A 70,594-nucleotide genomic window follows, 5' to 3' on the forward strand; every position below is an offset into this window, starting at 1 on the left:
AGAAAACGTTACCAAGAGCGTTTTTTTGAGGATCAAACAAGATAGGACGAAGTTGCATCCATAAATAGACCCAATTTGGGGACAATAGACCCATATTACATACATTTCCCTCGTGAGTTATTGTCTTAAAAAAAGTAAGTTTTTCAACTTTTCGTGGTTTCTGATAGCAAACGACATGATAAGCATACCCGACCATAAGGGAATAACACATTTATTACAGCTTGTGTTATTTTGTTTAACTATAATTTGTAACACAGCTTGTTACACTTAAGATCCCGGATGTAGTTAAAATAACAAAAAATGTAACAAAAATTTCCTCTAGATGCAACCAAAACATATTTCGCTATGTTACTTTCATAACAAAAACATAACAAATTTTGCAACACAATTCTGTTGTGCTATTACAAAATTATATCAAATCGTGTTATAATCATATATTTCACTTTGTAAATCAAAAACTCAGATTGATTAACTGTGTAAATGAAATACAAAACATTATCAAACTCATAGAAAATATAATGCTTGAAAGACACAAGAAAAAATATATTTGATTTTTTATTGGGGTTTGGTCAATAATATCTGGTTGTGATAAAATCTTGTTAAGAATCAGTTACAAAATCATAAAAAAAACATTGCATTTAAATTTGTTAAAGATTTGTTATATTATTTTCTTGGTGATAAGTTTCCTTAATTTAATTATATCATAATCAGTTATCCATAACAAGGTTTGTTATAATCTTGTTATTTTATTGTTATACCCTTCTGGTCGGGTATCTAAGCATACCATTTAGCAGTAGAATATCGTTTGCAGGTAAATTCATTGATGAGTTATGATTAAAAACGTAATCGATGGCTGCATATTAGACCGAGGTTAGGGACGTATACCCTATAATAATAAAAAAAAAAACATTCGATTTGAATCCAATGTACTTGCTTCTGAAAAGGTTCGTGTGGCTAAGCGAAGCCATATTGTTTGCATGCTTATCGGTATCGAATGATTAAAAAATCGGTTTTTATCGGTATGCACTATTTTAATTAATTTTATATTTTTTCAAAATTTTGTAAGTCGGAAAAAATTTCTGGAAATATTTGAATTTGTCTCTTAATGATACCGACAAAACTTCCAGTGGAAGAATAAAGAAGATCTTGTGGAGGAAGTTTGAAGGAAGTTCTAAGAAATGTCGGAAAAACATCTGATGGGGATCTTCCAAGACAAATATTGAGAAACTTCTGGAATTTGCTTTAGAAACTTTCGGAAAAATCCAGATGCCAGAAAAGTTTGGAAATCGGAACCCAGGAGAAGTCAAAAAAAAAACCCACAAAGAGTGACTTATGGAGAAACTTCCAGAGGAAGACGGAAGAAACTTCTGGGAGAACTCGATAGATACATCCGGTAGAAGTTTAATTGAACTTCCTGGAGAAGACGGAAGACAATTCCAGGATACACTGGGAGAAACTTCCTAAGATAGATTGGAAGTTTCTTCTGGAAAAATTTGAGCGTCAGAGGGCTTACGGAACAGTCGGAAGATACTTCAAGGAGAAGATATAAAATATTTGGAAGAACTATATTTCTGGGGGATGTTAGCAAAATATTTCCTGAAGTTCCTCACATGCTCTATTGATCCAGCAATTTTCATATTCATAAAACATCCCTGAAAACCCCACAATATCCCTGATTTTTCTCGGAACATTCCTGAATTGCACTTCGGAATATCCCATAATACCTCGGACCTCCTTGAAAGTTCTTGCAATTTTCCTAAATTTAATGGGACTTTCTTGAAGTTCTCTGATCATCCTCGAAGTACTCGAAACTTCCCTGATTATTATGAAATTACCGGAAAATTTCTTATTATCGTTTAAACTCCCTGGATCTTCTTTAGCGCTTGATTTTTTTTTATTAATTAACAGCAGCATTACAGTTCTCTGACCTTCTCGATTTTTTAATTTTTTAAAGTTCTTGAAACTACCGATAAAAAACACAGAACCTCCCTTAAAATGTTCTCACATTTTCTAATGTTTATGAAATTTCCCTTACGTTTCCAAAATTTTCATGGACCGCTCGAAAAATTTGCTGAAGTTTTCGAACTCATTAAAAGGTTTATTATAAATTTGCTGAAATTTCAGAACTCATTTAAAGGTTCAGAAATTTCCTTGAATTTATATATCCTGATGTTCTCAGAGCTTTCCTAAAGTTATCTCAATTCTCCTAAAACAAATGGAACTATCCTGAACACCATTAAATTTCTTTGAAGTTCTTTGAACTTGTGAAGATTCCAAAATATTTCAGTTTCCTTAAGTTCATTGGAGTTCTCTGAGGTTTTCCTGAGATTGCCGGGTTCTCGAATTTGAACAGAAGTTAATTAAACTCTCTTCGGTTTATTGGTACCTACCCAAAATTCTGAACTATTCAGATTCAGAATTTCTGAAAAGTTCCTGAAATTTTCCTGAAGCTAATAGAACCGCATTAAAACTCTGGAAGCATTCCTGAAGTTCTGGGGAAGTTGAAAAAACTGACGGGAGAAGACGGAAGAAACTTTCGAGCGAAGCTAGAAGAAGCTTCCAAGGGTCTCTTACATTAGTTTGTTACAATAGTTTCCTCTGACAATTCAGTGCGGGCAAGCAGTAATTATTTGATTATTAATCAGAAATCGGTATTAATCGGTATTAAAACTCAAAAATCGGTATTCTGAGGAACCTTTATCTGTATACCGGTATCAAGTTTGAAAATCGGTATAAATACCGATAAATCGGTATATCTGGCAACGCTGAGTGAAGCATTCTCTAACAAGTACGATGTTGACAGTAGCTAAGATTATTTAATCGATTGAGTGCTTCACACTTGACTGGTTGGTTGGAGTCGTATTCGGTTAATAGACGGTCATCGCAGACCTGTTGCTTCACGAACAGTTAAGGTTGTGTTTTCGACATCCCACCGAGTCGTTGACTTGTATATGTGGATAATCTAACAATTTTTATCACCGTCAATTCCATTGAGGATCGCAAGGAACTACAGCGACTAATCCAGCTATTTTGGATCTGGTGTTTTGTGAATGAGCTGACCATTAGTTAACAGAAATAGTGTCATCTCCTTCACACAGAAGACATCTTTAGTTGACTAGGTTTATGAAATCAATGGATATCCAGTTGAGAAAGAGCGTAGTGATGGACCTTTGAGGTCTACTACATGCGCGGCTTTATTGCTGAAGAAAACAGAAACATGGGTTTCAAAATAAATAAGAACTGCCAACGCGCAACGACTCTCGAGATTATTACTGCCTACATTCATTATATAGTACCCGTCCGATTTTGGCACGGTTCGTTTTTTGCAAAAAAAAAAAAAAAACCACAAAACCGTTCGTTTTTGGTACGGGTTTTAATTTTGGCACCGCTTTTGTTTTCCCTTCTTGTGATTACATTAGTAGCAACTCGGTGGTCCAAAATCAACGAAATCATAAAATAAATTTCAAAATAAAACCGTTCGATTTTGGCGCGGTTCAATTTTGGAAACACTAGATTTTTGGGCCTGTGGACAAAATCGGACAGGTACTGTATTACGCTTTAGTTTGTTCGGTTCTTGAAACAGGTTCAGTTGCATGGAGCCCGCATGCTTTTCAGATTTGCGTTTAGGTCTAACCTGCCACCGTCGCTCGGAATGAAAACTCTTCAGCAATGACGTAGCTCAGCCAGAGCTTTGTTTGTTGTTAAACTACTGCTAGGAAACATTTATTCACCCCAAAGTCCTGCACTGGTCCACATGACCACAATGAAGAGAAAAGCGCCCCCCCCCGTCCTTCTGGAGCCAGAGTGCTAGTGCCTCAGAACTCAGACCGAGAGCATTATTTAGATTTGGCGATGGGTCGCGAATTCAATTACATGTATCATGTGTTTGAATTTCCCCATTCTGTTGAAGCATTTAAGAGTCGCATTTAATTTGTATCTGTTATACGAATTGTTTATTGACTGTAAGCTTTATGTGTTATTCATGTAGAATTATAGTCAGAGATATAGTAAATAAAAAAAAAAAAACAAACAATAATAAATAGTAAAAACAAATAAATATCACACCGCTAGTCTACTACCTAAGTCAGTAGTGAGCGCCAAACGTCATCACATAGCTCGCAACCTCATCGACACGTCAGATTGCATACTCCAGTATCGAATTCGAACGTGGCCCGTCCGTATTTGCTCCCCAGTTGCGATACTTTATCGATGCAACGGAGCTATCAGCAATGTGGGGCCTCTTATCAGCTCCCTAAAAGCAATGGCAAAAGCAAAGTCTCAATCCAGTTCACTCCGGGCAGCCTTAGTCTTAATTATTCGTTCATGGGGGAAAGTTTAACCTAAATCAGAATGAGAACGCTAATACTCGGTACATTTCTATTCTTAGTAATCCTTGGTGAGTCTATTATCGACGCATCTCGAATACTGGCAGTGTTTCCGAGTACCAGCAAAACAAACTATATCTTCGGACAGGTGCTGTTCGAGCAGCTCGCTTCAAGAGGCCATGAGGTAAGTGCTCTACGTGCAAGTCACGTTTTCGAATGTATGAAATTACTCTTCTTCACTTTCACGCAGATAACAGTGATAAGCCCATTCGAGATTGAGTATGACAGCGAAAACATCAAGCAAATCAAGCTGACCGGAATGTTTGCTCATCTAGAAGGTACGTTTGCGTAGACAACCCGAGTGAGAGTGCGGAGTCGTTCTTATCAGGCTTTGTTGTGATTACTAAACGTAATGCTTTTATTGACCGCCGCCGTGCTTGCCACTTACTTCAATCGACAGATTACGGCATGAACACAAACATCTTCACCAAGTGGGACAAATCGAGCTTCTATGGGAACAGTAACCTGATCTACGGTACGGCAGCAATGGCCGACTACACCTTGGGACATCCCAAGGTACAGGAGCTGCTAAAATCCGATGCAACGTTTGACTTGTTGATACTGGATCAGGTGCTTTCCGACAGTTTGTTGGGGTATGGTTCGATGGAATTGAAGTTTCATAATTGGTAGATAACAATTTTGCTTTACTTAGCCTAGCGAATCACTACGGAGTACCGGCAATCGTCTACAGCTCAACGGCTACAAATAAGTTCACAAATGAGATGGTTGCTAATCCACATAATCCTGCATACAACCCGATCAGCTCTCTAGGTTACTCGGACCGGATGTCGTTCGACCAAAGGCTGTGGAACACCTTTATTTCAATCTCGGAACAGTTCAACTTCAAGTACCTGTACCTTCCGTCACAGGAAGCAGTCTACCAGCGGCACTTTTCCAAGAAGAACCTACCGCCGCTGTTGGACGTCATCCATAATGTCAGTCTGGTTTTGATCAACTCGCACCCATTGATCAACTACCCTCGACCAGTCGTTCCCAGCATGATCGAAATCGGTGGGCTTCATCTGAGGAAATTTGAATTTAGTGGACTATCACAGGTGCCTATTTTCGATTGGATTACTAAAGATTTTTCTATACAAATCAGTATATTTCAGGACGTCATCAACTGGGTCGAAGCGGCCAAGAACGGTGTAATCTACTTCAGCATGGGAGGTAATACCAAGTCAATCGATCTCCCGGAAAACGTTCGGAAAGCTTTCACGGGAGCGTTTACTCAGCTATCCGGAACACTAATTATCTGGAAGTGGGAAAACGCTACGCTGGAGAATCAGAGTTCCAATGTGATCATCGGGCCCTGGATGCCACAGCAGCAATTGCTAGCGCATCCAAATGTTAGATTGCACATCACCCACGGGGGGTTGTTGGGCATGATGGAATCGGTGCAATACGGGAAACCTATTCTGGGGTTACCGCTGGCTGGAGAACAGGAAATTCTGGTCGATAGAGCAGTGGCAGCAGGGTATGGATTGAAGTTGAATTACCAGAATATTACCCAGGAGATTGTGCTGGAGTCAATCAAACGAATAATGGAAGATTCGTCGTAAGTCATTATCGAGGAGAATTTTAGTATTCTATATCTGCTATATCGTTCTCTTTAAACGATAGGTTCCGAGAGAACGCCCTCAAAGCGTCTAAACAGTTCCGAGAACAACCGATGAAACCGATGGACAAAGCGATCTACTACATTGAGTATGTTCTGAAGAACGATGGAGGTGTACCGAAGCTTCGTTCCGGGGCTCTAAATTTGACCTTCTGGGAGCGGCACCTGGTGGATGTGGCATTGTGCATCGTAGGAATCTGTCTGCTACCGGTTGCGATGATAGCCATTTTGATTCAAATTGTTCTGAGAAAAAGTTACCAGAGAAGGTTGGCTGCTGCTGGTGATGAGAAGCAAAGGAAGAAAGGTGCAATAAAGAAGAAGACCAACTGAAGACTGACGAAATTTGATTAGTTATTCAAGGAGAATATGTGTCACTGAACTGGTATCCGAATGCCACCTTCTTTATTTATTTTATTGTGCTGTCGAAAATCAGCTTGCTAACATTTTATGGAAAACCTGCTCCCTGATTTTCCAACCAACCAATAGAGGAAATGTTTGTCACATGTGTCACATTTCAAAAAGTGAAAACAGAAAGTCTTTGTTGCACTTTCAATCACCACTCCCGAGTGAAAACGAATTTATTGGTGCATGGAAGACACACCCGTCTGTCATGTTACAATTTATTGCCTTGAACAGACTCCCAAACAAAGCAGTATCTAAAGAACTCATGATGATAAATTGCTGTCACTGTCGCTGTCGCAAGCATCAGAGATTTTACAGTTTTCACCCGAAGGAATGCATCACATCGGTACCATTTGGATCCTCTATGAATGTTCAGTAATACGATCTTCGATTACCCAGGTTCAATACCACAATCTCTAATTACCAACTCTCTTTTTCGAGTTTTCATCGCATTTGCTGTAGAAGACCTCTTTCTCAACCCGGCTAAACTAGGGACAGATGCATCTGTACTCATTCGACTCATCATCGTCGTTCGTCACCGTCCAGTAAGTACCCGTGTTGTAATTGACCAGGTATTTGTTTACATCAGCTGTTTGCCGACGCATTTGTATACACTTTTGCATGGTTTGGTTGCGCTTGAAGGTCAATCCCCATTCATTGTCAGCAATTCACAACAACATTTTTATTCAAGTAGGTACCATCTGCCCCGGCATCAGAATGCTCTATAGAGCAGCAGTTTTACGCGCCTTTGTTCCGGTCCCAGAGTTCCCGTCCGTCCCGTTTATAGTTCTCTTCCACCTTTTGTTCCTCCGGTATAGGCACAAGACTGCGAGACGTGTGCCACACAATGAATGAATACTGGGAGGAAATAAAATGTAATGAATTCATTGCCCCGTTCGTGGCCGTGTTGCTACTGCTGGTAGTGAGTAGTGCGTTTATGTCAGTCGACGAGCCCAATAGCCAGCGGCACAAGAAACACGCGTTGAATGATTTTACGCCTATTAACATTGGTTTTGCAACTGAACATCAACATCAACGCCCAGCAGGAGATGCATTGCAGTTGTAGGTTAAGGTGCTGAAGAACGTAATTGGTGACGACGGACAGTTTTGGGACTTTGCATTTCCTTTTCGGACTTTTTGGGGCGTAGCTGCTGACGAGGGTGATCTGCAATTACGAGGTGTGTGTCCGTTATTACAGCATGCTAATGCTAGGCGTTTTTATCTGGTGATTAACGTGTTAGGGATCAATTTAAAAACATTCATAATTTCTGGAAGATAATCTACTGTAATCTTTTAAAAACAGTATCGGGGGAGAGGTAGCTCATCGATTCTTCCGGTTCGCCTCCTAGCATCGTGCTATAAGGTACCAGGCGATAACCAGGGTAGTTGATCGATAGCTCGATGACGTCATTTCGTTGGCGTCTGCAATGGGGAATTCTCATAGCAGGCGTTGACGATGGGACGTTGTCGAGTTGTTGAATAGCAACTATCGTGGTAACTCACCGATTACCTGTCGATCTGCCAAATTTGGAAAGACGTCTGCATTGAATTGTCTCATATAATAATATTCCGCCCACTATATCACAAGAAATTGCGAGTAGCTGAGTGGAATGGAGATAAGTTAAGCATTGGGTACAGGACCAAGTCTCCCCTGGGTGGTGCCAAAAGATGAGCGCAATAGAATCATCAAGTTGCCATAAGGCACGGAATGAGACTATTGCATGGCTGGGTAGTAAAAGTCTTCCATTCGTTACACGGCGAATGAGAACGACTCAAGTTTGAGTTTGGTTCACTCATAGTCGCCAGGAGTGCAGGAACTCAGCGATGAGTTAATTTGCCTCATGTTTTCCCAGGTTTTTCCAGGATTTTCCAGGGAAAAATTCCCGAATTTGAGAAAAGTAAAGATTGGATTCACTCAGTCTGTTGGTACTACTCCGAGACTGAATAAAATTTTCGTCAATTTCCTCATTTTCCGGCAGATTTTTTAGGTTTTCCACAGGAAACCATAAGACAAATTTTACTCATCGCTGAGTTCCTGCACTTTTGGCGATTGTGAGTGGACTAGACTCAGATTTGAGTCGTTCTCATTCGCCGTGTAGTCATTTCAGGTGGATTAGAACAGGTTTAGGTTTAAGGTGGGCGTTGGCCAGATTAGGATTTTTCAGATGTAATCCTGGATAGGACCCTGTCATTGAACGTCGCGTGAAAGTGGAACTTAATGAAGGCCTAAGTACTTTTTCGTAGTTTTTAGTTTTCGGATTTGAAAGATCGTCGGTTACAGTGGCCTGCTTACTGAGCAGAAAAACGCGGTCCCAGGCAGGCATGGAAAATCATTTGCATTCATTTCATACATTCATTTACATTCATTTGTCTCTAACTATTTTCATCAACTGCATTCTGCAAAATAATGTATAGAGCTTTTGTAGGTTTTATTATTAGCTATAATTTTTGCTTATATCTCAAATCCGTATCTCTTATGCATGACGATCCAGAGTGAACAGAAGCCACTACTGTTTTTCAGTGAATGTATTTTACATTCACTGAAAATCAGTATCAAGTTCTGTCCGCTTTAGCTCGTGATGCATAAGAGATACAGGTTTAAATTATGAGCAAAAGTTGTAGCTACTAACAAAACCTACAAAAGCTCTATACATCATTTTGCGGAATGCTGTTGATGAAAAAAGTTAGAGGCAAATGAATGTAAATGAATGTATGAAATGAATGCAAATGATTTTCCATGCCTGGTCCCAGGTCCTTACATATCAAAGAGATTTATGGTAAAATCGCTTGTGTATCGTGTATTTTGCGAAACTCGTTGTTGTCGTTGGTTCCGGGTTTGAATGGATACACAAATTTGAGCAACGGTATTATGTGATATGAGGGGCTCGGTAGCCTTAGAGCAACCGTTTTTGCTTACTGAGCAGAAAATCATGAGTCTAATCTCAGGCCCATCCACATTCAAGATTCGTCAATCGTTTTATTTGTAATTATGGCTACATGGTAATAACAGCAACTCGGTGATTAAAAAGGTGCTCGTCTGCCTAGTGGCAAACGTTTTTGCTTACTGAGCAGAAGACCGTGGGTTTAGTCCCAAGCTCCTTCGCGTTATATGATCGTTAGGACATCAATTCAGCTTATCGTTTACTAAAACGAACCCTGCTGCAAACCCAACCCTCTTATCCAACATCCCAGTGATTCCTCGTGGAAGTGCAGAGGTGTTCTCGGCTTCCATCAAAGCGAGTGTCATGTCAACACAATCCTTCGCATTCCTTTCTTGACCTGTGTTCGGGCGCGGCCGGCGCTGGTATTGCCTATTTTAAGATCACCAGTTTTTACACATTGAGGATGATTGCTAGTCCCAAGCATCGTCTATTGGTTCTCTGTGTAATTACAGCTGATCTGGCAGTAACAGAGTAGCAACCGTGGGGGGTCAATCAAGCTCAAGCTCAAGCTGTAATCTTTTAAAAACAGTATCGATGTATACTACCAACATTCAAATCGCAACTGTGCGTTTAAAAACAAAAATTTTCAACCGATTGCTGCATGTTGTGTTGTGTTGTGTTGTCATTGTCTCATCTGGACGATCTTTGCAACTATCCGATTCCAACAGTACAACAATTGGAGAGAACATAAATTACACATGCACTGTTTTGGTAGACCAAGAACCGCAGGATAATAGATTTCAGAATTATTAAAAATTTAGAACTTCGTGGTCAATGTAATTTATGTCAGATGTAGTGTGTTAAATAATGAAAGAGTTCAATGCATAAATAAACTTTAATTGTGTAGTGTTAATTCCAGTGCTGGGGTTGTGCGTGGTCACGGTTAGCAATTGCATACTAAGCACTTAAACCAATAAAAACACTAAATTATCTATTGCACTGATGCGTGGCATTTATATCCACAATTAAAGTGCGCTAAAATAATAAAATCAAGCTTTAGCTATACATTTATTTAAAAAAAAATACGGAAGACATTTTATGAATCTTTAATTTAAGGCAGGGTTCTCATTTAATTAAAAAGAATTCCCTGAGTTTTCCAGAGCTTTAACGGAGTTTGCAATATAAAATCTATTTTGTAATGCGTTAAAATATAATATTTTCTATAAATCAACAACTAGTGTTTATTGCCTGGGACGTCCCGGGAAATCAACAAAAATAGCAACTTCCCGTTTCCCGGGAAACCAGCTTTATTTCCCGGGAAATACCCGGACACTCTTTTGTGAATAAAAGAAAAGCATAGGCGCTAAAAAGTTGTAGCGCATTATTGTATTCGTGTATACCATAGGCATACCTTCTTTCATTGTCCCTCAAATGTCATTCATCCACTTCCACTCGTCCGTCGCATTGTTTTTATTCGGCTGAAATTTCCATTCAACGATAAGGCACTGAATCACTTTTAAATTTGATTGCACTTTTTGGTTCGGACATTTACAAAACAGTTGAATGTGCGTGATAATTTTACAAAAAGAAGTGCTGTAGTTCCAATTGAAATGGCTATTTCATGTGGGGAATTTCCTTGAAGTAAGTGACAAACGAATTATTGTGTTTATTCTGTTTGAAATTATTCATGGATTGCATGACATTGTTTCCGTATTGAGCTTCAACTATGTCAGAAATATGGACATACTTTCACAAAGTTCCGGGTGACACGGAGATAGCTAAATGCGTAAAATGTTCTCAAATTCTCGCATGCAAGGGTTCTTCAACCAGCGGTTTACTAAGGCACCTGAGCTATAAACACAAACTTGTTCTAAAGCGTACTGTCGTCGATGGCGAAGATGCTGGAACCTCCAGTGATAAGATTTCTAAGCAATCATCAATGTTAAATTTTGTGAAACGTCGGCGAGGAGCATCACGCTTGACATCTGTCGATGGCTTTTCCACATGAGCGATAACACGGAGTGAATTCATCAGACAATCGTTCACCTTGCGAGGAATGTCACTCCCATCATCGGAAACCGGTGTAACGCAGTTGATTCGTGATTATTACGAGTATGCTTAAGGTCAGACAAGGTCTCAAATAGCAAGTAAACTTGATGAAAGGCAAATGATGAGCTTAACTTCGGATGAGTGAAAGGCAAATGATGAGCTTAACTTCGGATGAGTGGAGCAGTCTGAACAACAAACGATTCATCGATGTGAACGGTCACTTCGGAGATGGATCTTTCTACAACCTTGGTTTAGCCTACGTGCATGGATCCTTTCCTGCTGAAAAGGTGAAGCAAAATGTACGTGAAATCATTAAAGCTTTCGGAGTGCATGAAGATCTTGTTGTTGCCGCAACAACTGACGCAGCGGGGCCGTCGGGATGCTCTGAGGCATAACATTTCTGACCACGGGGGAAGTGAAGCCGTTGGTCCCCGGTTCATGCGTTGATGGGTCGATAGGTAGGGTCCAGGTGTGGGAGCTGCCTTCCTGGCGTCGGTAGCATTGGTGCTCAGCACGGAAAATAAGATCGACGGAAAACAAACCAAGGAAAAAAACTGACGCAGCATTAGTTATGAAGAAATTTGGAAAGCTATCAGAGTTTTGGTATCAGCGTTATAATCATGGTCTCCACCTCGCCGTTTGTGATGTTATGTACTCAAAGAGGACAGTTGAGGAGAACATTGAAATGGACTCAGAGGACGACGATGATGAGGAAGACAACACCGACGATGACGACGAAGAAGAAAATGAAAAACGAATTTACAGTTCAAGTAGATTTGGTTGTACCTAAGACAGTGTCAAAATTGTAATATGATTGTTTGTTAATAGATTTATACAAAACGCAGGACTTCGACGTTATTCTAAAGCAATTTCGAAAAGTTGTTAAGCTTTCCGCAACTCACCAGGTTAAGAACACCATCCTTCAAGAGAAGATTGAGGCAACACGTGGAAAACAACTTCAGCTTTTACTCGATGTGAAAACACGGTGGAACAGTACCCAGCAGATGTTGGAGAGATTCATAAGAGTAAAGGATTGTGTTTCAGATGCACTCGCTGACCTCGGTCAGTCGATGATGCTTTCAAATACTGATGTGGAGATAATAGCCAATCTGATGAATGCTTTGGACCCCATTAAACCCGCTTTCGAAGCATTAAGCAGACGAGATGCTACAGTCAGAGCTGGTAAATATCACGGCCGTCATGTGACAATGAGAAAACAGGTCCTCTCACTATCACGAGACGAAATGACCGATCATTAGCTTTCTTGTCATTTTTCAATGATCAAGCACTCATGAGAATAATTCTTATACAGTTTTGACATTCACATTTCTAACTGATTTAGATGAATTTAAGCAAGTAACCATATGTAATCGGTAGAGTGAATATATTTTTAAGATTTCCTTGGTACAAGCAACTTTAATAGCAATACATGAGCTAGTAATCACGATGATCACAGCACTGTCACGTTCTGTCATGACAAAAAAATCGATGAGATTTTGAAGAAAATCTCTGTCATCGTTTTCTCATCCAATGATAGTGACAGAAGTATCTCTGTAAATATCGCGTGAGATCTTTCATTGAAAATGACATTTGCCAGCCCTGGCTACAGTACTCTCAGCGGCGGGAAGCTTCAGTTTCCTTCTATCGAAACTGAAAAGTCAAAATAACAACATTGCTCAACAGCTTTATTCGGCTGTTTGTACGACAATAACTGAACGACGGAACAAAGACCTGGTTTCGTTGATGCGCTTCTTGCAAAACAAAAATTTGCACACTGTTCCTAAACTTCCAGTGTCTTCGATTTTGAGATTACAATTTCGCTAAGGATGATGCAATGCGTTTATTGAGATGTTCAACAACTGAGACTGCTACGACTCCATCTACTCCAGAAGAGATGATGACCACACCGTTAACTATACAGGATGAACTTAAATCAGCTATAAGAGAGCATTCCTTGACAACTGCTATTGAAGAGCTTACAAATATGAGCACATTGATCCAGAAAGAACTTGCTCTTTTCGACCTTAATGGAAAATTAACATCAAACTTGAACATAATGCTCAACAACTTAAAATCAATCAAACCAACATCTGCCGAGAATGAACGGATTTTTTTCTGGTTCAACCAACTTTTGCAGTAAGAAGCGAATGCGGTATTTTTCTTTGGCTTTTACATCCCAATTGGTGAGATACACCTGCTCTCGTTTATCGCTATATAAAATCATTATTTGAGCGTAAAATCAAATCATTTTTAATTGATAAATTAAACAATTGTAAAATTTCCCGAATCCCGGGAATTCCCGGGAAGCTCTTAAAGCATCTTTAAAATATGGGGAACTTCATGGAAGCCTTAAGAATTTCAAAATGATCCCATTTGCTTAAAAAATGCAGGAACTCCTAATATTTTCTTGGAATTTCAGAAATATTCGGAGAACGTAACGTAAGTCAAAATAAATTCTGAGATGTGGAGAGAATTTGAGAAAACTGTGGAAACTTTTAAAAAGTTCCAAATACCTCAAAAAGCTAAATCTAGAGATTTTAGGTGAATTTCAGAGATCTTACCAGCTGTTTCCGTAACTCCAGGAAACTCCAGACTTTTGGAGGATTTTAAAAATCTATAAGTGTGAGAATAGATAAATTCAGCACAACTCCATGATCTTCAGAAAAAAAAAATAAGTAAGAGAATAGTTAAGTTAATAGTTAATAGTTATGAAAACTTCAGATAAATTATGAAAACTTCAGAAATAATTCGGAACCTTCACAGTAGCCCAGGAAGTTCAAACGTGTTTACGAGAGTTCTGTTTGTTTATCACAGAGCAAAACCAATATATTGAAGAATTGTGAAGGGGGAAGGGAAGGGGGAAGGGAAGCTTGTCTTATCTGGCCGGTTCAGTGAACCAAAGAGCAGTTCAAATAATGTCTAGGAAATTGCAGGATCTAAGGCTTACTTACAGAAGTTTCGAAAAATCAGGTAAATTTCGGAATCTTCAGCAAAGTTCCGACATAATATCTAGAACGTAAGGGAAGGTTTACCTTTAATTAATTTGAGTAAGTTGAAGATCTCAAAATATGGAATATTTTGAAGTTTCGTGTTTCAAGTACAATTTCGAGATATTAAATAAATTCCATGTGCCATAATGATGAGAGAGAAAAAAAGATTTATTTCATGCTTGCATTTAATTTTATGAAATATTGGTGATGGGGTGAGAGGGAGGAGGGGAAGGGAACTGCTTTTAAACATCTTTACAATATGGGGAACTTCATGAAAGTCTTATGAACTTCAAAGTGGTTCAATTTGCTTCACAAAGGCTGCAGGATTTTTTTTTATTTCAATGTGAATATTCAGAGAACTTAATGTAAGTCAAAAATTCTGAGATGTGAAGAGAATTTGAGAAAAGCTGTGAAAACTTTTAAGAAGTTCCAAGTACTTCAAAAAACCTAAACCTAGAGATTTTTTGGTAAATTGCACAGAACTTACGAGCTGTTCCCATAACTCCAGGAAACTCCAGACTTTTGGAGGAGTTTAAAAGTGTGAGATTAGATAAATTCGGGACAGCTCCATGATCTTCAGGAAAAAAAATACGAGAATACTTTAGAAGTGCCAAGAATTGGAGTGAGGTATAGGTACCTTCAGGAAGCTTATGAAAAATTCAGAGAAATTATGAAAACTTCAGAGAAATTATGAAAACTTCAGAGAAATTATGAAAACTTCAGAAAAAAATTCGGAACCTTCACAGAGGTCCAGAAAATTTCAGGAAGTTCAAATGTGTTCAAGAGAGTTCCGTTTGTTAATCATTAAGCAGAACCAAGATATAAAAGAATTGTGAGCTTCAGGGAAGCTTCTCTGATCTGGACAGTTCAAATAATTTCTAGGAAATTGCAGAAGCCTTACAGTAGTTTCTAGAAATTCGGAGAAATTCCGGAATCTTCAGCAAAGTTCCGACAAAATTTCGAGAACGTGAGGGAAGGAATCATTATCAGGAAAATGTGAGAGTATTTAAAAACAATATATGACTATCATTAGAATTTCAAGAACTTCAAAACTTGGCGAAAATTCATCGAAGTTGATAAGAGAATTTCAAGGTAGTGGCAATAATTTAAACAAAAATTGCGATGTTCTCAAGTAAATCCGGAGATCTTCAAATAAATTTAAAAACTTTTAGATTGTTTCATGATAATCAGCAAAGTCCCGAGTACATTGAAGACGATCAGATAGCGTCAGAGCAATCCCATTAAATTAAATGCCATTTGCCGAGATTTTAAGGGTCAGGAAATTATACATATTTATGGATCCTCATAGAAGCATAGAAAACTTGTCCTAGAAAACTAGGGATGTCCAGAGAAGTTCAGGAAAATCGTTAGGTAAGGCAAAGTTCCTTGAAAGTTTATGAATTAGTGTCGATAATTTAAGGGCAGTTCCATGAACATCCGGACGATCTCGAGAACTTCAGTGAAAATCTTTGATTTCATTTTATTTTACGAGACAGAAGGGGGTCTTATGAAGACCAAGTCACGAGTGTGCAAGCCAGAAAGCGTATGGAACATGATTATCGATATGAGAACTTCTATGAAATTCTGAGATCCACATAAATTATTTCGATTTGATTGCAGAAGGAATTGAGGGAACTTAATAAAGTTCCAGAAATTTCAGGGAAGTAAAGACATTTCAGAAAAACTTCAAAAGTTTGAAGAACTCCTTCGAAACCTTAATTGAAGTCCATGGAACTTAAGGGAAGATACGTCCATGGAACTTAAGGGAAGATGCGAGAACTCCTCGAATGATTCATGAACATTAGAAAAAAGCGGGAACATTTCAATCATGTTTCGAAAGCACCAAAATTTCCTCAACTCCAGGAAAGTTCCGTGAATTTAAGAAAATTAACGGGAAGTTTTATGAAGTTCTCAAATTTTCATAGAACTCCAGAGATGATGAGAAATGTTTTGAGTTCTTCACATTAGTTCAGTGAACTTCACGGAAGCATAGACATTTTCAGGACAGTTTAACTAAAACTTCAGGGAAGTTCCATAAACTTTTGATAAAAACATATATTTTAAAAACAGGCTTGCAAATGCTCATTACAGCTAAAATGCTATTTTTCGTAATTATGAAACAATGAGATACTATAACGATAATTTTTATTTGTAAGATGCAAGAAGAGGTGGTAAAGTTTGTGTATGACATATAACATTTGTCAATTTTGCTTTCAGAAGGTCACAACTAGCGATTAGTTGTAACGACAAGCAACGCGATGAGCGAGCAATCAGCGATCATAAAATCGCTAATTGTGACCTTGTGAAAGCAAAATTGACAAATTTTATATGTCATACACAAACTTTACCACCTCTTCTTGCATCTTGCAAATTAAAATTATCATTATAGAATCTCATTGTTTCATATTTACGAAAAATAGCATTTTAGCTGTAATGAGCAATTGCAAGCCTGTTTAAAAACAGTTCGGAGAAGGGGCGACCCCGGCGTAGTGGTTAACATCCATACCTCTCACGCCAAAGTCACGAGTTCAAATCTCACCCCCGGACAAGTCACGAATGACACAAGAGTGTTAAAGTGACTATAATAAAAAAAAAAGAGTTTCAGCAAATTGCTAAAATATCAGGGGCATACTAGAATTCTAGAAACATTTCGGAAGCTATACTGTTTTCTGAACAATTCAATAAATCGATGTACGTCACATTGTGATCTCATGGAAATTCAGAGAAGATCCAAGACCGATTGGAAAATTGGGGAAGTCCAACTATGTTCAGATAAATTTGAAAATTTCGAAGAGAAGTATTGTGGTGTTATCAGGCTTGTTTGTCAAACTACAAAAGATCTTCAACAATCAAACATCAAATGCAGGGAAATTTTGCGAACTTTGAAGTAGTTTTGAAGACCTCAGACTGTTCCAGAAGATTTTCCCTCAACATTCACTTGGCATTTTTTAAAGCGTTCACTTTGTATTCTCCCAAAGCCCTCATTATTCTAGAAATTCCATAAAATTCCATCCGAAAATCTTTTTTTAATTCTCTAAAATATCACTGGAACATTTTTGGAACATTTCTCTAAATTTCCTTGAAATATTCCTCGAATTGGGACTATCGATCCTTATCAATATTTTTGAAATTTTCCTCACAATTGCCATGAACTTCTTCTCTTAGAAATCATTTTTTCAGAATTAACATTAAATTTATTTAAAAATTCCTTTAAATTAATTTCAAAATAAAAAAAAAACTAAGATTACGTTAAGGATCTAACGGCTACGTCAAGGCGGATTTCAAGCAGCTCCCAGGTCAAGAGTTTACACGGCTACCGAAAAAGAAAAGGTTCAAGATAAGTGTAACCAGAGCAAGTTGTCAAAGTTTGTTTGTCAAAATATTGGGCAATCGTTAAGCGGAACCTCAAGAAAACTCAGAAAACAGTTGGAAATGGGAAACAGTTCAAAGCAAATTGACGTTCAGCATTAAATAAGGTTGATACAACAGCGGTACACAATCTGATGGAAGGTGTGATACGTGAAGGTGTTAAATTTGGAAAATCGGAAGCCTAATCAAATTTTTTTCCTGTATTTGAACTTCAAAAAGAAATAAAGTTCGATAATTTATACACTAACATAATCAGTGTGCACTGAATCATGATTGGCCAATTTTTGACCGTTCCACTTTTTAGGAGTTCAATATGTTTATACCCGATTGATTTTCTTAAATTTGGCCCAAAGCATGATTCGGGTTTTCCAAGTCTATAAATCCGTTTAACTCCGGAGATATGACCTTAATCGCTATTTGAGGGGTGATTAGGTTTTGAACTATTCAAACTGTTAATTTAAATGCTTTATCTTGGAAAAAAGGGGGAGCTGAATGAGTTAGCGTTACGCAATTTTAGCGGGGGAGTCTTATCAAGCGTTACTTATTGTTACATACGGGCGGGGGAGGGGGTAAAACACGTTTTTTGTGTTATATAATTCCGCAGCATCACCGCACTAAAAGATGCCCGCCGAAACGAAGGCTCCCAAATCCAAACGAAGGAAATTCTTCTAACAGTCCGAAGATACTCGAGAAACCGTGGGCGTGCGGGTTAGCGGCGACACCCTGCGTTCAAGCATATAATCCCAAGTAACAATATTAAATTTACTATCTTCTTGAAGAAACCTTATAGTTCAATCCATTAAAACCAGGTTTGAAGCTAAATTATCTCATAAACCGTAATAAACCCTTCTTACAACACTTACAAATTCAATTTGGCTCACCCTACAAAATGTTGTCAATACTTATATTAAAACTTTCTTAGAACTGGTAGGTTTTATTCAACGTGTATTTTTATGGTTCTCAAGACAACATAAAAGCAGGCAAAAGAGTACATGAAGAATATATAGATTTATTCTATGCTTCTTCAAGAACACTTGAAGAATTTAAATTTACTTCGTAAAAAATGGACCGCTGTTTGATTCATGAAACAAATCTCAAATAAAACTTAATGCATGTAAAATTATCTTGGATCGTTGTTATTTTTGATGGCCATTTCAGATATTGTATGAACAATTTTGAGTGATGAATATACTATAGCTTGAAGTGAATTGGAATGATTAGTTTTTGTACTTATTGAACATGTAATTTTACTGCCCTGTAAAACTTACTGTTAATATCAACTATAAAATCTAAGATAAAAGCATATCGCCATTAACATAATGCGAAATAGAAAGATTTAGCAACGATTAAATAAAAAAAAAATCATATATTATTTTGATAAAAAATGACCGACAGAGTGGAGTTAGCTAGCTTATCATTAATTTTGCAGTATTTTGTTTAAAAAATTAAGCTTTTATCGATATTTTATACAACATTTCCATTGGATAATCAATTGTGTAAGAGGGTAGGACCAACTAAAGATCATTCTCTAGCTAATAAATCATCACACTAAAGCTTCATGTTAGCATTTCCAACCAACTCTGAAAATCGTTAACTTCGCGTATGAAGTAACATAAAAACACTTTGAATTAACTATGTTTCTTTGTTCAAAGGATGCCTTTCAAGGTTGTGCAAACCATTGAGGACGGAGAAACCTGCCTGAGTGTTGTTTCCAGTGGAACCCCGAACTCGTTCACTGATTCCAGCGGTCCATCCTCAAGCATTACTGATTTTTGGCTCCGCAAAGTGTCACACACGACTGAGCCTAGTAAGTAAACGAACTAGTTAAAAAAAATCTGCCACTGGTCGGAATGATTATCGAGCAAGCGGGAAGCTACAGAAGCTTCAATGCTAGTGGTGATCTACGAATTCTTTCATTAGGAGTCTCGTTATGATGGCTGCAACTTTCCGATACAATGTTGGGTATATGCTCATTTCCGGTTTTGTTTCCGGAGGAGTTCAATGTTTTTTTTATTTATAATTTGCACTGACCTTTCCACTTGATTTAATTTTTTCGCCATTTGTTTACCTCCATTTCGATAGAAAATGTGTTGTTCTGTCGTGCTATTGAATAAGATCCTTTAAACTTGCGTAAATCAATGTATTCTTCAAGGAGTTTTATACAGCACTTATGAAGTAGATTTATTGCCATTATAAATCATATCGTCAGACAACATTCTCAAGTACATCATAAGAGTTGCTATAAGCACAAATATTCTCAAGTAAAACGAAGTTTTATTTGTGTTCTCTAAGGGATTCTCTAGGATATTATAAAACCGCAACTTAAATAAAACCAATATTACTCAATCAAACCCGCCTTAAGTGCATGTTATATTTTCAATTCTTATCGAAATCAGCTTTAAAACCTGAATAAATCAAATTAGATTTGGGAATGTTAATAAGGATGTGAGCGCCACGAAGTAAGGGTTCGATTCCCGGTGGAACGTTTCGTAAAAAGTAACTTTTCCTAAAGCACTGAATTTTTTTTTCTGAATTCTAATCATCACGTAAAATCTCCCTTGTTTAATTTTGAGCTATAGTTGGCACAAACAACGAAGTTGTTTACAAACTTGTTTACAACATTGCTAATTTATGCAATATCGTGCTTAAATTTTCTTGAATTATCGTGTAATTTTTTGCTAAATCTAGCGTTAGTAACATGTGCGCTAGATATCGCAGAAATTCACATGATTTTTTTCAAATGGTGTGGTCTACTGGGTGTTAAGTGTTAAGTATTAAGTCTGTTCAACCTCTGGTTGAAGACCCAAGTAACACTAATTCATAGAATTATGTTGAATTATCCTAAACCAGTCGTACAAAAGTTATATAAGCTGTTATAGAACATATGTGTTGGCTGGGGACGGTCAATTGCCTTTTTATTCTTTTTCAATCTATAGAGGAACAACCAGTTTGGATTCCCTCGATTTGTCTTGGCTATTTTTCTCATAGATGGTGCTCTTTTAGTGGAAGGATGTAATACAATTTTCTGTAACTATACGAAAAACTGAATTAACACGCTTTTCACCCATATTCAACTAAAATAAAATTAACGTAGAAATCTTGTCCATAGGATAAGTCAAACAAGCTATAATGCGAAATTTCATGTCTATTGTGAGGTCTGTGATTGGTTTTATGTTCGAACTACTCGAACATTTTATGAAGCCCCGAGTTTCTAAAGTTAAGAGAGATTAGAAATATCGTGGTATTCGTGGTATGGATTATGAATGGTATTCCCCTCCATACCTCAAGGATAGAAAAGAAATATCTCAATAAGTTATCCATCAGTTTTAAATCAATCAAGCATAAAAAACGTGTCAGCCACAAATATGAACAACCACACTTCAAACCGCAGACAGTGTGCCGCTAGCTCTATTCACGTGCCTATCAAGCTTTATGTAATCTCCACAGGGAATCCCATTGGATCAATTTTACTACTTGTAAGCACAACTCGAACTGACCTCGACTTCAACAAGCTTCTACCACTGAAAGTCAAATTTATCTTATTGGTCTTCATTCCAGGATAAATCGAGTTTGGCAGCCACTTGTCTCGTACCTTCACCAGGGGAATTCTCTCCGGTGAAGGTCATGTCCGATTATCTCGATATCTTTCTCTTATTCCAAGCCTACCGAAATTTGGTCATTCCTCCATGTTGCGATGTCAATGTATGACAGTCACGTCCCTACAATTGCTCCTTGTAATTAATCTCGTTCGGCCCGGATCCATTCAATGCGATGAATATTTTAATGGTAGTGCGAGAGAGGCTCACTTTGCTTCCTAAGTAGATCGTTTTGATTTAGTTATACCTGATGGTGGAACGAAGAACGTCAGTAATCTATGATGGTGTGTGACCCAGCATCTGTGAATGGAAATTATTGGACCTTATGTTTTCCACGAAAGATAAACTTAATTCCATGTCAGCTAGCACAACCACACTCCAGCAGCCCACTGACATCGAATTCTAAGGAGAACGATGTTTACTTTTGTTCCGAGAAACTCCGAGAGAAAGAAATTCAATATTGAAGCTGGAGACAAATCCGGAGATGGTTATCTAATCTCGTTGCTGCTGTCATCAGCGTTGTTTTTCGATTTCGGCGTTTCTGCGCGACTGGCAGCATCAACAAGCATGACAGCTGCTGGTGGAAGTAGCAAACGGTTGGTGTTTTGTCTTTGTTTTAAATGATGAATAATTTTGAATTTATTTTGAATATTGTGGAAATATATGGGTATCGTTGAAACAGCGATAATCAACACTTGTCTAAGATAACGAAGTAAACTCATAACATCATTGTGCAAACCAGCTTGTTTTCAAAGAACACCAAAACACATCATCCTCGTTTAGCTACAGCAGGAATGATCTTGTTAAAATGAACGGCAAAAATAGCTCATCAATATCCACGGCATAAAACCCCAGCGAGGCACGGAAATTACTCAGGGAGGACAAATATACTATCGCCGTAACCCCATCAGACATTGCAAATCCGGAATTCCCATGTTTCCATGGCACCCACCTGAATTGAGAGTGCAGCATATTGATAAACCGAGACAATACCATGATTCCCCTTGTTTGGCATCAGACGTGGTACGTGGAAAATCCTATAGCTATAGCAACGATTATGTTTTCAGTCAGAGCCGTTTCGAGTACTGAAGGCCCCTGGCTCCTGGGCTCTTGTGCTTATTTGATCAAAGTTGATTTTATTAGAATATGTTTTCACGAAATAAGCTTCATTTTCGCAGGAAATTATTTGGGTAATTTTTGAAACTTTTATCTGCAGTTCTAGAAATGTCAACGCTAATTAGGGTAAACGACGGCTTCGACAATACCTATTATCTCAAGGGGATGAATGAAGTCAATAAGTGCTCATTTTTTGCATGAGGATACATCATGTTTTAGAGCACCGATTGGTCAAAATTGAGCGCTAAAGGACTTTGTTTACCCTCTGACTGTAATAAATAAAGGTATTGCTGAAGCCGCCCTTTACCCGGTATCATTTATTATCTATTTTGCAGCTGGTGACATCTATCCGCTTGCCTTGGCCTTATCGAATCACTGTTCTTTTTACACATATACACCTTTTTGAAATTGAATTGTAATTTGCTATTTATTGGAAATAAAAAAAAACCCAAATTCTTTTAATTTTTAAATCATGTGAGCTTCATATCAAAACAAATCCATTATAATTTCTCCGTTTTCGCCAGATGATTTCATATTTAGGTTGTTTCAACCTTGAAGACCACACATACAATAGCAATTTAATAATACTCTCGTCTTTTGTTTTACGTCATGCCTCTAGAAAATGAAAATTCAAATAAAATTTAAAATACACGCATCGAGAAATGCATAATTTGTTGATAAAACTCTAATAATAAAGAAGTCTGATTAAAGTTTTGGTTGATGTTGTTATTCAGGATCGGTACAGCATTTTTGATTGTACTTTGATTTTATTGTATTTTTTTTTTTGAAACCAGGTGCATCAAACTTGGTTGCATACTGAGATCATACAATCGAAAATAGATGCAAATTTTAAGTCTGTAAAAACAGAATGGAGTGCATTCTCAAGAAATAGATTCAGAACATTCTTATCAGATTAAACAAAATAATTAGGTAAATTGTACTGGGTGAAAAACACATGTTTTTAAAATTTTATTTCTCAAAGTATCCCATGTGTTGCAGTCAAAAAATATAAAAATTCATGCATCGGTTGGCATAGAATAAGATGATTTACTAAATTTTCAACATATGCTTTAATTACAAAAAAAAAAAATTAAATATTGTAAGTCTACATAATCTTCCTACATGTTTAATTATTTCATTTTGAATAATTGAAAACACAGCAAATTTTCTCAACTCGATGTCAACTATTTTTGATTTTGAGCTATGAAACCACAGTAAAAATTAATTTCATGGCTTTTGAGACGGTGCTTTCCATGGGATTGTTGTTGAAATCGACAATTCTATAACTCGCTTTTATTATTTCTTAACTTTATTTAATCGATAATTGTACATCTCACTGGTTCTTATTGAGTTCCAGAGAGCTAACTAGATGTCGAAAATTTTCATTCTACAAGATTGAACTTAAATCTCATTAGGTGAAAGTTTCAGAAATGAATCGGTTAGAAATAACCAGTCAGCCTTTTCTGAACAAGTAGGTTGCACTTATAAGGCAATAAATAGTTTCAGTTAAAATTGTATAAAATTTCGTTTATTTGTGCCTGCTGATATCCCCGAAATACGATCATAACGTAAAACCACAACCACAATAATGAACATTGACATTTATCTCCTTAAATAAGACCTGATCCGCGGTTTTTAGATGCTTTAGACCTGATTCACGTTACAAGGGGTGCACGGTGATTCCACCATAGCCCAATAATTACATAATTGACATCAAGAAAATATTGTTGCCTGCTTGTCATTAGCTGAACCGTATATATAAAACTATATTACTTGATTTTACCGACATTGAAGAGATTTTTTACGAAATCAGGTCGTATATGTGTGGTGGTTTGAAATTTGTCCTCAAATTTGGTAAATTGAATGAACATATTTTTTCAGTTACAATATTTTGAGTTAAACTGCACGATTTTGTACATATTTGTGTAAATATTTATTAATTTTTATGTTTTATCTGAAAACCAAAGAATACATTTAACTGTTGAACAGTGGATGATCCATCATAAAGCGTTTCTTTCACTAACCTCATCAACCCACAAGCAAAAAAAATTCATTGAAACGATTTTCACGCTGCACATCTCTGCCCTCGCATTGGATGTGATCGCTTAAGTGTCGTATATATTTTTTAATCGAAAATCATTTTTAGCATTCCAACAAACAGAGACAACAAGTTGGTCCTTTGCAGCAATCAACTTCGCATTGGGGATGATTTCCAACATGCCCACAGACCATTACTTTATCTTCTCGGATAGTCTCAGTTCGATTGAGGCTATTCGGTCGATTAAACAAGGTAGGTTTATTTCCTTTCAAAGGTAAGGGAGCAGATGAGTGCGGTGGTCGAAAGAGCATATATGATTACCTTTGTAGAGTAATGCGGGGCAAAAGTACGCACTTAACTTTTTTAGTAAGTTAACTATTGAACGAAAGGCAAATACCATGCGACCAAGTTACCACGTATTGCCTTAATGTCTTACCTTTCAAACGTAGTACTGGAAATTACCAAAATATTTGTGTAATATGAGAACTGAAACAGTTTTTAAAAAAAGTCAAATGCGTTGCCCTGGCAAAAGTACGCATTGTACGGGGCAAAAGTACGCATTGAACAAATAATGTATTTGTCGCAAATAATGGTTGTAACCAATAGTTTCTTGAGTACTGTACCTCCCCTCTGGTCAACCAGGATTAGGGAGCATCCGAAAACTTCGTTTTCTTTTTAGGGGCAGAAGTGCGAGGGAGGGAGGGTGATGAGAGTTGTAGTTTGTTGGATTCCATAAAGGTTCATATAAAACATATTAAGGTTCCATGCAAAACGGGTAAAATAATCTTTGAAATTCGACCACGTTTTCTCTGGATGGTTCCCGGGAAGTCGATCTTTAAGGAGTCATACATAAAGTACGTGATGCACTTAGGGGGGTCCAGAAATAACTAAAAATTCAAACACAAAGTCTTTGATGAGCTGTTTCGAGCATCTGGGAAGTGCATTTCTGCCGACTGGTTTTGCGCTTGTAGTTCCTGTACGAAAACATAACCATTTCAATGCGACATCCTGTGCGTACTTTTGCCCCGCGCCTGCTGCGTACTTTTGCCCCACATGCAGTTTTATCAATGATTCGATTTATTACAAAACTTATGAAACTGTTTGAACGGAATGACTGCACCTCTCAAACAATCATAGAGTAAAGATATTTTTAGCATTTTTATACCCATTTTTTTCTAAACTTTAAATGGTCAAAACATAATTCCCAAAATGTTGAAAATCATCATGATCAAAACTGCACAAAACACAAATTACCTCATAACTTCACGCCACTACGTTCAAATCAGTTATGTTTACACCACCTGTGATCAGCTGGTCGAATGATGTGTCGAACCCATATAGTGTGGCCAGGTTTTCATGTTCGAACATTTCAAAAAGGCCTATGCGTACTTTTGCCCCGAATTCTATGGGTCCCTTCACATTGTTCAATCCCAGGCAATGAGAAGGCAGACTCTCTCGCAAAGGTGGGCCCGCAGGAAGGCGAATTTTATGACAGGAAAATTTCACACGATGAATTTTACCATTTAGTGCGTCAGAGTACACTTTCGAGTTGGCAAACCAATTGGGACAATGGAAATCTTGATTACTCCTAATGTTTCTTCGAGAGCGTGGTTTAAAGGCTTAGGCTTAAGTCGTGACTTCATTTGCGTGATGAGTAGACTTATGTCCAACCACTACTCGCTAGATGCGCATCTCAATAGAGGCCCTTATTATGGGTGTCACTTCACGGTGAAAACAAAGTGAAGTGAACACAACCCTATTACGGGAGTCACCCTAGTGACAGAATGTGAAAGAGTTCATCCGAAGTGACAACTTGGATGAACTCGGTGTTATTATGGTTTCCACGTCACCGAGATTTCGGTGAAAAAAGTGACGCTTCCCGTAGATTTTTTTCACTATAGTTTTCAAAGGTGAAAAGTAGTCACGCAAGATGGAGTAAGTTCAAGTTTTGAATATTTTTACTTATTTTATTAATGTTTTGAATCTTTCTATGCATTTTAGGAAGAAAAAGACAAACACGCGACAATTCGCTTGCATTGTGGCCTTTATGGAGGAAAATCCCGACATTGCGAAAGGAAATAAGGTGACAAGTTCACGGGAATCGGTTACTTCCTTATGGTTGGCGCTTACGGATTCACTGAACAGTTTGGGTCCTTCCACTCGTTCTGTTGCAGCCTGGCAAAAGGTAAGCTGAATCGTGTGTTTTAAACGACAAGAAATACTTCCTATGCAAAACCTCTCTGCTTTCTGCTTCAGGTTTGGACCGACAAAAAGCTGCAGATAAAGCACAAGCTGCAGCATAACAAGAAAGAGTTGAGGGCCACTGGAGGTGGGCCAAATACTCTGAAGTCGTTCAACGATCTGGAAGAAACCATCATTCGCCTCCTTTCATTGGAAACAGCGGTCAATCACAATGGTAAAATGGTAATCTACTGAAAAATTTACTAGCATAATCAACATCCTCCTTTCGTGAATTCAGGTTCTGTTTTTGGAACGCAATCCTCGTCTAGTGCAGCCGCAACTGAAGAACACCAAGCAACAGTCCCCTGCGTCGAGGAACCGAGAGTCACGGAAAACGAACCAATGCATGATGATGCAGCCCGTGCGGATGAATCTGAAGGAGGTCAACCAGCAGTGCGTGGCCGTGGACGAGCGACCAAGCGAAATTACCGTAAAGTCCTCCTCGAGAAGCAGACTGATTTTCTCAGTAAGATGAACCGACATGTATCGGATTGTGCCCGATATTCGCGTAAATCATACGCGCTTCACGAAAAGCGGCTGGCGATTGAAACCAAGCGTTTCCACCTGGAACAAGAGAAATTCCGCTTCAAAAAGGAAATGCTGCTGGAAAAGCAGAAACAACAAAGTCAGCAATTGGAATATCAATTGCAACTGCTTCAATACAAGAAGCAGAAGCTTGATTTTGAGATGGGACGGACAACAGCTGGTAGTACTGCCCAAGCAACAATTTTTGTTTTATTTAAGTTTTATAGCAGTTGATATAACCAAATTATAAAACCTTCACTGACGACCACATTGCTTTAACAATCTCCTGAGAACCGCAATACAGCCATGTCATGGCCAATTGGCCCAGTTTTAATGCAGTCATTAAAACTTGATATGCGAACTACTTTAGGAGCATAGGATTTATGTCAGTTTTATCACACTCTAGACGTGATTGTTAAAAATGAAAACATAAAACCTCCTCCAGGTCAGAAAGTTTTAACAGCCTTCTAATGACTACCATAAAAGTATATTACAACCGCATAAATCGCTCCTGAAGAAGTTGATAAAACATGATACGCAAAACATTTTGACAACTTTGAAGGTTTTAAGTTGGGGTTTTTGGATGATAGTTAATATTGAGAAATATTTTATTGTGGTTTTATTCTTTCGATGTTTGGTGTGAAATCATGATCCTTGTCAGTTGATAATAATGGCTGATATTATTGTACATTGAAAATAAGACGACTTTATTATAATTTTAAACCAATCTGTATATGCTTCACAGCATGCCGTGCAATATTTATGGTGATTATTATACCAAAAAGGAGCATAAATTTAGTGCGCCATATGAATACTAAAGTATAGGGATATTTTTAATTTGTCTGCATTAGCACCATGCATTAAAGAGTCATTCAAAGATTATCTATTTAGTACAAAACTGTTACTACTGTTGAGCAATAACCAGTCACATATTATTTAATTATACATAGATGTATGAAAGTGTTTTATTGCCTATCAATTAAAGCGTAATTATTCATACTGTGTGAAATTTGTTCATACGGCGACATTTTTTTTCGTTATAACTTGCTACTCCTTAAAAATACCTCAATATAACATATTCTCCTAGATTGGAATTCTATAGCATAACATAAACCTAATGGTTGTATCTTAGCATTTCGTAGTCCAAATTGAAAGCGTTAAGTTATATTTAAGCTCTATAACTAGCTTGCTGGTTTTATTCGGTACAGCGAATGAAAACAAAACAAAAACCATGACCACCTGTCAAAAAGTCAACATTCCAAGCGATCCTCCTATTTTCGCTTGTAATCAAGATGTAAGAAATGCTTATTGGATCCACTAAAAGCTTTTTCAATACAAGGTTTAAAGCCGTGATGTCAATACTGGCCATCTCCAAACGGATTTAGTGAAACTGTCGGTGTTGCTTTAAGAAGGGTTCGTGGATCTTTCGGAAGTGTATCGGAAAGCCGCTTGTTCAATATTTTTAAGAGCTCCTTCACCGCACTGTGCCTTATGTAGGGATCGTATAACTGTAGTTCCTCCAGAAGTTTCATATTGTCGATCGTCTCATCTTCATCGTGTTCAGAAGCACTGAAGGGGTTTTCATTACATATATCTGAATAGATTTGTTTTTTTTATAATGTCAAAAAATTTCAGAGTATTTTTTGTTGTAGCAGTATATTTCTTATCTGTGAATCTTAGGCCTCTGATAAAGATGATAGTTGTAATGAAGCTTTAATGAAGGTCTAAGACTGCTTCAAGTTTTATATCGGTCATAAAAAGTGTACCATAAAACATAATTGTATGTTTTGTTTTGGTTTTATTCTTCAGTTATAAGTAGTGATGCAGAACCACCTTACAGCTACCGTTAAAACTATGAAGTCTGAGTTTTAATTTAGTAGTCATAAAACAGTTTTATAGACGACTTGACGGCCTGATTTTATGACAAGCACACAAAACCGTAATACAACCACAGGCTGGAAGGGATGCTATGATAAAACAATGATAAAATAAGAATAGTGGATGATAGTGACGAGTAATTCATCACTATTCTTTTTCATTCCTCATCAATAATATAAATAACGTCATTGTTTTGAAGAGACAGAAGACTAGAATGAAAAGGTTAGCTTTTCAAGTAAGTTGGGAAACAATTTCCATTGTTCTGAATAAATTAATTAAAGTTGAAGTTTTATATTTTTATTGCAACGATACATAAAAGAACTTCGAAAGAGGCCCTGCCGAAACCTGTTCCGGGTGTTCCGAAATGACCAGCACTACCCGGACTCGGCACGAACAACCTTCTGATATGAAAATTGCACCAAATTGTGATCTTTTGGAAGTTATTTCGAAAAAAATGAATGTAAGGTGATGAAATGGTAGAAATTTGAATTTGGGGAGTCGAGGGTCGGAAACGTAAAGGTTAATAACCGTACTGAATTCTTGACTTTGGTCCCCCAATAACTCAGTCAGGAAATAGGAAGCGACGAATCCATACCATGTTGGAGGTGGCAGTTCAGATTGTCAGATTCAGGCTATTTTCGAGTTGGAAGTTTGCTCGACACAGAGTATCACTGTTATACTGGTAATGCTTTAAGAAGGAATATTGGCTGCATTTCAATACGTTCAATAACTTTATTCTTACCGAGTAACCAGGAGTTCCTCTCCCCGTTGTCGTATCTTTGTGTTAATAATTGATTCAGCGAACTGCCGTTCCACACAAAAGAGTCGTGGGAGGCGCCCGGGTGATTGGAATCAATATATCGAATCATTAAATTATGATCACAAACCTATAATTGTAATAAATTTGCATGAGTAAAATAAAAGAGAAGGCCTCTTACCTTATCAACTTTACCAACATAACATTTAGGCTGTAAAAGCCTTTACGGTTGTAGTACAAGTGCTTAGCATGTGCCGGAGGGGTGATGCTTATGTGGGTTCCATCTACGCATCCGATTACTCCCGGAAATCCCGTTTTTGCGTAGAAACCCAGTTTGATCGCGTTCTTTTCTCCTTCCTTGGTTGGAAACTGGATTACGGCTGGACAGACTTCAGTTTCGATTATTTCCAAAACTATTTGTAGCACTTTTGACATCGTTGGTTGAGCCAATCCGATAAAACGATCGTTTCGTACGCTCTTCTGGTAGTTACCTTCCGCAAAAAATCTCAAGGATGCTGCTAGCATGATCATGGGAGGAACCGATGTGGAGAGCTGCAGTGGGTTGATTTCGCCTTTATTATATCCAGCAGGTACTTGAAGATCTCCTTGGATACCCGAAAGAATCTAATGAAGCTGAAAAATGTGTATGAAGGATATTTGATTTGATCTTAGCATTTACAAATTTTAGCAAGGAATTTATCGCCAAATACTTACGATTTTTCTGTTTGATCCAGTGGATTAGAGGTGTCCCTTATCCGCCTACGTTCTACAGCAAGATTTGCATATTCCTCCTCGTCTTCGCTGTCCGTATCGAACCACAATTACACACTCATTTTGGAAAAAAAAAAATCTTTCAACTCCGTCGATTTTCCTCGCAATTTTCAAAACAAAAACAAAAACAAAACAGCAAAGATCATCGATCACGCAGTTTGGCAATGTACGGATAATGACGCCGCCAGAGAGCGACTTTTGAATACCCTCGAGGCCCAAGGAAGACAACCCTATATCCATATCAGAGACGTGTTGGGTACCCGCGTTCTCTGCTATATGCAGTCGATTTATGTGTTTCTGCAAATGTCTAGTATAAGAATTTAATTCCTTTGTCTTTTGTATCTCTTTATTAGTTTTTGTTTGTCTTGTCCCCCATCTCGATGAGTCTCACCTTCACACACTGGTCACCATAGCCAGTCGAACTCCAGACGAATCTAGAACCACACTACCATTCATACTGGCGATAACGCTCTGATGAGACAACGAAACCCTACTCCCAAGCTCCTCCCCTTTTCCTATCCTTCGACAATGTACCCCTCTAACCTCGAGTAAGCCGCTAGTATTCGGCTTAACTCCTACTAGACATAGAATTAAGTGAATTTTTTTTACAAACAAAGAACAATGAATTATCGGCTCCGTAAAGCTAACGCGATAGAGCCTTACAAATAAATGAACTAGATAAAAAAAAACAAGTTGGTCTTTTCAGCAAAAATAAGCAGCCACTCTTAAAGTACCAAGCCTGCAAACTGCATGTCGATGCTGCGAGCAAGCTCGCTTCTCGGCAACGGGAGAGTGGTGAGCACTGTTACAGCATCGACACGCGGTTTCTAAGCTAGGTATTCTGACTGACTGAATTGTTAGGGGTCGCCCTAAGATATTTTTAACAAACCAAAATAAAACGGGAATCATTTGGGATACATAATTATTGTAGGGATACACAGCTTTGTAGATCTATAAGGTAAGGTTAGTTTTTATTCATTAGGGAGGATTTCAGCCTGGGCTGGTTCCCCTCCGTATTTCAAATAGCAAAAAATTGGTATTTTGAACTTCCCTTACTAGATAATACAAATTGAAAAACATTCCCAACGGAATTATTATGCTAACACTAATGGCTTAGGCGCCCAAGGCAAACCAGCTGATGGTTTAAAGCCTTGTAAATAAAGAATAAATAAAAAAAGTGAAATGTTTAGGCGCAAACAATTGTTTCCTCATGTAGAAGACTTTTGAGCCACTCTGGAATATGGATATCTTGAATCACGTGTTTCTCCGTAAATAAGACCTGAATCGAATGTTTTGGGCTCTTTTATGGTTTAATATCATTGATCGTGTTTTTTCCCTCAAAAATGGCCTAAATCATGTTTGAATGGGTGTTTTTAAAGTGCATTATTTTAATCGCATGTTCCTCCTCAATAAGTCCCGAATCATATTTTTGATGTGCTTTAGAGTTCAGTTTGTTAAATCATGTTTTAAGAATTGTTTTGAAGTTCAATATCTTTAATCGTATTTTTCTCATTCAAGGTGGCCTGCATCGCGTTTTTAGGGGGTCTTTAATGGCGTATTTTTTTTTTCATTTTCGACTAAATCACGATTTTAGGACTGTTTTGAAGTTTAACATAACTAATATTAACATGAAGCTTTAGTGTGAAAATTTAGTAACTAGAAAAAGTTCTGAAGAACATATGTTAATATTTAGTTCAGCTAGAGTACTGCAGTGAGAAAATTGAATAGAAGTTGAAATTGAGGAAACCATAACCATAGGAAAGAACGGGTAACCAACCCTGGTAGAACCTTGATCGCAAGACATGGTGTTATGGCTGATAAGGTTAGTAACTTAAAGCGTGGAAATACTACCAAATAACGTTAAATATCATTGAAAACGTTATTACTATCCTGAAAAGTGCCTTTCGCATATTATGGACTAAATTCATCCAAAATGAGATCAAAAACCCGGAAACAGTGCTCGACCATCTTTGATTTAGCTGACTCTTGGCACATATTTTCCCTAGAAGAACAGACCATTTTAACTCAAGAGTAATTTTTTAATAGGGCCTATGAGCTTTTGAACACAAATTGTTTAAAAAAATGTAGTTCGAAAACAGTTGGTTGTAGAGAAAAATTGACAATGATAAAGTTGTAGGGATCTAATTAGCCTTTTTGAAAAAGAATAACAATGCATTTCTTTTTCGGTTTTGCAAAAACAAAAAAAAAACAAAAATATAGGTACCTTAAAATTAAAAAGCAAAAAGAGTATGCATGATAATTTTTTAATGAATTTTTTTTGAGAATGCGAACGTTTTGAAATCACAGAATATCATTATTAAAATAATTTGAAGCAATAGTGATCATATGAATATATCAATAGAAATTTATTGATATTTTTCAAATTTTGTTTTATCATAATAAAACTTTTCTTAAAATTTCCTTTGATTATAAAAACTTAAAAAAAAAACTACAAGGGATAGCCCTATGGGGTTGTACGCAATGGTGATGTAGGACTACGTGGTCTTATATAATAAATCTTTTTTGTTAACTGCAGCAGCATTGAGCGGGGTTCTCTCTGTTTATGCTCTTTAGTATGACGCGTTTGACATAGATGGTCCACAACGTTAGCGTTAGCGTTAGCGTTAGCGTTGTTATGATATACTTCGTAGATTGGATACTAGCGACACTCACGTCTCTTCTGAAATTCTCAGTTAGACTACTTTCAGGAATAATGCTGGGGAGTAAACATTGGTTCCAATCTACACAAGAGTAACAGAAGCATGACTGTCGCTATTCCCGGCCACGCCCATCTTTACCATAACTAGGGATAGGGAAGGAAATGTTGATGTAGTACTTACTTAACGAGAGGCCACCGACTTAGCGACACCCTCATAAGTGCTACGGAGTTGGAGGGTTGGGTAGGGTATTCGGTTAGGATTCACCTCAAGTTGGCGATGCAACCAAAAGTATGTATTGTTTATTTGTTGTTTATTTAATCTCTCGATAGCCGGCTATCGAAAGAACATATTAATTTTGTTTAGTGATAATGAATTTTAAGAGTCATGATGGAGAGCTTGGGATTAAACCCATGATTTTCTGCTCAGTAAACAAAAACGATCCCTCCAGGGTCATCGAGCATCTCAGAACCATAACGCTTCGCAACAATACAGGACTACGTTTTCGCTTGATATGCAAACAGTTTCCGAGGTTAATGTTCAATATCAAATATACAAATGATGGTGGCGATTTATTGTGCTGTGGAAGAGCTTGGGGTTGAATCCATGATTTTCTGCTCAGTAAGCAAAATCGATCCCTCGAGGGTCATCGAGCATCTTATAATCCACAGCGCTTTGAATAACTATTATTTACGATAATTACATGAAATAAATAAAATATAAACTACAAACAAAACGTGACTGCTAAAATCTCAAAAAGATATTCTCACAAATATATTTCACGCCACCAGGAATCTTAAAACCATTAGACGTTATAATGATACTCTGCACATATTAGACACAAGAAGAGGCCAAAAAGCAAGCGTCCGACACACAAAACCCGTCAAATCCACTTGCAGTCACAATCAACGATTCTACGAATCGCGAGCGCTCACGAATCATAAAACCGCTAACTGCGACACTCTGAAAGCGAAATTGACAGGCTCTATGCGTCAAACACCCGCCCTCCAATCTCCACCCGCATCCAACAGCACAAATCTCCAATACAACATCTAACGAATTCAAAACTCCGAAAATCACTCATCTATAGCAAGTGAGTGGAAGCAACCCTGCATGCAACCACTCTTAATGATACACTTGTTCTGCCTATCTTTCTATTAGGCCTGTGGACATGCGTTAGCTTCGAAACTTCTAACCAAACTGGGTAAATTTTCAGATCACAAAAAAAAACTTGAAAAAAAAAAAACTTTCAAAGGTAATTACAAGTAAGATAAATATTGATTATTTTACGCGAAAACGAGCAAGTAATATTAAATCTCTTGTATCATATGCTAATGCAAATTGACTGTAACAAAAATAATATGCTTAAATAAAATAAAATATTAATAAAATTATATGCAAAATTTACAAGAAGATCATTACTTTATTGGTGAGAAGTTTTTAATAAGCCCTCCCAGTTCCTCTGTATACAGAACAAATCTGATACTATAATCAGAATTGCTCAGTCTGCATAATGCAGCCGATTGCATCAAGGAAGTTCTATTAACAACCAAGAATTAATCGTTTGAGGTATACTGAAGCATTAAGAAGGTGATATGTGTCACTATAGGAAATCATCATCGTTGCAAATATAAAGAAATTAAACATAACCCTTTGCTTCAGTACCGTCAACCTCCATGTCCATGGGGAGGGATTTGACATAGATGGTCCACAACGACTCACGAAGAGCTACTGATTCCGATCAATAGCGGCTTCTTCCTCCTTCTATGGATGCTCATGTGGGCTGCAGCATGCTGCTTGCATGCTGCCTTTCGTTGTGTACATTCGTGCAATTTTCAGATGCGTAGAAATATGTCTGATCCATTGGTTATAAAATTATTGAAATTGGTCCAGGGGCTCCTGAGTTATTAACGTTCAAAATCTTTCATAATTTTGATACGTGTTCCATTTTCGGTTTTCACAAAGTGTGCTCCCAAATAGAAATCACAGACGTCGGGCTACGTCGAAACAAAATAATTTTTGTTTTTAGATATTTGTAAATTAACATTAATTATTTTGATATTTTTTTTTGCAAAGACCGTAAAAATATTGTAGGTGTACTTTTTTCATTAAGCCTTATTAGTTCTCCAACTGTTTCCGTACTGATTTTTTAAATATTTTTTTTTTAATATTGTGTGTGTGTGAAAACACAAAGGCCTTTTCAAAAATTAGTCTTGAGTCAAACTGGGCTTCTTACCTGCGGAAAATATTTGGTTTATCATACTAAAAAATGTGCCAAGTGTCATCCAGATCGAAGGTCGTCGAGTTCGGTGACCAACTGTTTTGGCGTGGAATCGGTCTTAAGTGGCGTTTTGAAAACGCCATAAAATTAATAAAGATTATTTATGTCAGTAGTTCTCCAACTTTGAATAATTTCGACCAACTGTGAGAAATCCCATAAGAACACAACACAGTAATTTTGAAAGCACAAAATGGCCCCTAACACCACAAATTGCCTAAAATCGACAAATTGGTTTAAACATCGTCAAAATGTATGACTATTCGGGGGCAGCTGCAAATTCCCTGCCAGATCATATATATGCGTGCGAATTTATTCACAAAGCAAATTTGAATCTGCCAGGGACAACTTTTCGAGCCTTTGCCTTGTATAATTTTGGTCCTGGAAGCTGTCATCATCCATAAGTATGCACCCACCGGACTTGGTCAGCAGGTTGTCATACAGCTTTAGATCACGGGTTCTAGCTAATGGCGTGGTATGCCTGTAAGCCTTCGCGTTAGCGAATTCGCTGCACTGTACTACGGGTGGCATCATACTTTTGACTCAAATCGCGATCGGACATACCTGGGTTTCTTCTGATGGAATTCACGACCTTTCCATGGAGCTGATGGTTGGTAGTTCCTCTCGGGCGTTTACTTTGAGGCTTCAGATTCGTCGTCAAGGTTTCCTTGTACGTTTCTAAGGCTTGTACTCGAAAAAAATGCCTATTTTTATCCGTGGGTAAAAATTGATGAAAATCTGGGTACAACTTTTTTGAAGTGAATTGTTTACATGTGCAAAATTTCATAACAATCGGTTCAGTGGTTATTGAGACGTCATCGAAACAAGAAGAAAATCGCCGGAGAATTTTGCGCGCCGTCATGGAAAATCCGATTGCGACCATGAGATGGATCGGAAGACAACTGGGAATCACCCATACAACTGTGTCTCGGGTGGTAAAATCTTTTAACGAGTCCCAGACGACCGAGCGGCGGGCTGGAAGTGGAAGAAAATCGAAGACAGCTGACCCTGTGAAGGCCCGGAAGGTGTTGGATTATTTCAAGCGTAATCCGAACCTTTAGATTCGCGACGCGGCTCTGAAGGCAAAGTGTTCCGCCCGGTTCGTTCAGCAAACCATGAAAGGTCCGAAAGGCATCGAACCGGCATGATCAACAAAACACGGCGGCCAAATCCCGCGCAAGGAAGCTGTATCGAGAGTGGTTAACGAAACCGATGTGTGTGGTTATGGATGACGAAACCTACATCAAGACAGACGCAAAGCAGATACCGGGGCTGGAGTTCTACGTTGCCGAATCACGGTTTGATGTTCTGGAAGACATAAGGAAGGAGAAAGTGGACAAATTCGCTAGGCCATATGCCAATTCGCTAAACTGAGTAAACCGCACATTATAATGGGTACCATCAACAGCGAAATTTACCGCACCGAGTGCCTCTAGAAGCGTCTGTTGCTCTTCCTGCGGTCCCAAGGAGGCGAGACATTATTTTGGCCGGACCTGGCATCATGCCATTATGCGCGATCGACGTTAACGTAGTTTTTGTACCAAAAAACCGCCAACCCCCCAAATTCACCAGAGATTCGTCCGGTGGAAAGATGTTGGGCCATAATGAAGGCCAAAGTTTGAAAATCGTCCAAGGTGTTTAAGAATGAGCTGGAGTTGAAGAAAGAATGGATGAAAATGACCGAAAAGGTCGGTTCCACCATTGCACAAAATGTAATGAGGGGTCTTAAGGGAAAGGTGCGGGCTTTCAGCGATGCAAAGGAAAGGACTTAAAATAAATTTTTGGCGAACACTTTTGGCGAACACTTTTGTCTGGTGCATTTTTTTTTGAGTACAGGCCTTAGGAAAACTCAACACTTTAGACACGGACCACGATGGATTTTCCAGGTAACTGGGCAAGATTTTTCTTCTACGCTCCTCTTGCATGGTGACTATCTCCCAAACAAGAGCGTTTTATGAACTGAAAAAAAACACTGTTACTGTTATTGTTGTTGTCAACAAATATACGTCAAATGCTTCCGAGAACGTCCACTAGGAGCGCTGTAATGAGCAAAAGAATTTGTTCCATTACTAAGTGGGCCATGGTTTAGGCCGGTTGAAGGGACCGAAATAACCAGCGAAATATAGAAAAAAGTGGTCACATACCACGATATGGGACATCGAGATATGGATAGCTAACTATATTATTATTAATATTTATAGGTTTAAAATCTGATAAATTTCCAATCAAATATTACAACTTGTGAATAAGTTGTCTGAATTTCTGCGACCCATCTAAGAATAGTTCACAATCCGTTGGTGATTCGTGACCAATTGATTGGGAAACGCTGTGATATATCCTTGCGACTGCTGGTTGTTTGGTTTTTTTTCCAAAACCACAAATATTTGCTCCTAAAGTCCTAACACATTAGATAAAAATTATTTATTGATACATTTAGTTTTGAAAATTGTTTGTGTAGCTTGGAGGACAGCTTCTTTGATGGATTCTGTAGGTATTATTAATAACTTCTATCATTTACCAACGTTAAGTTTCAGGATTTTTTTTAGATTTTTTTCGATGAAAAATAAGTTTACTGAAACTTATGAGCCCCTTTTAAACGAAAGCCCTTGGGGTGTCCCTCTCTGTCGCTGAGTGCCACCGGCATGATATTTTATATCCCGCTTCCATTAAGAGATTTGCTGCCATTTGCTCTTCTATAGCGTGAAGGAAAAATTGCTACCAGACAATCAATGGGGGCCCCTCCAATGTTGATTTCTACCTTTCTGACATGAAATTTTCCCGGATGGTTAAGCGTGGGTTCCGGATAGAAGGGTGCATAACGGAAGCTCCACCAAGCTGGGGCACACGGGGTGGTGGAAGCCGATTTTTGATTTTTGGTTTCCCTTACAATGGATGGTTTAGAGCTAATCGTTGGCATCGAAGCGAATTAGATTTTGTCTGTGCAATTATGTCTGCTATTCAAATTCAGCGAAGTGGAGTCACGTAAAATGTATTTCATGGATTATTTTAAATTTGAGATCACTGAGTCGGAAATGATCCTTAGACAGTGACAATATATATACCTTTTAACCCGGCGAAGGAAATCCATCAGCTGTCAGTACCTGAAACGAATACAGAGAAAGTGATTCAGATTAATGTGGGGTAATAAAAGTCAATCCCTTGTGACACAAGCCAAAAAGAGCAACAAGCTGTCGATAACATTAATGCTGTCAATATAAACCCAGCAGTCGTCATCAGTCAGTTGTTTGCGTACATGCTTGTACAACTCACATAGTGATAGTTGGTTTTCTCGATCCGGGCAAATTGCATCGTGTACCAATAATAAAATGCCAAAAGCACGCGAATTAGGGTGCTGACACATAGCAAAATGAACATTTTACTACATAGCATCATGAAATTTATGACAATCGATTCTTGCGGAGAGCGCCCTCGCGACTTGCAGCATGCTTGGAGGGGTCTTGGTGCAGATGGGAAAATAATCCAGTTAATTTTACGCTTCTCCAAGTCTTCTTGATGCTACATTTCAGGCCAAGAAGAGACCGTTATTCGGAAGGGTGGCACTGTAGGGCGTGTTCCAATGGCTATAAAATCGACGGAGAAAGGGTTATGGATTTTAAATAAAATCAGTGTACATGCGAGATTGCTAACCATCAACGCCGGGACTTGAGTTGAAAATGAGGGGAGGATATGTTTCAGTGCGAATTCACACACACCATGAACTTTTCATGGATTCAAAACCTCGATAAATTTTGAAATATTTTCGATTATCTAATGTGACACAACGGTACTGCTTAACTACTTAGTAATCCTTCAATAGGCAACACATTTGTTCATCCAAAAGCAAATCTTTTCTTAGAAATTTTGGCCTTCATATACTTTCCCAACCTAGCTAACTGGTAACGCAATAAGATCGATAACATCTGGCCACCCCCGTTCAAATTCATCTTACGAGCACGAGCGACCACAAGTCTAGCATCTGTCTGGCCCTGCACGATAGGAGAAAACGCTACAAATTAAGCACACCGACGAAACACTTTGCTCGTCGTCATCAACTATGTGGTGTAACTCTGCTACTCTCCTGGTGAAGATTCCAGATCAGCGCCAATAAAATAGCAATTAATTTGATAAATTTTTCCACGCCAACCGGAGAGATGGACTGCGGCCATAGTTTGGCTTATTTGAACCAGCTTGGAATAAAATTAGATCTTTTAACGCAACCGGTTTTCCCTTGTCCGGCTGTGAGCGCTTCATTGAAAAAACCGAAGTTATATTAATTTTCAAGGGATTTCGAAAATTTAGCTCACCCACTAGAGCAAGAGCGATTTTTCGAGAGTAGAGTAAATTAATTGATGGAAATTTATTTTCATCAAGTTTCATGAGCACCCGAAAGAGTAATTGCAAAGCGTTATAAAATTTGATGCCGCTTCTGGCCAGGAAATTGAACTCCATTACGAACGATAATTATGACGGTGGTGGGTGTGGATACTTTGCCATCCTATGATGGCAAGATTATGCTAATTGAAGGGGATAGAGTGAGAACTATTCACTACGAGATTTAGCTTTCCCACACGTTAAAACTGTGCCAAAGTTCAACCCACGTACGGCGCAGATGACGAAATATAAATTTAAGTACCGTTTCATTCATATAATTTTCACTTTTCCACAGGGCCCAGCTAGGAATCCGGTTTATAAATTTCGCCAGGAATGCGCGAATGCTGGCTTACAGCTTCCTGCTGTGGTTCAACTGTCACCACCAATCAGTTTCCACTCGGTTGGTATTCGTGATGATGCACACACGTTTGCCAAAGCGATGACCGCTGAGAGCCAGTGACCGTGGATTGTACATTTTGGTAGTCAGAATTCAGACGTATTGTTAACGTGTCTGTCGGCTTCTTTATGTTAGGATATTTCGAGTGTTGCTTGTTTTGAAAAATGACACAGGCTGAATGATGCTGACAGACTTGTTTTCACTGTTTGAGAATGATACATAAAAAACATCAGGCTGTGCGAGCGAAATGGGAGTAACGTTAGGGAAATGAAAATTGTTTTAAGTTAGAAGATTGTTGGGAAAATTAATAAAGCGGAACTTTCCATAAAACAAGATCAGAACTCTATTAATAATTTAAACAGTGACGCTGGTAGATCACCTTTTCGTGGTGCGAACCTGCGAACCTTAGTCCTGTCCTGACAACATCAAATTAGAAGATCTGGATCAAAAGAACACATCATAGTCCTTGTTATGTTTTTTGCCTTGTTAATAGTGACAAGACTCGGGTTGCTCCACCGAGGATGATCTTGACACATGGATACAAAGAGTTAGTTAGTCTTCATCTAAATATGTGATTTCTAATCTTATAATCTATGTTCTCTAATTTGAAGTGGTTGAGACTAGGGTCCTGGTCAATATCGGTGTCATTTCTTGATTTTTTTTTACTAAGGAATCCGATTTTGACTGACAAAGGGACGTGCCCTTGGAGGAACCATTAAATTAAAATCGGTTTCGCACAAATAAGAATGACAACTGTATCAAAACCGAATAGGGGAAATCGATGTGGATGTGCCTAAATGTCCCTAATTTGGCCCCATACATAAATTCAGCAATCGACTAAATTTTCAATAGCTACCAAAAATATCCATAAGTACCGTCCCAATGACGCGTTCATTTAGATAAAATTGATAAATAGCAGATTTTTAGCGATGTGCCCAATCTTAGATCCATAGGCCAACATTAGAGCCATTTCCTCTACTTCATAATTTCTCAATAGTGATGGAGTAACAATAGATCAAATTCTTGGAAGGAATGGAACCAAGTAAAGTGACTATAAAGAAGAGAACGATTATTTTTATTCAAATCATTATAACTAATTAAGATCTATATTTAATACTAGACTGTAGCTGGGACCGAAATTGACCATCGGGAAGCAATTTCGAGCCAATTTTCTGTCAAATCCGAGCCAGTTTCTGATTGATTTTGAAAAGGGCCTATAGAAAAATATCAAGCTTATCTTCAGAAAATTTTACTCGAAAACAGTTCGCCTGATAGCTGGCTGGCCAAAACCTCAAAAATTAAAGTTGACATTGTTTTATTTCAATATTTTTTATCATTTTTAAATGTTAAGAGTATCTTAAATTTAATGATTTGTGCAGTTCTGTTGATTAAATGTTTTTATGGTTGTTATAGTGTAGCGATATCACAAATTTTTGAAAAAAAAATCGTAATGTTTCTTGTTACTGTTTTGCTCAAATATAGCAAAAAATAATGTGCTTATAAACTTGGTTGCTCCAGCAAAAATGTTCTTAGGCTTATTTCACGTCAAATTGATGGTAAAAAGAGTGTCTGCAAGGTTGCAAATACTCATTTCAGCTTAAACAATGTTTTTCTAAATTATGAAATAATTAGATGCCATGATCAAATTTTGAATTGGTAGGATACAAGAAGAGGTTGCAAAGAATGTGTTTGACATATTAAACCTGTTTATTTCACTTCATGAGAGTCACAATCAGCGATTTTTCACAAACTCACTCACTCACTCAGCGATCAGCAAATCGCTGATTGTGACTCATAGAAAGCAAAATTTACAGGTTTTATATTTCCAACGCATACTTTGTAACCTCTTCTTGTAAGTTACAAGTAAAACATGCCATCATACCATCTTTTGGTTTTATTATTCCGAAAAACATTATTTTAGCTGAAATGAGTATTTGCAACCTTGAGTGTCTGTACTGTTTTAAGTGTTAGTTTCTAATAAAGCAATATAAGCAAGACATATGACGGGCACATCCACCCACTATCCTTTAGTAACCAAAAGATAGCTAGAAAAGTAAGCTTTCAGATAGGTTTTAATGTGTTTTGCGAGTTGAAATTTGGAATAACAAGTAAAGTGTTCTTTGGAAAATATCCGTTTCTAAGTTACATAATCTGCGGTATATACTGTAGCAAGCTTCACAATGCCTTTTTTTTAAGCACACCAACACGCACACACATACACACGCACCATATATCTGTCTCTTATGGTTCATGAGTTATGATTTTTTTTAAACAAGCAGGTTAGGGTGGCCCCTAGACAATCGGCATTCTTTAAATATATTTTAATACGTTAATTTTTCGTGAAATTTTTATACTAGACACTTAAAGAACTTTTTATGACGTATATTTTTGCTTAGTTGTTATCTCTTTTATTTGAAAATTTATGGCTGGTTTTTGATAAAAAATATTACTTTTTTTTAAATAAAATAAAATGCTTTAATCAGAAATTAAATTAAATGCTTTAATCAGAAAAAAAACTCTTACCGTTTTTTTTTGTTACCAAAAATGAAGAAAAAACGATGTTTGATATTCGGTTTGCTCCATTTCGAGATATTGACAATTGAAAAGAGCCATTTTTCGATGAAAAAAGCTTTTATCTTTCTAATAAAAAAAAGATAGTAACCTAGTTGCTTGAGCAAAAATATGCGTCATCAAAAGTTCTAAATGTAAACTATGTTAACGTCAATGGCATTGTTAGTTGTTTATATTTGCGATAGTAAAGTTGAAACATTGAGATCACTTAGTATGTTAAGTGCTGGATACTGTAGTTTGTTTATGGTTGTTTTTGTTGTGTTAAGCAGAAATGATACACAAGGTGCTAAACTGCGGTAGAAACTCCGAATCAAGTCCAAATAAAAATTTAAAAAAACATTCTTCAATCCTGGCATAAAGAGTTGCATCGGATTTATGCAATCATTAGATTTAATAATGATATAATGTTCTTGTGAGTTACTAGAAGAGGTTGAAACGAATGTATTTGACTCATAAAACCTGTCAATTCCGCTTTCAGAGCGTCGCAATCAGCGATTTAACGATTCGTGACCGCTCACTTTGAGTGAACGCTCACGAATCATAAAGTGGAAGCAACCCTGCTGGCATCATTGGTATATTTCGAAGGACATCCATCGGAAACCTTACGAAGAGTGAGAAGCTCGATTGTCAAGTCCCGTCCCAGGAATGTAGTTCTTCACGTTGCTAGTCGCATCGCTTCACTCCTCCTCAACGTGTAAGAACTTCAAGCCAATCATGGTACGGAACCTCTCAAGCTTGACTCGTTAGTCTGGAATGCACAAAAATTGGCCAACTTCAAATTGATGTATTTCTGTTAAAAATGCATAATAAAAAACCTAAAATGCTGCATTTGGAAGTTGAATGTATATACAATAGTTGCTATGATAAGTTCTCGCCGTTTGCTCTCCTGTTTTGAAAATGACGTCCAAGCAAGAGAAGCAGCGTGTCAAAATTTTTGCTCGCGCAGCAAGAGAATCCGACGTTCTCACACGCCAAGTTGGCAACATTGCTGGATGTGGTCAAATCTACCGTGACAAACGTTTTAAAAGTGTTTGGGGAGCGTCTGTCTACCGGCAGGAATCCTCCCAACAAACAATTCAGAGTCACAAATAAGCATATATATTGAATAAATGCTGTATTACAGTGTACAATGCTGAATAAAACGAGTGGTTGAATTATGTGCTGAATGAAGCTCATTGAGATCGGTTTATTCCACTGTTTGCTCTGAACTGATTAATTTTCTTATTAAAAGCTGTATAAACGTTGACTGTTCCTGATTCAGAACCAGAAGTTTGATCTAATAACAAACTGAATAAGTGTAATTTGCACATACATTGACACTTTAATTCAACTGTTTTCAATTGGTTTAATAACAAACTTTTTTAGAGGTCTAATAAATGTTTTCTAGCTCCTTTATTAGATGTCAATGCATTGATTTACAATATTGCTGAATAAAGGTGGAAACAGTCAGCATAATAGCTCTATGCGTCCATATTTTATTTGCATGCCTTGTAAATGCTTTATAAACGACGTATTAGATTCATCATTCCACAACACTGGTTCAGTCTAACAACAAGACAAAATCAGTAGAGTAGTGGTTATCGTTTCCGCTTTCCAAGTAGAAGGCTGTAAGTTCAATCCCAAGCTCACCCCTTTTTTTATTTGTGTTCTACGTCTAATTAATTTAAATGCTAATCATCGATCACATGACTCATGACAATGAATGCGTTGGTTCCGCAAGAGCAAAGGAACAAACGATTGTCTAGCGCTGCTTTCCACAGATATTCAACTGGCCTTTGCGCACAAGGAGCAATTGGCTTCAGTATTCTTGGACATTAAGGGGGCTTTTGATTCAGTTTCCATTGAAATTCTGTCAGACAATCTGCACAGATGTGGACTTTCTGGAATTTTAAATAATTTCTTGTACAATTTGTTGTCAGAAAAGCAAATGAACTTTTCTCTTGGAAAACTGACAACTTCCAGAATTAGTTACATGGGCCTGCCCCAAGGCTCATGTCTCAGCCCTCTTCTTTATAACTTTTATGTCAAAGATATCGACAACTGTTTGGCAGAACAATGCACGCTAAGACAACTTGCAGATGACGGTGTGGTTTCCGTAAGAGGTCCACATGCCGTGGACTTGCAAGGACCATTGCAAAATTCCTTAGATAACTTGTCTTCTTGGGCTATGAATCTAGGGATCGAATTATCGCCGCAGAAAACTGAACTGGTAGTGTTTACTCGAAAGCGGTACCCAGCCCAAATGCATCTTAATCTTTTGGGCAGAAACATTACTCAATCATTGTCTTTCAAGTACCTTGAGGTCTGGTTTGATTCAAAGTGCACTTGGAATGCCCATATTACGTATTTGAAGCAAAAATGTCAGCAGAGGATCAACTTTCTCCGTTCAATTTGCGGCACATGGTGGGGTGCTCAACCAGGAGACCTCATAACGCTTTATAAAACAACTATTCTCTCTGTTCTAGAGTACGGCTCTTTCTGCTTTCTCTCGGCAAGAAAAAGTCACCTAATAAAATTGGAACGAATTCAATATCGTTGTCTGCGTATTGCTCTAGGCTGTATGCACTCAAAGCATAACATGAGTCTCGAGGTTCTGGCAGGAGTAACACCCCTCCAGAACCGTTTCTGGGAGCTCTCTCTCAGAATACTAATCAAATTCGGAGTGACGAACACACTTATAATTGCTAATTTTGAAGAAATTCTTGGGCTGAACACACAATCTCGATTTATGAGAATCTACCACCACTACATATCATCAGATATGTGTCTTCCTTGTTATACTCCAGACCGTGTTCACTTCACCAATCGCAGTTCCTCAATTGAATATGATCTGACCATGAAACAAGCAACTCATGGGATTCCCGATCAACTTCGACCTATTATTATTCCGCGTATTTTTACTGAAAAGTACCAACAAGTCAATTGCATGAAAAGATATTTTACAGACGGGTCCCGTCTCAATGGATCCACTGGCTTCGGTGTCTTCAATGAAAACTCTAGCGCCTTCCGCAAACTTCAGGAACCTTGTTCCGTTTTTGTTGCTGAGCTGGCAGCAATCAACTTCGCATTGGGGATGATTTCCAACATGCCCGCAGACCATTACTTCATCTTCACGGATAGTCTCAGTTCGATTGAGGCTATTCGGTCGATGAAACAAGGTAGGCACTCATCTTATTTCCTTTCAAAGGTAAGGGAGCAGATGAGTGTACTGGTCGAAAGATCATATATGATTACCTTTGTATGGGTCCCCTCACATTGCTCAATCCCAGGCAATGAGAAGGCGGACTCTCTCGCAAAGGTGGGCGCGCAGGAAGGCGAATTGTATGACAGGCAAATTTCACACGATGAATTTTACAATTTAGTGCGTCAGCGTACCTTTTCGAGCTGGCAAACCGATTGGGACACTGGAAATCTTGGACGGTGGTTACATTCAATTATTCCTAATGTTTCTTCGAGAGCGTGGTTTAAAGGCTTGGGCTTAAGTCGTGACTTCATTCGCGTGATGAGTAGACTTATGTCCAACCACTACTCGCTAGATGCTCATCTCAATAGAATAAACCTCGTGGACAGCAACATCTGTCGGTGTGGAAACGGTTACGATGACATCGAACACGCAGTTTGGCAATGTACGGATAATGACGCCGCCAGAGAGCGACTTTTGAATACCCTCGAGGCCCAAGGAAGACAACCCTATGTTCCTATCAGAGACGTGTTGGCAACCCGTGATCTCTGCTATATGCAGTCCGTTTATGTTTTTCTTCAAATGTCTAGTATAAGAATTTAATTCCTTTTGTCTTTTGTCTCTCTTTATTAGTTTTTGTTTGTCTTGTCCCCCCGTCTCGATGAGTCTCATCGTCACCCACTGGTCACCCACCATAGCCGGTCGAACTCCCGACGAAGCTAGAACAGCACTACCGTTCATACTGGCGACAACGCTTTGATGAGACAACGAAACCCTACCCCAAGCTCCTCCCCTGATCCTATCCTTCGAAAATGTACCCTTCTAACCTCGAGTAAGCCGCGAGTAATCGGCCCAACTCCTACTAGACATAGAATTAAGTAAATTTTGTTATACACAGTGAACAATGAATTATCGGCTCCGTAAAGCTAACGCGATTGAGACTTCCAAATAAACGTACTAGATAAAAAAAATGCATTGATATAGTTTTAAAATAACTGAGCATTCTTTCCTTGGAGAGGTGAAGAGGTAACATTGGTCTCATGTAAAACAACGATGAATGAATTAATCATTCCCACAGGGCCTCGATGGAGCTAGAGTTGCGATCGGGAGTGCTGATAGGTATTCACTTTCAAAAAAGCTTTTATTGATTATTGAGCTGCCCTTATGATGAATTCTAGGATAGCTGAGATGACAAGGCAAGCGGCTGGTGAGCGGAAGGTCCATGCGACGAGACATGTATATGCATGTATGTAGTTGATTTTCTAATATCTGTGTGGTACGTGCCACGTCAGAAAAAATGAAAACAATCACTACTTAAGACTAACTAACACCCATCCCTGTCCCCCCGTCTCTCTTATTTTCGGGTTAATTTTCCACAGTTGAATAATCGTTTAATAAATTCATAATAATGTGTAATTAAACGTTACTTCACATGAGAATCAAGCGTATACAGAGCATCACTGTTTTAATTAAGGGGAAGCAGTGATGTCTAATAAACGCTGAATAATCAAAAAAATTATCGAATAGGCTCTATTACAACTCCCATAAGTCGAATAACAGATTCTAGACATAGGAGAAATGGATTTAATGTTGGCCTAAATGCCCCTTATTTTGGCCCATACATAAATTCAGCATTTGAATAAATTTTCAATAGCGACCAAAATATCCATTAGTACCGTCCCAATGACGCGTTCATCTATATAAAATTGATAAATAGCAGATTTTTAGCGATGGGCCCAGCATTAGAGCCATTTCCCCTACCTTATACAATACCAATAGTATTATTAAAAGTATTATTAAGCATACAGTTGAATAAAATCGTCAAGAAGTCGTTTGTTCAATAAACGATTGTTTGTTGGGCTGGAAGCGGTGGCAATCTTAATCCGGACGTGGCAGCGACGACGAAAAAGGTGGCGGTGAAATATTAGCGGAATCCTAACCTCTCCATCCGGAACGTCGCTGGCAAGCTCAATGTCTCCCATACTACTGTGCAGCGGGCCAAGAAGCGAGCCGGGTTTTCGACGTTTAAGAAGTTGAAGGTGGTGAACCGAGATTACAAACAAAACACGTCGGCAAAGCAGCGGTTCCGAAAGCTGTATACGAATCTGCTCACAAAGTTCGACTGTGTCGTCATGGACGACGAAACTTATGTGAAGGCGGATTTCATGCAGCTTCCGGGACAAGAGTTTTATACCGCATCAGGAAAAGGGAAGGTGACTGAAATTTTCAAAACCATCAAACTATCGAAGTTCTCGAAAAAATATCTTGGCTGGCAGGCTATATGCACGTGTGGTCTAAAAAGCGTCAAGAGATCTACGTCCAGGAGTGCCTGGAAAAGAGTCTGCTACCATTCCTAAAGCAACATAATAGTCCTGTGCTGTTCTGGCCGGACTTGTCGAGCTGCCACTATGTGAAAAAGGCAATCGAGTGGTACGATGCGAACAACGTGGTTGTGGTACCCAACGACCACAACCATCCCAACAACCCAGAACTCCGTCCTATCGAACGGTATTGGGACTTGGTCAAACGGAATCTAAAAAAAAACTAATAAATCCATGAAAAACGAGCAGCAGTTTAAATCTAACTGGCGTTCGGCGGCGAATAAGGTCGATGAGACCACTGTGCAAAATTTAATGGAAGGGGTTAAGCGGAAGGCACGGCAGTTCGGGTTTGGAAAAATCAAAAGAATAAACGAACATTTTTGACGTAGGACTACGTCTGTGATTTCTATGTGGGGCTACACTTTGTGAAAACCGAAAAATGGAACAAGTAAAAACAATATGAAAGATTTTAAACGTTAATAACTTAGCTGCCCCTGGACCAATTTCAAGAATTGTATCACAAATCGATCAGAAATATTTCTACGCATCGATAACAATGCCTCGGACTGCTGATTTTCAACAATAAACTATTGAAAAGGTGGTAATGTTGTAATGTGGTCACTGTTTTCATGAAATATACGTTCATCCCAAACTCAGTCGTCATAATCGAGTACCACTTGGTTGCACATCATTCTGCTTTAACCTGAAGAGATATAAAACAGCGCTGCTGTCTAGCCTCAACTCATTTTCGTTTCGGACGGCTTTCGTTTCGGACGGCAGGTAGCAGAAGCATCAATAGCAGCAGTAGGAAGGTGGTGACAGGTTAGGTAGTCCACTCTTCTACCTAACAAGCAAGAATGACTGGTCGTGGTAAAGAAGGAAAAGGTCTTGGTAAAGGAGGCGCCAAGCGTCATCGCAAGGTTCTTCGTGATAACATCCAGGGTATTACCAAGCCCGCCATCCGTCGTCTGGCTCACCGTGGCGGTGTCAAACATATCTTCGGTCTGTTCTACGACGAAACCCGAGGTGTGCTGAAGGTGTTCCTGGAAATTGTGCACTCTGTACGGTTTCGGAGGATAAATCATCACCAACTTTGGCAACAAAACAGCCCTTTTCAGGGCCACCAAGTTTATTACAGTAGAGAGTTGAAATAGAATTTTTCTGTGTCTGTTTGTCCATATTCAGAACCACATGCCCCCAACGACCACACAAAATGCTCTCCATAGTTGTAATCTTGTAACCAAACTTAGAAGCAGGGGTGCAAGTGATTTTGATCGATTCTCTTCATCGACTTTCTGTTTCGTTAATAACTCGTTGATTGCCCTTTGCTTCCAAGGTGTTGACATTGGCAAACTCGTATGATGGGAGGAGTCTGTGTAGCTTACTAGCGTGTGCAAAAAGAAAGGCAATCAAAATTTTATTTTGTGATTGTTTCCCAAACACAGACATCATATTGAAACACCATCGTGATTATTTATAAGACCACGGAGTCCTACGTCACTATTGCGTACAACCCCATAGGGCTGTCCCTAGTATTTTTTTTTCCTTTAAATATATGAATTGAACTACCAAAAGAAAAATAAGAAGATTTTTGTAATATGAATTTTGACTGCAAGAAACGATTTTTTTGTCGACCAATTTTTGCGCGTTCCAGTCTTTATGTCCGCGATCATTGTTTCCGTACCTGACTTCCATTACACTAGTCGAAATCAGTTCACGCAAGAAAAACCGTTCCGAAATTCGTGAACAAAAAATCACGATAACCTGAACTGCTAGTTCATATGAATTCATGACTTAGTTCCCGTAAACGTGATCACGTAAATCAGATTTTCAAGAACTTAATGCCAAATCCGTGAACTTAGTTCACGTCTTTTCAGCGCGACCAGTAAATTCGTAACGCTGTAGAAACACAAAATAAAATCATGATTTCGTGATACCATGAACACATAATCGTGATTTCGTTCCTGTAACCGTGAGCTTGGATCACGTGCAGAGTCGGAGCAGTCATTTTCAGCTTGGTTATTTCCAGCAATACATTACCATGCATTACCGTTCGGTAGGCAATGCACGAGTTCTTTACATCAGAAAATATGAACAATTCCGGTCAAAATAGCAGAAGCAGCGGTAGTAGAAGTGAGTGCGAATTCGTCGATCTTCCTGGGAGATCGTTCGAATTACAAGACCAATATCAGAACAGGCGGAAAAAATTATTGTGTAGCATAAGAACCGCACCACTTTGCTTTTCTGGTCGGCGCATTTGGTGGTCAATTTGAACATTTGCTTTGCTTTCGTGTGTTCAAAGGTATGAGAACTGCGGTAGAACAGTTGATCGGTCAAATTATCGAGGTGAGAATAATGCGAATCTTTTCTGCCTGCGGAAGATTTTTCAGATCGTTTTCTGAGCTGAGAATCCGTGGGCGTTTGCATTGGAAAAGTGGCCTGTTTCGTGGGAAAATTGGACGTCGCAGTGGCCTGGGGCCTCCCTTAGCTCAGTCGGTAAAGGCGCAGCTACAAAGCAAGACCATGCTGGAGGTGGCTGGGTTCGATTCCCGGTTCGGTCTAGGGTTGGAAAATTTCTCGACTTCCCTGGGCATAGAAGTATGATTGGACTTGCCACACAATCATATCGATGCAAAAATGGTACAGACATCGAAAGCTCTCAATTAATAACTGTGGAAGTGCATTTAGTAGAACACTAAGTTGAGAGCACGCGATAAGCTAATATGCGATATGCAATAAGCTTGAAATGCGAAGAAGAAGTGGCCTGTTCAATTTTGCTTCTGTTGGTTGGCTCTTGTAAATCATCACACGCTTTCACGACTTTTGTTGACATTTTACAGTCCATAAACCATGTTCCCGTTTCGAGAAAAGGTTCACGATATCAAGCACAACTCATGAACTTTAATCACGTTCACCAGAACCAGATAATGAGTTTCAGAACACAGTTCAAGTTTCTATGACTTAAGTTGCCTTTGCTGGTACTCGGTGCACCGTAACGCAGGCGTTACGTATATTTTGCGGAGCAATGTTCGCGATTCCATGATTTTTAGTCATGGCGTAATTTCGTAAATGAAAAAGAGAGGTGTTCCGAAATTCATGACTTGAGGTTGATATATCGATGTGCTTGGTTCGTCAGCTCCCTCCTTCGGATAACAGCATGGCAATGCGACTTGGTTGTCCTCGTGCATCAGTACTGGTTCATGGAATTCCTCGCCAATGTCGTGAAAAAGCTTCATTAACCAGACAAGCTCTTAGTAGGGAAAATGCAACGTACTCAGCTTCTGTTGAAGACAAGCCGACACACTGCTGCTTTCTAGAAGCCCAGCTTCTTCTTCTTCTTCGCATTTCAAGCTTATTGCATATCGCATATTAGCTTATTGCGTGCTCTCAACTTAGTGTTCTAGATGCACTTCCACAGTTATTAATTGAGAGCTTTCGATGCCTGTACCATTTTTGCATTTGTATAATTGTGTGGCAAGTCCAATCATACTTCTATGCCCAGGGAGGTCGAGAAAATTTCCAACCCGAAAAATTCCTAGACCGGACCGGGAATCGAACCCAGCCACCTCCAGCATGGTCTTGCTTTGTAGCTGCACCTTTACCGACTGAGCTAAGGGAGGCCCCAGCTGATTGGAACAAATCCGAGTTTGGAAACGAACCTGGAATTGGATTTTCGATCCACCCTATCACCACCTCAATCCGCATCAACCAATACCTCAAGACCACCGGTTTCGCCAAGCGCTAGCTTCACCTCAGCTGTTGCGTTGAGGTACCACAGGGTTCTCTTTGCCTCGATCCAATCTGCTTCGCTAGGTTGACTGACTTTAAGTCCCACAATCGACACCGCAATCGCACCGACTTGACTCTGGTAGCGCTCGCCAGATGGCATACCTTCCTCCTTCTTTTGCTGCCCGTTTGGGTATCCAGGATCCATGGGTGATTTTAATGGCTTCGCTTGACGCATGTCAAGCCTCCCAGCAATCTTACGAGTGTAAGCTGATTTGTTCAATGAGAACCAGCAGGAACACATTTCCTCCACTTACATGCGGAGGTAGTTAATAACATTCCCCAAGCACGTGAGTTATTTGTAGACCCTCTTGTACTCGTTGTTGTCCAGACTTGGTACTACCATATAGTTGAGATATGGCAAAATTAACGATAGCACTTCATTGACGCGCCGGACGTAGAGGCATGGATCTGCCTCGGATTGCTCGTGACCAAGCTGTTTTAGTGGATTGAACCCTGGCCCTTTCGAGTGAGAGGCAGTCACGCTTACCACTTCACTACCGCCGCCGCTATAGAGTTTATAGGTGAGATTTTAAAGAAGTAATCAACGATAATCAATGGACGTCAAATGAAATCTACACACTTAGATTATTTTACAGGAGTCTGCTGAACAAGTTGGTAAAAAATCAAATAACCGTTAACCGGTAGGAATCAATGACATCTACAAATTTTATTTTTTATCATTTAATGGGGTTAACGGAACTAAGTCTGCGCAACAACCTACGAACAAACCTGCAAAAACCTAAGTAAAACCTTACTCATTGGATTAGATATTCAAGAGTATTTTTTTTTACGATCTCCCACTTTTATTTTCATCCAATGCATATCAAAACATGACCTGTGGCACACCCATAACAATGCAAAAATAACCTTGCAGCACCTATTCCTCACGGAGCACAATCATTCTGAAAAGGAAACAGTCTCTTCCGGTGTATTCGCTTCGGTAAAAACTGCGACCGGAACATCCAAAACAGCTACACAAAACAAAAGCGGAACACCTCTGGATGCAATGGCTGGATGCAATGGCCAAAAAAAAAAACAGCGAAGCAGGAAAGTACGGGCAAAGCTGTCTGAAGAAGTGCAACTTTGACACACGTTATGATGAAGTCACGTTCCCTCCGTTCGGATAAAACACTCGCCTAGCAATACAACGTTGAATGTTATTTCTGTATTGGACTTGTGGCATACGAATTGAAAATTAAATTTTCAACACAGATTTTCTGGTAGGTACAGTGCTACAGCGAATCATTCGCGTTGATTTCACTTTCATCAATGCGGCAAATTGTTTGGCCGCTCGCCGGGTGCGGATTTGCCCCCTATTACAAGTGGATGATGGTCTTGAAAATTGAAGAGTGTGAAAAAATCAATACTACCTCGGTCTAGGTTGAGAGCCAAGTTCCGTGAGCGGTAGGATGTGAAATGTCCTGGAGGGTAATTGTGGAACAATTTGTTAGGGCACCTTCCGTCTGCAGCACGTACCGTAATCCGGGGGCAAATTGATCACTTAATATTGTAAAAATAGAAATAAAGTTCTCCATTAAATGAAATTGTCAAACTAATGGTACTAAAATTAGCAGCTATGAGAACTCTATCGCTCTGCTTGATAACGTATAATATTGAGTATTTTGTTTATTATTAGAACCATTTTGAAATCTCAAATTTGAACAAAACTATTTGGAGTGAAGTTGATCAATCCCTCAAATGACTTTCAAGTAATTTTCTAGTAACTGTTCTTATATAATTTGTGTTTCCTCAATCCTAATCAGATATTTAAATCTTTGTGCGAAGTGTATTTTCAGCAGAAATTACACAAAATATTACAAGAAATGCATAGCTGCGCCTAAATGTAGGCAATTTCATTCAAATTCTCAGCAAATTTCACAGAAAACATTGATTTCTCAATATTTATTTATTTATTTAATTTGTTTTTCTTCATCGGACTTAACGTGTCTAAATGAAGCCAGATGGGGAAAAGCCTAGAAAAGGCATAAAAACCCCATATATTTTCGAAATACATGAATCACAATAATACAATTACAACGAACATTAATCAAGTCTATAGCATAAAAAAAGTTATCCTCGTATGGCATAGAGTTGTCCGTGAATAAGGTAGAAGTCCTTCTCAGGAGTCTGCGTTGAATACGGTGACGAGAGGTTTCCGCTGCACAGTTAAAGTCGAAAAACTCGTAAAACTCGTTGAAACGCCCAGACATGAACCGTATTGGGTCATGCAAGCTGTAGTTCGCAGTAAGAGGTCCAAGATGCAGGAAACTCCTCGACCGAAGAACTCGTTAGGGTGCGTAGATTTCGAATTCAGCCAAGATTCCTGGAGAGTCGATATCACCAATAAGTACTTTCGCTGCGAACATGGCTTGACTAATCGTCCGCCTATGTTCTAGTGTTTCAAGACCCAGGAGTTGACAACGATCTTCGTACGGCGGAAGGTGACGAAAGGCATACCGAACAAATTTCCTTGGAACAGATTCAATTCTACCTATCCAAACTGCTTGATACGGGCACCATACTACCGAGCTGAATTCCAAGATCGATCGCACTAGAGAGCAGTATAGAGCTTTTAGACAGGCAGGATCACGAAACTCGTCAGCGATCTTGAAAATGAACCCGAGTTGCCTTCACATCATCCGCGTAGAACGATCAGTAACCAGTTGGGAGGATCAGTCCGGCCTCATTCACAAAAATCGAGAATAGCAATGGTCCCAAGTTGCTACCTTTAGGAACACCGGAGCTGTTTGTAAAATAGTCCGATTGCTCTGATCCGATTCTAACACAAAGTTCCCGATTGGTCAGATAGGACTTGAACCAACGAGTTAAACCAGAGGATACACCGAGTTTTTCAAGTTTAGCTAGCAGTATGGAGTGGTCAACCCGGTCGAATGCAGCCTTAAGATCTGTATATACAACGTCCACCGTGCGCTCCAGCTTCCATACTCCGAAGACATAAAGAAATGAACGGAGCTAGATTTGTTGAAACTGATCTCTTGGGATAAAAACCGTGATTGAAAACATTTCACCGTAATTTGTTAATTAATGCAGCATTGTTGATAGTTAGGGAAAGGAAAAATACCACTTTCAACCAAATGACAAAAATTATAGCAGCAGCTCTTTGATCGTTTGTTTGAATGCTGTTGAACGTAAGTTAAGCAACATTGATATTTATGCAGTAAAATTATCTTTTTTGTTAAGAGAAACTCGTTGCAATCAGCAATTATTAGAGTTTCATGATGAAATGCTGTCAAGATTTCTTTTGACATCCAGCACTGAAAATTTTCTACAGGACAACTAAAAACGCAACCCAAGATGATCAATTTCACCCCGGTGATCAATTTGCACTCGGATAACGGTACCTGCCTACCCAGGAGAGAAGTGAATCAACATCAATAGAGCAGTATTCAGCGGCAAACATACTTTTGCATAAATAAACTAATAAATGGTCCACGAAAAAGTTAAAAACGCTCATTAAAAACTACAAGTGTCAGCCCTTTGGGGTTGTACGCAATGGTGACGTAGGACTACGTGGTCTTATATAATAAATATTATTTTTTAGCTGCATCAGGAGCTTCTGCTTTGTGTAGGAATAGGAATTTGAGCGGAATTCTGTCTGTTTATACTCTTTAGCATGACGTGTTTGATACAGATGGCCCACAGCGACTCACGAAGAGCTACTGATTACGATCAATAGCGGTGCGGTTTCTTCCTCCTATGGATGCTCATGTGGACTGCTGCTCGCTGCTTGCGGGGAGTCTTTCGTTGTGTACCACCACTCACCACGCGGGGATTGAATAAACACCGTTTGGTGAGACCGGATGGAGTTCAACTTTGAAATCTGTGTTAGGGAAATCACTTTTCGCAGGCAATCCGTGATAATTTTAACTTTCAAGGCAACAGTTGCACATTCGTGCAATTTTCAATATTGATATTTTGAAAAATGATAAAGTCTTAATTTTAACAGATTTGTAGACAAAATTCCTATGGATTGGCGCATTAAAAATTAAAATCCATCATTTCTGGATCAAAATCAGACCACTTTAATAGAGATGAACTAGCCTAAGGCTAAAAATCTCTTAAATAAAGTTAAAAAAAAGACCACTTTCATGCCGCGACCGACTTTGGTTTTTGAAATCGCACCCCCAATGTTGCCTTAAAGTACATGGTCTGTTAGATTTAAACATATCTAGATAGAGCTGGCATTAGGCGTAATCTGATGGTCATGTTGATTTGCGTGGGCAAGCCTTGACTTTCAATACATCATCGAAAGAAGTCATTGTTTACAAAAGCTGTAAGGTCCAATTCAAGTTGATATGGGAACTGGCATACGATTGAGGACCTTGACAAATGTCCAAAAAATACTCTTTTACAAATTTATGGTGGTCCTGAAACGTTGTGTTGTGATGGTTGAGTAATGCTGTAATAGCTAGGTGTTAATGACAGATACGGCTGGTGAGCTATATGTTGTTTGGAATGAGGGTGACGCGCTTGGCCTAGATGGCCCCGATCAATAGCGGTGCGGCTTCTTCCTCCATCTGTGGATGCTCTTGTGGGCTGCATATCGCTGCTTGCAGGCAGTCTGATCAGTGGCTGAGGCCAGCCTTGGTAGCTTGCAGCTTGCAGGAAGCATTTCGTTGTGTACTGGAGAACACCACCACTCACCACGCGGTGTTTGAATAAACACCGTTTGGTGCGACCGGAAGAAATTCAACTTTGAAATCTGTGTTAGGGAAATCGCTTTTCGCAGACAATCGGTGATAATTTTATTTATCATAGCAACAGTTGCATATTCGTGCAATTTTCAATAGTGACATTTTGAAAACTGAAAAAGTCTTAAATTTATTAGATGCGTAGAAATATTTCTGATAGATTGGTGATAAAATCATTGAAATTTTTCCAGGGGCAGCTGAGTTATTAACGTTCAAAATCTTTCATAATTTTGCCCGATTGCTTTTTGACCCGATTTTGTCAGCCTATATGATTCAATTAGTTTTGGTTGAGGTGGACTGTTTTGTACAGTCGTATTCGTATTTTATTGATTGTCGAGCGCAATAATGACATTTTTCGAGAATTAAATGTGCAGTGGTGGCAAGATCAAAGCAGGGGAGAGGGGAGTTGAGAGACTAGTTGAAAATTATGTACGTTAAGTATGAGTTTTTTTTTTTTTTTCAAGGAGGGAACTTTTAAAAAGGCCATCGTGCCACCGCTTGACGACTGGGCGCACAGTCGCGGTGACACGGTGTGTGGGGTTCTTACCGCACTAAAACCTTCTTAGACGCCTTGCCCTTTCCCCCGGAACCACTTGTCGTATTACTTCGGAGGGGGCCGTGCATTACGCACCTCACTTTACCTCAGCTAATTGGCGCTTCCAGTTCGCTGATCGTCTCTCCAGTTTGTGAGCCATTTAGCTCCCAGCGTCACGTTCTACTCGGTTATCCCCGGTGGTGTATACAGCCTACTCTGACGGAGAGTTCTTCCGGCTTCCGTACGCACTCACGACTCGCATGGCCATGAGCCGGAACGTACTGCTCAATTTCCTTTGGTTCTGCTTCGTTTTAAGCGCTTCAATCCAGGCTGGACCTCCGTACCTTAGTATCGATGAGGACACACTAGCCAGAAGACGCCTCTTGCTGCAGCTTGGACCAGAATTGTTCGGCATGATTCTGGCTATTGCGTTGATGACCTTTGCCGCCTTCTCGCAAGCATATTCGATGTGGCTATTAAAGTTTAGCCGGTCGTCGATCATCACTCCCAGATACTTTAGCATGCGAAACAATGGTGTGCTCTCCAACGGTGATTTCTGCCCGCTGCACTGCTTTGCAGTTACTGACCAACATCACTTCTGTTTTTTGGTGGGCTATCTGCAGCTTTGCTCGTTGCATCCAGTTACCAATCGTATCTATCGCCTCGGCCGCCAACATTTCCACTTCTCACCGGTTACCGTCAAGACGACATCGTCCGCAAAGCCAACAATCTCAACTCCTTTGGGCAGCTTGAGCATCAGCACGCCATTCCATTCCAAAGCGTGGGACCTAGAATGGAGCCTTGGGGAACTCCGGATCCTCTCTCACTTTCCGGAGGAGTGCTGCGTAGGACGTTTTGTCCTTCGCCTCAACAACCAGAGCGTCACCCTTGTTTCTCTCCCTACGAGGCCTAGGCTTCTCCTTATTCTTCGTGTCTTCCTTCTTCTTCGCTTCCTCAAAGCTGTGTTTCTAATTTACCAAAGCACAAGTAGAGATTTTGGATATGGTATGAAATTCAATGCACATCCACTTTTTTGCATGGAGCATAAATTATATTTGTATGGATCGTCACGGTTTCCAACCCCCCCCCCCCCCCATAACAGCGTGACATGCTTTGTGCATGACCCCTAAGGAGTCGAGCCTATGGCAGAAAATGCAGAGCAAAAGAGAAGAGTGCGACAGTGGAGAGCAGAATCATTTATTTTGTGAACAATTCCTCGAATTTCGTGGCTCGAAATGTTGGTAGCGTAGTTTGGGCCCATGAGATGAAGTGGTCAATTGATTATTTAATCATATTCAATAACTTTTTTAAAACAATGTGTTTGTGTGTGTGTGTCACCCCCCCCTCCACACCATCAATGTAAGAATGTCTTGCCTTATATGACACTTACGAAAAGTTTGAAATTCCAGCTCCCCCGCCCCCCTAAATGGGCTCGTATATATTGAATTATTCCTAAAACATAAATCTTGCATTATCAAACAGAATTTAAAGATATTATGTTAAAAAAAATTAAGCGAAAAACAATGTCCCGATTTTGTCAGTGTCCCGTTTTTGTCAGCCCTAAATTCATCAGGAGGCTGACAAAACCGGGACATTACTGTATTCGGTTTCCCCTTATGCGATTAATGTAGATGTAGCGTGCATAACGGTAAGGTATGGATGTGTGACTTTGTCGATGTGGATGTATTTACGTAAAGTACAGAGAGGTTTCTGACCTCCCTTAGCTCAGTCGGTAAAGGCGCAGCTACAAAGCAAGACCATGCTGGAGGTGGCTGGGTTCGATTCCCGGTCCGGTCTAGGAATTTTTCGGGTTGGAAAATTTCTTGACTTTCCTGGGCATAGAAGTATGATTGGACTTGCCACACAATTATACCAATGCAAAAATGGTACACGCATCGAAAGCTCTCAATTAATAACTGTGGAAGTGCATCTAGAACACTAAGTTGAGAGCACGCAATAAGCTAATATGCGATATGCAATAAGCTTGAAATGCGAAGAAGAAGAAGAACAGAGAGGTTCCGTTGTTTACGGATGGATTTATAGCCTGTATTCTTTTGTCGCAATTCCTAGCCGCATGATTTTTGGTAGTATGAATACTGAATACAAATGGTATCTTTATTACCAAGCCCTGAGACGAACCAGCCCAAGGCTGAAAGAAAAGAAAAAAAAAATATTACCAAAAATCATGTATTAAGGAACAAATAATACCTTCTAAAACGCCATGCGCAAACATTGGAACCTCACTGTATATAGTCCGAAAAGCGGTTTGTTTTGAAATTGCTTCAATGGAATTTATTCCTCTGCTATAAGATAGGAATTTGTTCTTTCAGAAAGATGATGGATCGTCAAAGACAGTCATAGTCAATGAGGAACTATAATCCACTGCATTGAATAATAACGAACATAACTAACCTTATTGATTAAAATTTGTGTATTGATGGAAATGTTTTTTATCTTTATAGCTAACACTATACACAATATATCCGAGAAGTCTTTCCAAGATTACATTACATTAGTTGTATATTTCTCTTCTGAGAGTACCCGATAGATGTATACAGTGTTGCTATGTTCATTTATTAAACAGATGATATTAAAATTGACCTTTTTTTTAAGGACATCAATCTAACTGGTAACCAACGTTCTCATTAAAACTTCTCTAAACCAGACAACCTCCATGATTTATCAGCTTCCAACATATTGTTTTTAGTTGACTTTCCACCTTAATGAGAAAACAACAATTAATTCCCGTCAAACCCATATCCGTCATCCGTTCTCTCAAGTACTCATCTCGAAGCACGTGTCGATTGCCACTAATTTGCGGGAAGTGAAGCGTAGAAGCTCCACTCCTGTCGCACTAATTTCTACAAATCTATTTATATTTCCCACAATAGTGCCAGTGACGATGTTGATTTTTTTCCTGTCTTTGATGCTTCCTGGATTTTTCGACGAACAGAAGCATCTCGCCTCACACGATTTACGGGACCCAACATAACAAAAAAAAAAGTGGGTTTGAAGTGATCTCCACTCGTAAACGGGCGAGATGCATGGGAAGAAAGCACTTTTATTTTCCTTTTGCTCGGTGTTAACTGCCGTGGAAATGACTGATGACGGATTAATGTAATATAAAGCACACAGCAATGACGAGCAGAGAAATTTTTGTGTTGTCGTTCCACAGTCAGTCTTTTTTTCTTAAAAATTAAAATAAAATCACTGTCGATGCTCGGAAATCAACCAACTGTTACTCGTTGTCGTTACGGTCCTTTAATTACAAAACCAACCAATGAACCTTTCCATTATCCTCTTTCGCTATCAGCACATAAATCATGCCTCACTTCATTTTCACTTTTTTCGCTTGTTTTATGTCGCTTGAGATTTTCTTTTCGGCTTTCTATCCTTCAGTTTCGATGCCGCACACTGCACCAGCTGCAATGTTGATATTTCGATCTAGGGTTACCTTCCTTTATTTTCCTCATCAGGATCGATGTATTTCATTCCCATCTAATTGATCACCCCTACCGCGTTTCAATGCAACTTATTGAGCTATAGATCACTATCAAGAGTACAGTACACATCGGCCCGGCCGTCGCTCGGCTGGCTGGTCGAAAGAGCCGATCGCCAAAGTCGTTGAATATTAATTTATCAACCACATGACCCTTCTCGCCACACCGCCATGCTGGTTTGAACCAACTGCTGCTACTGCTGCTGGTTTTACTCCTTCAAGCGCCTCCCCAGCAGCGATCCGGGAGTCCAGCATCGACGTTTCAACATACCCGCATATTCATTTTAACTACATCTTGCTCGCTCCCGTCATTTATGCTCGATTCCAACAAAGTTAAATAAAAAAAAAACTTTTTCGCTTCTTTTTAACCGCCACGATTCGGAATCATGCCCAAGGTAGAAAAGGGGGAAAACCAAGCTGAAAAAAGGCTTTCCAGCCAGTCTCTGCAAGTGGCGTGAAAAAAAAATGAATCTCCAAACTAGTGTCAGAGTATCACATTCAAGAAGGAACTCTATTCGGAGCTTTAGAAATCGATTTCTATCCAAATGCATCGACCACGGCCTGTACTACAAACATAAACCGATGCCGACGATGACGATTAGACTGTGCATTTGACGACTGCTGCACCGCAAAATGTGGTTTGGGAAAGAAGTTTTTCCTTCTCTCTTTCGTTTATTTTATTTGAGGCTCAGGATAGCAGCTATTCATAATACTTCGGCACGTAGTTGATACCGTTGATGGAAGAAAATCTCAAGAGTGCATGTTTCAGCATTCCAAAAAGCTCTTTTTTTATAATTCGGCTCCCTAGTCAAGTATCGGGACTCCTTACTAAAATAAATGAAATCTGTTGAGATATTTTCCCAAGATAATAAGAGCAGGTGAAATCATGGATTTAATTTTACTAGTCAATACTAGGGTGGGCTTATTTTCTCTGGGTTATAAATTATGAATGTATTATTTATTATTTATTACTTATTATTTATTATTTATTATTTATTATTTATTATTTATTATTTATTATTTATTATTTATTATTTATTATTTATTATTTATTATTTATTATTTATTATTTATTATTTATTATTTATTATTTATTATTTATTATTTATTATTTATTATTTATTATTTATTATTTATTATTTATTATTTATTATTTATTATTTATTATTTATTATTTTTTTATTTATTATTTAATATTTATTATTTATTATTATTGTAGTCCATCTGACATGATAGTCTCAATGAAACGCTGAAATCTAAATGTAGTCACTCATTAAAATTAAAAATTGGCCGACAGCAAACGAAGACGAAATCTGGAGGCATTGATATCAAAGTCAAATAGGTCAGATACTTCGTTGAATTGATGAATCATGGCGACAAAGGAACTGTTTGCAGAATAGTTGGTTGCATGTACTACTTCATGTAGCAATGCTCTCGGACGAAGTGTTCGGGCAGGAGCATACAGATTAATTTTGACCAGTAACTCAGGAACATCAAATTCTGCGAGCAAAACTTTAGCAACGAAGCCGACCTGCGATATGTTTCGTCGCTTAGCAAGAGTATCCAAACCCAGTAAACGACAGCGGTCAGCATACGGTGGTAAATTCAGCGAGTCACTCCATGGAAGATAGCGCAGTGCGTATCTGACGAATTTGCGTTGAACAGCTTCGAATCGTCCACTCCATACTGCTTGGTAGGGATTCCAGACAACACACGCGAATTCCAGTAGTGAGCGTACCAATGAACAGTAAAGGGCTTTAAAACACAAAGGGTAACGAAATTCCTTAGAAATCTTGAACGTGAATCCAAACTGACGGTTAGCTTTGTCGATCGTGGTTGAGAAGTGGCGAGTCTGCAGTCCCAGTATAACTGCAGTCCCAGCAACGTTATAATCAAACAAAAAGGCAGTCCTAGTTCGACGGAAACTAATTACGCAGCACTTTGAGATGCACAGGACCATAAAATTACGTTCACATCAATCATTAAAGATTTCAAGAAGGTTTTGTAGTTCTAAACATTCGGCATAGCCTCGAACGACTAGATAAATCTTTAAGTCATAGGCAAAAAACAATTTACTTCCACGTAGTACAATAAACGTTACATCGTTCACAAATAAAGAGAAGAGCAGTGGTCCCAAAGTGCTACCCTGTGGAACTCCTGATCTGTTCGAGAAACAGTACGATGAGTAGTTTCCAATGCATACAGTAACTTCACATTGTTACTCTACTGTCTGTATCCCGGTAAAAACGCTCAGTAGCAAGAAACCTCTCGAGCTGTGTCTCAAGGTCGGCTTACTACTGGGTAATCTGGAGGGGCTTCGCGATCTTAACGTGCAGTACTGTCACCTGACTAAAAGCTATGGAAAGTTTAAGTGACACAGTAATCAAAGGGTGTATACTTTTATTTATTAATAAAAGCTATAGCAGGTGTGGATTGGATTTCTTATAGTTCTATTGAATTTTATGGATGTACAGTGGGTTTTTGGGGGTTTGACGTACCGGTACTGAACTGCTGCCGTTGATTCTGCTCTGCCGAAGACTAATCTGCCGATGTGCGAGCGCTCGCCGATGATCCTACGTACGACGAGCTTGACGTCGGGCGAATCAAGCCTGACAGGGTGGTGATGTTGGAACAACAGATCGACTTAACTCGATGGCGATCTGCGGTCTCCTGGCGTCTACCCTCGTTGACGAGAATCACCAGAGTCCAGGCAAGGCCGGAGTGACTCTGCTGAGAGGGGTCCTCTTTTGCGCTTAGAGCCGCCTTGGCCCGAGGAATGCGGCGATTTTGACCTTGCAATGCCAAATCGAAATGATGTCCTTTACTGTTAGGATAATAGCCACTAAGGACCAATAATCCGACTCGTGTGCTTCCTGCCGACTTAGTCGGTTGGTTCACAAAATGGCGCTGTACCGAATGGTACCACAAAAAGGTCCTGTGAGGGCAACGGGGTTTATTTTAATTAATTATCGTACTAGTCTACGGTCATTCGATTAATGTTAGCTATCCGTAATTAAAAGGCGAACACGACATTATTGCGACACCGAAAATGTCATGCCAATTTTCTTATAATGTTTAGAATCAAACCAAAATTTTAGGGTAGTTTTATACATATATTTACTTCAAAAATCAAAAGAAATGTTAATCGATTGAGCCTTGAGTGTAAAATTGAACGCATTTTCGCTTGATGCCCTCCATCAAAGTCTTTACAGTGTCATCCGGTACCAGTTTCTCAGTTTTTTTTTTCCATTTTCTTAACATGTCCTTCTCGTCTTTGACTGTCTTCTTGCTCTTCCGAAGTTCCCGCATCATTATTGCCCAGTACTGCTCCACCGGGCGCAGCTCCGGACAGTTTGGCGGATTCATGTCCTTCGGAACAAAATTGACAGAATTGGCCTCATACCACTCCAGGACACTTTTAGAATAGTGGCATGATGCCAAATCTGGCCAAAATAGCGGAGCTTCGTCGTGCTGCTGCAAGAACGGCAAAAGGCGCTTCTCGAGGCACTCAGATTTGTAGATCTCGCCATTTACTGTGCCCTTTGTCACGAAAGGCTCACTCCTCAGTCCGCAAGAGCAGATGGCCTGCCAAATGAGATATTTGGAGGCGAACTTCGACATTTTCTTCTTCTTAAATTTGTCGTCCACATCGAACTTGCTCTTGCCGGTGAAAAACTCCAACCCCGGAATTGGCTTAAAATCGGCTTTTATATACGTTTCGTCGTCCATCACACAGCAGCCATATATTGTCAGCATCTTCTCGTAGAGCTTCCGTGCCCGAGTTTTAGCCTTGTATGTATGTAGTCCAGCTCTCTTCTTTGCATTCTGGACGTAACTCTGCGACATGCCGATCTTTTTAGCCAAATCACGGCTTGAGACGTTGGGATTTGATTTAATCATCCGCTTCACCTTTCCCTCCGTCTTTTTGTTCTCCGGTCCCGGTTTTCTTCCAGCTCCTTTGCCGTGGTCCAACGTCAACCGCTCCTGGAACCGCTTCAACACTCTGGAGACGGTTGAATGGTGAATGTTCAACATTTTTCCCAACTGCCGGTGCGACAGGTCAGGAAATTCCAGGTGTTTGGAAAGAATTTGTTCTCTCAACTCGCGTTGGTTCTACTCCATTTTCGTTTAATCGAAAAACACGACTTCGAGTTTGACAGCATGTACACATTACACATCAATGAGAAAGTGTGCAAAATTTGGTTGATTTTTACCCAATGGTAAAAAAGTTATGCCCTGTTGAATGTGTCGCAATAATTTCGTGTTCGCCCTTTAATTAGCCAAGCCGTATTACCTGATTGAACAGATAGGTATTCCCGCGATTCACCACTCACTTTTATTACTTTGAGGACACTTGGTTTTAACGGTCCGAAGCACACGAACACCAGATACTGATTAAGGAATGGCGGTTTTCCTTCGCGCTTTTCCCATCCCATTGCTCTTCTCGTGAGACGTTATTTTCCACCCATTTTGAATTCGTAGTTTCGCCCGGATGTTGTTGTACCCACTGGTAGAATACTCATACCCACTGTACTGTTGTACGGTTTTATATAATTTTCAAATTTAAAAACAATTAACTCTACTAACAAATTAACATTTTTTTACAACGACTACTAACCCTACTAATCCAACACCAAATAACTATAAGAGACGTGACGGTACATTTAACAACTATGCACAAATTAAAAATCTAACATGTTTTGTTACAAACGGTTACACGAGGTACGATCTAAGCCAGCTGGTGCAAACAAAAAAATTCTGGTGGTATTTTTTTTTTTCAATGAGTGTTCATGGAGGGTTTGAAGAAGAGGGTAAATTTCGAGGGGGACGACTCTATCTACGATGCAAAAAAGATTGTGTTTTGCTGTGGCTAGCTGCACGCACTGAGTAGATAGAAGGAAGATTTATGTCGATTTTGAAGATTTCCTGCAAAAAGATGGAGCATGATGCAAGTAGATACGAGAAATTAAAGATGATTTTTCGAAGATTGATTCGGTAGTGTGAGATTTTTTGAGCATCTAGTATTGAGATTTAGATGTGTCGCCCCGCTCGGTAAATTTAAGGTTGAAAAAATTCACTTTCGTGATGGTAGATCGAAGAAAAAGCTTGAAATTGAATATTTCTGGTGTAAAAATATCATCAAGGTGTAATGAAAAGAAAATTGGAAAAATTGAATCACGCTAAAAATTTAGAGGTGCACATTTTACTGAAAATGTCTGGTGGAAAGTTCGCTACACTATGGTGTATGTAGAAGCAAGGTTTATTCTTTTTCGGGTGCATAATTTGCATCGTTCTGATGAATGCAAGCTTCATTGAAAATTTATGGTGGAAAATTTGCAGCATTCTGGTGCATGAAGAGGCAAAGCCTGAAAATTGCACCACAAAGGTACATTGTGAAACAAACTTCACTGACAATTTTTGGTGCATCGTTCTTGCACTTGTTTGGTAAATGAAGGCACAAGCTTTATTTAAAATTAATCTATATTGAAAAAAACTGGAAAATTTGCATCTGAATAAAACGGGTTGTCAAATTATGTGCTCAGAAAACCTCATTGAGATCGATGATGCACCTTTATTCCTCTGATTGCTCTGATTTGATTAATATACTTATTAAAATCTATACAAACGATGACTGTCTTCCTGATTGAACACCAGAAGTTTGATCTAATAAAATACTGAATAAGTGTAATTTTCACTTACATTGTGTGTGTGTGTGTGTGTGTGTGTGTGTGTGTGTGTGTGTGTGTGTGTGTGTGTGTGTGTATGTGTGTGTGTGTGTGTGTGTGTGTGTGTGTGTGTGTGTGTGTGTGTGTGTGTGTGTGTGTGTGTGTGTGTGTGTGTGTGTGTGTGTGTGTGTGTGTGTGTGTGTGTGTGTGTGTGTGTGTGAGTGTATGTGTGTGTGTGTCATCCTCTATCCCTCACCCAGCCGGGGGCGTTGGACAAGTAGAACTGCGAATAATTTGATCAAATCTCATGCTCCGTAATGGTGCCCTTTATGTTGTGAAGACTAGTACTTCAAAAAGGGTAACTTTTGAGGCAAGACAGGGTGTCCTCAACAAGTTAAGGGAACAGGATGCACTAGATGTCCACAACAGGTACAGCAAAACATCACATAAACGCCCTTATTCACACTAACTACTCAGGGGATAGAAGGTCAAGAAGAGCCACCGCCGCCAACTAAAGCTTGAACCGGGTACCTGGGACTCCCACGATATACCCGCGGCAATGGTCAGCAGACGATGCCCTGTGCGTATTTAGTATGTAATATGTTTTATTTGGATACACAAAATGTTTGAAGCCATGCGTCATCTAAACCATAATTTGCATCACCACAAATACACTTGTCAACAATCTTCAACTGGAACGTACTCACCAAATCACTTCACCCGGGAGCGCATTCCCGATGCTTCCACGCATATTTTTCTCTCCACTCCAACCACACAACAACCAAATATCACTTTTCTTTTTGAAGACACTCCGTGCACAAAAGCAATGCACATCGCAAAACCCTAACAATAGATCAGCGCCGTGCTCATCACAGCGTAAATAAACAGAAATTAAAATTTTCACTCGCGATGCCACAAATTTTTGGTCCGGGAGAAACAATCAAACCACGCAGCGCCAAATCTTCTGATGCTTGCAATTTTGCAAACATGATGAATCATGTTTTCTTTCTTGATTCTAAAACTTCTCGGAAAGCGAGAAAACCACCACTCACACACGTATAACCGTCCGGGAGGCAGAGTGCCAGCGCTAATCCGGCAAATGCAGCCGAAAACTATGAAAGAGAATGCACGCACAAAACAGAGAGGAAATTTAGATACAACCGTATCCAAAGGCGTTCAAAACTCGACTTAAGTGTAATTTTCACTTACATTGACGCTTTAATTCGACTGTTTTAAATTGATTTAATAACATGCTTTATTATACGTCTAATAATTGTTTTCTAGCTCCATTATTAGATTCCATTGAATTACTTAACAATATTGCTGAATGAAGGTGAATACAGTCAACATAATAGCTAACTATGCGTCCATGTTTTAATTTCATGCTTTGTAAATGCTTTACAAACGGCGCATTCATTCATTATTCCACAACACTGCTTCAGGCTAACAACAAAACGAAATTGGTAGTATAGTGGTTACCGTTTCCGCTTTCCAATTAGAAGGTCGCAAGTTCAATCCCAGCCGAAACCCTTTTTTTTATTTATTTTCTACGCCTAATTAATTTAAATCGTAATCATAGATCGTATCACTCATGACAACCAATTCATAGATCTATCGAAAAGTATAGCATCCTTTCCATCGAAATTAGAGTGATGGAGAGGTAACGTTGGTCTCATGTTAAACAACTATAAAGGAATTAATCATTCTCACATCTCCTTGAATTAGCTAGAGTTATGGCTGGGAGTGCTGATAGGTTTTCAGATTCAAGCTTTTATTACTTATTTAGCTGCCCATATGATGTATTCTAGGATAGCACAGATGGCAAGGCAAGCGGCTGGTGATCGGAAGGTCATGGTTCGAATCCCATCTAACGACATGTGTGTATGTGTGTGTGTATGGTATGTATGTAATAAATTTTCTAGGATCTATGTGTTGTGGAGGGTGTGTGCTTCGACAGAAATAATGACACAACACTATCACTAACGAGAACAACCATGCTTTGTCCCGTTCTTAAAGGGTGTCCACGATGAAATTGCCACACACAAAATTGATTCGCAAAATTCGAGTTTTCATCCGATTGCCATCAAATTTTCAGGGATTGAGAAATAACTATTGAACTTAATTTTACCATTTTAGTTGTATTTTATTTACAGTCCATACGCAAATGCCCGCACCTTGGCCTTCTGGACAAAACTTCGGCTCAGCTTCTTAGCCACATCCCTAACGGAGGCGTTCGGATTTCGGTTGAAGGCCCCAACTACGCGGTTGTGATTTTTGGTGTTGTACGGAATACTTTTTCCTTCACTTCTGGGCTTCCGATCGGTGGTCAACCGTTCCTCGAACCGCTTAATCAATTCGCGATTCTCAACGTCTTAGCGATGGAACGATGCGAGAGATCCTTTTTCTCGTGATGAATGCGCAAGATTTTATCACGCACGAGCTGTTATTTCGACTCCATTTCCGCGAGTTTTGATCACAGGACTTTAAAACTTGCAGGATGTAAATAATGCACTTTGAACTAAATCCACCCAAATTTTCATTAAATTCTACCCACTGGTTAAAAAGTTAGAGCAATTTAATAGTGTTGCAATTTCATCGTGGACACCCTTTATTTTCGGATTAATTATTCCGTAGTTGAATAATCGTTCAGTAAATGTATGATAGTGTCTAATAAAACATTATTTCACATGATAATCAAGCGTCTATATACATCTTTATACCATCGCTGTTTAAGGAAGTAATGATGTCTAGTAAACGCTGAATAATCAAAAATTTGATCGAATAAAGTTCTCTTACAACTTTTGTAAGTCGAATAAAAGCTTCTCGACATACCTTATTTCAACACCAAATATTTTGATGTTGTGGTTGAATGAATTCTCCAAATTTATGTGAACAAAGCCAGAACAGAAGTTATTATTAAAAATAGTACAAGTATTATTAAGCATGAAGTGGAATAAAATCGTCAAGAAGTCGTTTCTTCAATAGGCAATTGTTTGTTGGACATCTCCCACGCACTTTGGAGTACTCCCCATCCCCAGATTAAATGCACCATAATACAAATTGCCCCTCCTTAACAAGATTCCTGTGCACGCCAGTGATGGTCATGGAGAGTGCTTCGACAAGCACATTGATAGGATATATGATAGCCTTACTACCATCAGTTGTTTGACGATCGTGATTGTGATAGGTCGCAATTCTGGTTCCACACATACCTACATGCTCATATATGCACCTGTAGGTATGCGCGGGGTAATAGGCCTAGATGAATATAACATTAACTTTTTTTCAAAAGCCTAATCGGGTTTCAGACATTGTTATTCTGCATAGTATTCCCAATAAATTTAGTGAAATTTGAGCAATATTATAATTTTTCGCAAGCCAATGGATAGGTTCTATTCGTTTACCATACATTTTCCCATACACAATTTTAAATTCTCCCGCAAATCCAGATCATAACACAATTCATTCAAATTTGGCACCGTTATTGGGGACCTCCATACGCATCCATAAGTTGCATCAACACAAAATAAGAATAATACAGTAATGACCGGATTTCGTCAGCCCCTATTATGAAAATGTTTCTTAATGTTCTACAAAACCCATGCTCTTTTTCAGTGGTCTTATTGTATAAAAGTATACCTTAAACATCTATCTTGAATATGAATGAGAATGATTTGGAATTACGGTTATGTATAAAATTGGGGCTCACACAAACACCTAGCAGCTAATTTGTTGTATCTTTACCTTTATTAATTGATACATGAAAACTTTGCTTCAGTTGATGGTTTGAATAATGATCGGTTCAATTCCGTTTGAGTGAACCATTCCTTAAATCCTATAATAATATTAAAATGCGTCTCATTTGGATTCAACTCTCCCCCATTCTAAAACTGGCAATGCCATTGGACTCCGAAAGATTCCTTTTAAAATTTATAGTTTAATAGATTGACAATTCACAATCGCATCCATAAATCTTGTACCAATTTTCATCCGCTCCCGC

At 38.9% G+C, this 70,594-nt stretch overlaps 1 protein-coding gene and 1 pseudogene across 1 annotated transcript; one reads left to right on the forward strand and one right to left on the reverse strand.

The window, feature by feature from the left end:
• Window positions 1-4,297: 4,297 nt before the first annotated feature.
• Window positions 4,298-6,356, forward strand: LOC135703356 (UDP-glycosyltransferase UGT5-like). The gene is made up of 6 exons (XM_065224550.1): window positions 4,298-4,509; window positions 4,576-4,663; window positions 4,786-4,978; window positions 5,038-5,440; window positions 5,498-5,943; window positions 6,009-6,356. Exons 1-6 carry the CDS (start codon window positions 4,351-4,353, stop codon window positions 6,331-6,333), a joined length of 1,614 nt encoding a protein of 537 aa, XP_065080622.1. The 5' UTR covers window positions 4,298-4,350; the 3' UTR covers window positions 6,334-6,356.
• Window positions 6,357-29,763: 23,407 nt separating this feature from the next.
• On the reverse strand, window positions 29,764-52,327 carry LOC135703469 (putative nuclease HARBI1; annotated as a pseudogene).
• Window positions 52,328-70,594: the final 18,267 nt, after the last annotated feature.

This window comes from Ochlerotatus camptorhynchus, unplaced genomic scaffold (assembly GCF_037179485.1).
Source record: "Ochlerotatus camptorhynchus isolate MF236.1 unplaced genomic scaffold, CSIRO-AGI_Acam_v1.1 ptg000213l, whole genome shotgun sequence".
Classification (NCBI taxonomy): domain Eukaryota; kingdom Metazoa; phylum Arthropoda; class Insecta; order Diptera; family Culicidae; genus Ochlerotatus; species Ochlerotatus camptorhynchus.

Excerpts from the sequence above, each read along its gene's own strand:
- LOC135703356 (XM_065224550.1), top strand. The coding sequence starts at position 4,351 with ATGAGAACGCTAATACTCGGTACATTTCTATTCTTAGTAATCCTTGGT. Across the intron at positions 4,510-4,575 it reads TCGCTTCAAGAGGCCATGAG|ATAACAGTGATAAGCCCATT; the intron begins GTAAGTGCTCTA and ends ACTTTCACGCAG. Across the intron at positions 5,944-6,008 it reads CGAATAATGGAAGATTCGTC|GTTCCGAGAGAACGCCCTCA; the intron begins GTAAGTCATTAT and ends TTTAAACGATAG.